The 72,089-nt window shown below is 35.5% G+C and overlaps 2 protein-coding genes across 5 annotated transcripts in view; one reads left to right on the forward strand and one right to left on the reverse strand.

Annotated features, from left to right (window-relative positions):
• Window positions 1-1,639: 1,639 nt before the first annotated feature.
• Window positions 1,640-35,529, forward strand: LOC136038784 (titin-like). 3 transcript variants are annotated; one of them, XM_065722160.1, is made up of 14 exons: window positions 1,641-1,827; window positions 10,025-11,021; window positions 12,532-12,639; window positions 13,897-14,055; window positions 15,589-15,801; window positions 16,420-16,716; window positions 17,335-17,631; window positions 18,112-18,438; window positions 20,293-20,381; window positions 23,013-23,118; window positions 23,266-24,626; window positions 25,731-25,804; window positions 27,783-27,883; window positions 33,843-35,529. In XM_065722160.1, exons 1-14 carry the CDS (start codon window positions 1,819-1,821, stop codon window positions 35,285-35,287), a joined length of 5,583 nt encoding a protein of 1,860 aa, XP_065578232.1. In that variant the 5' UTR covers window positions 1,641-1,818; the 3' UTR covers window positions 35,288-35,529. The 3 variants fall into 3 exon arrangements, with proteins under 3 accessions (XP_065578233.1, XP_065578232.1, XP_065578231.1); XM_065722161.1 differs by having other exon boundaries at window positions 1,640-1,827; window positions 23,013-24,626; window positions 33,564-34,085; XM_065722159.1 differs by having other exon boundaries at window positions 23,013-24,626.
• Window positions 35,530-66,643: 31,114 nt separating this feature from the next.
• LOC136038785 (TBC1 domain family member 19-like) overlaps window positions 66,644-72,089 on the reverse strand; it is a 57,386-nt gene continuing 51,940 nt past the window's right edge. For both annotated transcript variants that reach the window (XM_065722163.1, XM_065722162.1), the window contains 3 exons: window positions 71,490-71,691; window positions 67,876-68,062; window positions 66,644-66,859 (listed from right to left, as the gene is read on the reverse strand). In XM_065722163.1, the coding sequence (XP_065578235.1) occupies window positions 66,764-66,859; window positions 67,876-68,062; window positions 71,490-71,691 (485 nt within the window). In that variant the 3' untranslated portion in view covers window positions 66,644-66,763. The remainder of the gene's footprint in view (window positions 66,860-67,875; window positions 68,063-71,489; window positions 71,692-72,089) is intronic.

A 72,089-nucleotide genomic window follows, 5' to 3' on the forward strand; every position in this document is an offset into this window, starting at 1 on the left:
GATGAGGGCCCACTGAATAGTTGTTCTGATACGACGGATACAAGTTTATGGGTACAATTTGCGGTGGGTTTGGTTTGTTGTTCGTGTTGGCGAATCCTTGTTTCGTCAACTTTGGTAAGTAAAGTTTTCAAAAAGCAATTCCTGTGATTTTGTAAAATTTTAAGCCATATTGATATTTTTTATCTAAATTTAGGAAATCTTGAATTTAGGAAATCTAAATTTAGGAAATTTGCAAATCCTGAAAGCTCATTAGTGTTCAGTGGATGTCGAAACAAAACTTTTGCGTGTTCATTTACAGGGCGCCATCTTTATTTGATGAAACCATCTGGTCACCTTTCTAATTAAAGAAATCTTTCTAAAAAACCCCCTTTCTAAAAAAACAAAAAAAACACTACTCTAGGTAGGCTTCGCATCATTTTAATTCTTATTTTGGGGAAAGTATTTCGAACTTGATAAAAAACATCCAATCATGTGGAGCATATAAAAAAATAAAAGGGAAATTCATGGGAACAACGGGATTTGGAGGAAGAGCCCAGACCCTTTACTGTATATGTGCGTGACTACAGCAATGAAATTTTGAAAAAAAACATATAAGATGTAAAATATTGAATATTTGCTCTAAAAAATCAATTTTGGGGCTCAGATCTCCCCTTCACTGCTTGAGTCCCTTGATCCCCCTAGTGATGGAGCTGCATATTACTGTGCCCAGGTGCACATTCATAGGAGCAAAGTTGTGCACAATTTTTTTTCGGGGTGGGGGGCAACAATAAAAAAATATTATTTGATACTTTGAATATGAAGAATCCAGATATTCGGAAAAAATTTAGGATTTCAGGGCTTAGGGGTCTGAGTCTTTCCCCTGCGTATGTCCCTTTAAGGGATACCGTTGGCCTGGTATTTTTATGATTCGAACATTTTCTAAAGCTTACCGTATAATTGACTAGTGTTTGGTACTTCTTTCAAAGTTAAAAATTTGTTACACTTGCTTGATTACTCTCCCTACAGCACAAGTCAATGCACTCCTTTACCTGGATTCAAATGTATAATAATACCCAAAGATAACCTCTACCTCTCCCCACCAATATCAGTTCTATTTGGCTAATAATTTCTATCGATAACTTATGTAGGGGGGTCTTTGGGGCCTAACCTTTATCCCCCTGAAATCAGGAGATTTTTTCTTGTACATTTTTGTTATTCACATAAGTTGCCTATTTAATTATTTTCATAAAATCTCCTCCCCCTCCCCAAAAAAACAAACAACAATTCATACATAGTTCCCTGCCTTCTCTGCTTACCCCTCTCCTAGTAAATTTCAACATTGAACTTGGGTCTATAAAGCAATATTCATGTAAGCAATGACAGACGTTTCCTGCAACGACAAAACTAATGTCTCAATTTTTCAAATTCCGGTAAGAAAAAAAGGCGCGTCCTCGGCCAGCTTCATTCAGAAGGTCTCATACAGCATTCCATTCACATACTTTGGGCTACCCTTGGGTTAAAACAAGTGCATCACTTTGCTTTCTTTGGAAGGTCCGCTTTCGCTATCGTTTTACTACACTTCCCGAAGGGTAGGGACGCCCGGTTTAGGGTGTACGTCACACCTTATGTGGGTCGCTAGTATAAATTCGTATGTAAGCTTTTAATTGTCATCATTGTTGAAAAAGCGGCGACTAATATAACTGGGTGTGGGTATTGTGAAAGGAAAAGTGAACTTTAACAGAAAGTGAATTGAGTTTATTTTTCAATCCTAGTTCTGACATAAGTTGCGTATGATCTAAGGATTTTTTGTGCACAACTAATTGGATTAGAAATTTAAAGATGGCCAAGGTAAGTAAATGCATGTTTTTATAAATCATTGAATTTTCATTATATTAATGTAATTCAGTAGACTAATTACTTAAATATGTGCTAATCAAAAAATTCAAATGATGTTTAATTATTAAAACCAAATAGTATTTGCCACTAACTATTCTTTTTTAGATTCCAATGCTACTTCCGTAGATCCGACACCACGTGGCTTAGAAACTTTTTTCTACTAAATTAGTAATTTGAAAATTTTATCCCAGGCCTAGGCCACAGTCTTGAAAAAATAGGCTTATTAAATATAGGCATTGTGCGAAAATAGAGTGATAACTAACGATTCAGGAACCAATTAAGCTATAATGATTAAAATTATTCATTTAAACCATTTGGTGGAAGAGCCGGGAGTCTGAATTTTCCTTTTTTATTAATTCTGTCGGGATTGCTTAGCACTTGAATTTCATTATATTTTAAAGTTTAGTGTTTGTAACAAATTAGCCTTTGTAACAAATTAGGTATTAGAATAGAAGAGGGAAGAAATAAGGACTGGCGACGGTAAATTTTTTTGATGGGAAATGTGGAAATTAAAAAGGTTTAAGTGGGCTTAATATGAAAAAATGAAGTCTAGCCTATTTGGAAGCAGAGGTAGGAGCTTTATTCTTAGGCTCTAATCTTGGCCCGGGTATTAAGATATAACAAGTGTTATTAGGCTAAACGCAATTATTGCAGTTTATGTTATAATACTTATGATCTTCTTTAGTGGAGTTGAGAGCATTGATCCCTTCATCCCCTGTGAAATTCAGATCCCATTAGTACAACCCCCCCCCTCCATTTTAAATTCAATGATCTTCCTAGTTTTAAAAACAGCAACTAAAAAAAACCGTAATAATAAACCAATCTGTTTTGGCTCTAAAAGTTCAGAGACCTGAACTAAGAGGTATGGCGTTCACAAGGCATAAAACCCATGATGAACCCATTAGTTACGGGAGTAACCTATTTAGTCCAAACGAACAAATAAAAACAGCAACTTTAGTGACGTCTTTTCTGAAGTAGACAAGCAAATAAAACTGATTTGAAGTATGAAAAATATACAGGTGCAATTATAATGTGCGTTTATACATAGTGTTTATGATGGGGGAGGGGACTTCAATATAGCTGAAAAAGTTCACTGATTCAAGTAGGAATTGTTTCTATACATAATCAACTTGTCATAACGGTAACATAATAGAAGGACCGTTTCGATAGACCTTTCACTCCCGCGGCCTGGCAAACGCCAGGAAAAAGAGGAACTATTAGAGAAGAAAGAAATACAAGGAAAGGAAAGAATTTTTTCAGTTTCTAAATTTAGAGATATTTTTGATGTATAAATAAAACAATATGATATAATAAATAAAATAATATAACATAATAATATAATATAAATTTGGAGATAAATTGGCTGATATTGCAAGCATTCTTCTTCGTTTTAAGACCAACAACGTATGAAAGGTTTAATATTCTACATTATTTCTAACAAAACAACCAGTTAATAGTTTTTAAACCTTTGTGGTGCATAAAAAGTATAAATAATTTCTAGTTAATAATTCCAAGGTTTAATTAGGTTAATGGCTAAAATCTGCCCTATTAGCTTTTTGTTGGACTGGAGGTAGAGCCCTCATTCCCTATATACCTGCCTAATTGCTTTAAAAACATTTCATAAGAAGTGTTTCAGTATTTTCCTAAAATTTTCACAAATGAGAGGGCTAAAACATCGACTACTGTAATTTGAAAAGCGTTACGTACCCCTTTTCTGTCAAAGTGACGTTTATTATAAATTCTGTTAAACGAGAAATGTTTGATGGATTGGTTAAGTTCGGTTTCCTCTACCTTATTTGGGTCTGAAAATATTCGGAAATCTATTTTTCCAAAATGCGTTTTATTCCTTTTATTAAATGCAACAATGTCATATTTCTATACAAAACTTAATGTTTTTAGCTGAAAATTGGGTTTACCTTATCTTTAAAGTTAAATGTAAACTAAAAACTTTTTGTAGTTAACAATAAAAAAATCCAACATGCATTATAAGTCTTACTAACCTTCTGTAAAAGTGAATGTCCCCGGCTGAAATTAGCTAATTACGTGGAAAATACAGGAAATCTCCTGTATTTCCTGTATCTCCTGTAAACCCCAAGAAATCTCCTGAAAAATCTCAGTCTTGGTTAACAGTTGATTCCTTAAGATTTGATTTCCAAAAATAGGAATATAAGGGGTGTGAATACAGAGACGTCAATTGGGGTGCCCGTGACACCTAGATTTTTGCCCCCTCCCCTTCCACATAGATTTGAAAAAGTATCTGTTGGGGAGCATTTTCACTGAAAAATACCTTTTTTTATAATAGGATTACAAGTTGAGCAAATGAAGCGGCGTCAATTGGGAGGAGGGGGATCTCTACCCCATGGATATACTACTTGTTTCAAATTTTGATAAGTGTCTTTTCTGGGGATGTTTTCATTTAAAGGTGCCTTTTATCATATTTTCATTAAAAAGTTGGGAAAAAACGTCAAATTTACCCTGTAAATATTGAAAAATACATTTTGCCCCATCCCCCATTATTTTAGTAACACGCCTCTGAGCGAAAAGGAGGGTAATCTGGACAAAACGGGGCTTTCAAAATTCATGGTATAAATTTAACGGTAAATTAAAAAAAAAATAATAATAATATAGAACCAAAAGGTCAAGCTAAATAGTAAATAAAACTCACTTTAAGGTATAAAACTGGCATAATGTTCTTAAAAAAACATATTTATTATCCAAGTGAAATTGAAATCATTGGCCTCGCTATATCAAATTATTGACTTGTTAAATTCATGTGGGTGGAATTGCCTTAGTTGTTAATATAGCGAGATTACACAATTTTCAGTACTGATAAAAATAAGAAGTAATTTCGGTTTTATAAATGATTTAACTGTTGTAAAAGAAATATTTTGTAAATTATGCCCTTTTGTTGAAACCATAGATAAATTTAATGAGAGATACACCTATTAATATAATGAATTAAGGTTATGTTTGGATTTAGCTTATTTAGATTTGGCATCGTACAGTATAATAACATTCATAAGCTTTGTAAGGAGGACTCCCCTTCCATTGGTTCTATTAACATATATTTTATTCAAAGTCGCAAAAACATTTTTTTGTTTAATCTCGCAGTTTTTAAATATTTCACAGCTGAACTAAGTGAAAGTTCTGAAATTTTGGGGCGGTGGGGAGGGGATGAGTGGCTCAATAGGACTTTGATGATCTGTATATTATTTTAGCTAAATTATTAGATATATATGCAAAAATTGCTTAAAACTAAATTATATCCAAGTCAAAAGAAAAGCTATCCCCTAGGTTACTGAAAGTTCTCCCTTGGACGTGCCGCATTCTGAATTATTTTAATATATACTTTTTTATAAGAAAATATAATTTAAATTATTTTAATGTTTCAGTTTAGAACAATTTATGAAATAAGTTGTAGCATTAACCTAGTTTCTTTTGTAATATGTTACATTATCCTTTATTGTCAATGCCTTAGTATATTCTGTATAATTTCTTTTTGAGTGAAAAATAAGGCCGAGGGGGCACCAACCTTTAGAAATAATGTCCACCAGTTGGTGCTTGCCATGCATGTTTGAAGGGTTCCAAGCGTGGCAAAAGTGTCCCAAGCGTTACGGAAACTGTGCCAACCTGAATGGAACTTTGTGGCACACGTGGTATTCTGAGATGTACACTTGGATGCGTAAAGTGGGCGCCCCCTCGAAATGGCTCTCTGGAAAAGCGTATATTAAGCATTGTAATCTCTTCTGCGTGTTAAATTTATGACTAACATTTTTACGATTTGGCAATTTTGCCCGTGATAATGCCTTGATTACTGCGTAAAAAGTATTATCCTTAAAAAAATGATAAATGGAACATTGATAATTGTGTTTAGGTTATGACTTTAGAACAGAAATTGAAGTTCAGTTCCAAAAAATATGATATCCGGGATTTTACTGACGTTAAAGAGGCCCCCACGCCCTGAGAGGGAGGGGGGTCACATTTATTTCTACCCACGGAAGGTCGAATATTTCTGGAGGCTTGTTCCCCTTAGTATAATTTGTGTGGGTACCCCCTCCCGGCAGAGTTCAAGTAAGACATCAAGTGTGAATAGTAGTTACTTTAATAAGACAAAAAGAGCTAAGAAGAAGGTTAAAAATAGCCTTGAATAAACTTCTTTCTCTCCAAAGAACCTCCTACCCTCCAAAACTTCTTAGAACGTGCCTAGAAGTTAAACCAATCGATAATTAGCGAAGAGCAGCTAAATTTGTTCCAGACACAATTAATAGACACGTTTTTCCGGTTACCTCTCCCCATAACTTTCACCTGACTACAACCTTGCCTAAAAGATGCAATACTAATTGAACCTGTCCGTGGAAAGCTATATTTTTGGGTAGTGCATACTTTCAAGGACGATTGCCAACGCTGATCAAATTGGGGTACTCGGCTCGTTATTTTTTTTACTTTTTTTTTACCCAAAAGGATGAAGATCCGGTATATTTCTGAACAGGTACATAGGACGGCTGTCATCCCCTTGACCGACAAAGAACTTAAAGTTTTCATATACAAGAATATAATCTAAGAACTTCTTTAAGTATAGTAAAATAAAAAAAGCATGGATATGATTGTCATGAATTAATCGGATGGGGAGGGGGATTTGTCAAAAGCAGAAAGTTCTGGTAGTTATATCAGCATGGAGTTATGAAGCAACAACAAAATCCATGCGATCCTGGGGGTCAATCCCAAGGCTCCATGCTGTGTAAAAAAAATGTTACGTGGTTTTTATAAATCATTCTGTGGTTTTTATAAATCACTCCGTGGTTCAATTTATACTTATCTAAAAAAGAAAAGTTAAATTAAAGTTTTTTTACCAAGCTGCCAAAGTCTAAGCAAGCATTACTAGCATTGGTGCGAATTTAACATTTGGCCTGTTATTGCACCTCAAATATTAAAGGAACTCATTTTAAAAATAAAGAATATATTAAACTTACTATGGTCAGTGAATACTAAGGAGTTTGTTTAAAGAGGGAGAGTTTCGGGGGACTGGTTTATTAAAATAACAATAAAATCCAGTTTATTTGAATACTTCAATATTTGAAATGTCCGGTGGAATATTTGTACGGAAGCTTGAAAGGAAGTGTGGACGAAGAAATCTATTTGGGAGATGGGGGGGGGGGGGTAGGTGGTCAAGACCTATTTATATGAACATTACAGGAAATCATTGGGGAAATTGTAGATTAGGAAATTTAAATTTTAGTGTGCCTGGCCTCCTAGATACTGCTTACATACATGTCGGCTGTTGCCATATAATGTTCCATAGCAGGTCATATACGGCATCCACAGATCTTTCATTTTGGGGAGGGAGCAGAATATTTTTACCCAGATGTAGATGCGCGTAGGAATAAGTAATTGTTGTATTATAATTCTGTCTCACATTTCGGACATTTCTTTTTGTTCGGATTGATCTAAATTATATTAGTCCTTGCATTGGCCGCGATATTCCTGGTACCTTTATTATAAGAGTATTTTCTTTCATAATTATCGGATTTGCCAAGTTATCAATAATAATCTGATTATTGGAAAGCCATTTGGGGAAAACAAGGGGTTTAGGACCCAGGGCCATTTCCATGATTTTTGTGGGGTGTTTTACGCAAGGATTTTTTTAGGGGGAGGGAGAGGTTAAATAAAATCCTCGAAAACGCTAAGTTTTTTAAAATCAATTATTGTAATATTTTTACGAGTCAGGAAAACATTTAGGGAGGGGTAGTTCAAACCCCCTTACCCGACCCTTTGATACAGCCTTGCTAGGACACCATTGAAAGTAGCGAAAAATCTCCGGAAGAAGGGAAGTAAATGAAAACATTGAAATACTGAAAAGGTCTAAAAATGTTTTAGCAAAAAAAAGACTAAAAATAATATAGCCACAACAAACCTAGTATTTGTTCTTGCACCTCACCTCTGTCGAAGGGGGAATGCATTCCACATTTTTTTGACGCCATAAAAATATTTAGCTGTTTCTTACCTCTTTAAGAGTTAATCCCAATTAAAGTACAGTTTTGCTGTTCTAGTTACAGTATATTTTAAGGGCGGGTGCGAGGGCTCAAAATCTCTCCCCAAGCACAGAAACTTGCATAAAATATCTACTCTCAACCATACAATAGGTATAAAAAAGTCTTTCATTTGGTACAAACCATCCCTTTGAATTGGAATCCTGGCTGTGTCGTACTGTCAGTGAAAAAAAAACCTTCTTTTTGTTGGTTTTTCTATTTTAGTATTTAAATTTCATATCTATCTTTTTATTCTGCTCTGTTTTGAGAAACTAGATTAGATGACACTGAATAGAGGGGTAGGCATCCTCCCCATTTCTTTGTGTTTTTGCCCCCCTCCCCCTTTCATTTCGAAAAATACCTTTATTTTTGCATTTTGCATTGAAAAATACCATTTACATACTATTTTCATTGAGAAAAAAAATACCAACTCTCCCCCTATATTTTGAACAATATATTCCCCCCCCCCAAAGTTACACTTCGTGGATTGACGCTACTGGTCTAGATCGATGGGCATTCCCTCTTATCCTGGTCGATTTATCACTCACGATTATTAAGTACTAATTTAGATCATTAACATCGTATATCACTTTCCTCTCAAAAATTCACTCCATAATGTAAGTGAATACGAAATTTAATCTTGAATTTCGAAATTAATAACATTAATACTGTTATACAATATAGTATACAATGCTCTTTGAATTCTAATTAAATGAAGCGAAAGGGTATTATGACATTTAAGTGTGGAAAATTGGACATGCATTTGGCGAAAGATTTTTTGAAGACAGGAACCACGGGTTGTCTCTTTTTTATTTTGCAAAACTTTCACAATCACTATTCTTCAAACATTAAATAGACATCACCTGTTGAAGGCTATAACGTGTCGACAGAATGTTAGTATAATTATAATAGAGCTATTGTTTTTTCCTCCTATTCATCATCTCACAACACTTATAACAAGCATATATGGGAACCAATAAATTTAACGCACTATAGCTTTATATTTATTATATAATAGGCGCAAAATTAAGATAGAACGGGGTAAGGTTACTGCTTTTTCCACGGAAAAGACTTCCAAATACCTAGCATTGTTTCAATGTTATTAAAAAATGCATTTACTAGCAAAGACGCTGGCTTTTTTGTAGCCACAGTTCCACTTTCTGGGCTTTCTGTCTCCCCCAAGGCCGTATCCAGGGGAGGGGGGTAGGAGATTTGAGCCCCATACCCCAGAATGTGTTTGTCTGGCTAAAAAAAGGGACCAAAAACGAATAAAAAAAAATTATGAGTTTTTTAAAGCTATTTTAGTAACTCTCCCGGGAAAAGATCCTGGATACGTTCTTGTTCACCCCTGCAAGATTTTTTCTTTTTTTTTGGCTCCCTACATGCACTTAACTCGAAACATAATTTTTAGAGATTACAACCATTCTTATTGTTATGAGAATCTTATGCTACTGTGTTACGTTTTTTCTTTTAATAACTCAACTTCTCTTACACACCGAACAAACTTGCAGTTGTTGAAATTTGTTTTATATTTTTTCTGAATAAATTTAGACCTTGAATATTGGAAAATGTGTGATTTTTTTTTTTTTTAGTTTTATCCTATTCAAACGCAGGAGAAATTTTCTATTTGTCATAATGCCAAGAGAAATTTTTTTCCTAAAGAGGAAACATCCCATTATTAAAAATTAACAATCTAATGAAAGACAGAAATACTTTAAACCAAGACTACTAATGGTAATTGTTTGTCGGAATCCTAAAATTTTCTTATCTTTAACGTTTTCAAAAGTGATTTCGCATTTTCATTCCGTAATTTAAGATGCCTAACATAATAATGGATAACGACATAGGATTTGTCAGCTGAAACAATTCACCTATCAGTAACAAGTTTACATTCTTATGCATCTAAAGTAAACCAGTGTGATAGGTCTACTTAGCCGGTGGGAAACCACCACAAATCCATCACCTTTTGTACTAACTGAACGGAAAGTTAGCCAGATTAGTACTCACTAGTATAAAGTATAACAGATAAAGTTTGCAGTAAACCCACGCTATTTTTCCTTATACATAATTAAACAACATAAAATTTTAGTGTATTTGCAATGATGAGTCTTCTTTTTTTGCAGGCGGCCATATTGTTGCTATGTTTATGCTTAGCTCCTGTATTTGCGGATCCACATGCTGTGATAGCTGAATCTCGAACCTGGGGTAAACAAAAGGGATATGGAGCTCCCAAAAAGGGATATGGGGCTCCCAAAAAGGGATATGGAGCTCCAAAAAAAGGATATGGAACTCCAATAGGACAAGAATACGGTGCTCCAATTCATCAAGCTGCCCCTTTTAATTCATATGCTCCTCCTGCTCCTGTCTATGCTCCTCAACTCCCTGCTATCCATGAACCGTCATATTCACCAGGACTTGATCTGCATGAACCAGCTCCTTATGTTGAACCCCAGGTCCCCTCTTACGGTGCACAAGCTCCTATAGCACCAGCTTATGCACCACCTGCGCCAGCATATGCACCACCGGCACCAGCTTATGCTCCTCCTGTGCCTGAATACCATGCTCCACAACCAACTGGGTACGCGCCTCCTCCTGTTCATGAGCTTCCACAGTCATATTCCCCTCCAATTCCATCTTTTGATGTCCCTGAGTTAACTTCCACATATGGAGCCCCTGAACCACCAAAATCCTCATACGGTGCACCGAAAAAGTTGAAAAAATTCAGTTTCAAGAAAAACAAAGGATATGGAGCACCAAAAGCTCCTAAGGCTTCGTATGGAGCTCCAAAGCCCAAAGCCCCTAAGTTCCCCAAGAAGCAAAAAGGATACCCTGCACCAAAAGCTCCGAAAAAGGGCTATGGAGCGCCAAAGAAGCATAAACTGCCTAAACTACCTGAATTGAAACTGCCAAAGCTTCCAACTTTAAAATTACCATCTTTCAAGAAAGGAAAGGGTCATGGTTATGACTTTGAACCAGCTGACCACTACCCCCAGCACGGCTATGAGAACTCGCCAAATGTGTATCCTGTTAATCTAGTCTACCATCCTCCTGCAGCACCCTACAGCCCGCCTGTTTCAAGCTATGGTTCTGCTCCTGAGGGTCATGTTCCTGACTACGCACGTAAGTAGTTCGAATTTAATGATTTTTCTAGTTTTGTCCCTTTTTAACTTGTTGAATTTATTTCTTTATTCTAGCCTAGTGATGACTCTCCTATTAGGTTTTTGGCTCACTAGAAAGAATAAATAAAATAATACTTCTTAAAGAAGAATATCATCAAAAATTCAATCAGTAAACCTACTTCTTTTTGTAAAGATAGTGCGGTTTTATTTGCGTCATTTTTACAAAGGTACTTCTGTTTTATTTACATAATTTTTACAAAGGTAGTGCCTTTTTATTTGCATAATTTGTTCTATTTGAACTCTGAAATTCCTGGCCAGGACCGTATCCAGGAATTTTTTTTTTGGGGGGGGGGGTACAGGTATTTTTTTTTTTGGAAGGGGGGTGGTGGTACAAAAAAAACTTAAAAATGTATCAAAGATTTGTTTATATTCATTTTCGTTAAATTCTTTCAAGTCTCAAAACAAATTGGGGGAGGGGGGTCAAGCCTCTGAATCCCACCCCCTGGATACGGCTTTGTTCCTGGTAAATATATGTTTAATATGGTTTTCAACTGAGCTGTTCATTTATACGGGATACCGGAGCTAAACGGAAATAACAGTTGCCTTAAAATGACCAGTACGAAAATCTAATTTGATTTAAATAGAATTCTTTGTCTAAAGTTTCCTGAATAATATTCGAATTGGTTTTTTGTGTGAAATACCATTTTCCATTCTATTGCAGAAAAAAGTTGCGCTTGAGAATAATTCTAATAATTATTTGCTGTCTTGTAATATTCACCCCTCAAGACTGACCTCCAAAATCTTCATAATCTTTTGGAGAATACTTACCAAAACACACTTCACTCAGTTCATTTGCACAAAAACGCACATAAAAACCAGCAAAAATAGGCTGATTCAATGAAAAAAGGAAATTAAACAATAATTCGGGGAAATTTTAAGGAGGGTACCTCTGCCCCCCTCCTTCTGCATATGTACCTGAATCAGGGTTCTCTTAGCCCAGATTTTCAGCATTTAAAGCTCGGGGTACATGAAAATTTTGGAAGCTCAAAGTTCCATTTGACTAATGATCATGAGTAGGCGCACAAAGGTTTTAACTCGGAGGTAGGAGTGGTGGCTGATTGGCCAGGGATTGCGTCGAAAATACAAAAAACAGCATTTTCAGGCTACAATTTTCCTATTTCTTGGGATGGAGGAATTGAATAAATTTTTAGAGGGGAGGGGTTCCTTCTTGTCGCAGAGATGAGACTCTTCTAATATAATACTGACTTCCAACGGAAAACTGTTTGTTTTCAGTAAATTTACATATTTTTACTGTTTGTGTTTTTATGAGGGCCTTTTAAGGTTTTATTTTGGCTTCAGCTGAGTATCCGATGAAACTGATTCTGTAATGACTTAAAATTTGTGCCCCTGGCCCAATTACTTAGCTTATCAATAGTTGGTCACTAAGGAACTATATCAGCACTGTTTTTAGTAACTATTTATCATACTCAAAAGCTATCCTTTATTTGCAGCCGCATTACCTGTTCCACAGTACAGCCACCCAGCCCCAGTCTCACATGCACATCCTGCTCAAGCCCCAATAGGGTATGCGCCACAACCTGCCGCTCCTCAATACTCTGGTAAGGGTCCATAGTTTATTATTAACCATTTTATTATATAACAAAAATACTGGTATGAGCTACATCGTGAAGAAAATTCTCAAGTAGTCATCTGTCCTGGTCACATAAGCAGAGACTTGGTTAATGTGGCGGAGATTGTGCCAAATAGCAAGAAATTGAACGAATAAGCTAAAAGAATACCGTACCAAATTGAAGCCCTATTGTTCAACTACACACTTTAATTTAACAGGTTTTTCTTATTAGGTCTTATTAAGTCTCTTATTAAGTCTAAGTGTTCTAATAATAAAACTTAATTGCTTAAAATCATTTTTGTTCTTCTGTAAAATTGCGAAAATTTCCTAACTATTAAATATATACCTGTTTTGGCGGAGAGAGTGAAACAAACATAAATTGATAATTCTAAGGTATTTATATAATAACTAGTGTATTAACTCGGCCTTCCAAAGCCTGAATTTATAAAGTGAGTAAATGTTTTACACTATGATACACAATATGGATGTTCACAAGTGCAAAGTCGGGCGGTGGTTTTGAGAGTGTGTCTTGAAAGTTCTTCAAGGGCGATACCAACAAAATTTACAAGTTTCAAAATTTTACTATATGAACATTAATAGAAAGGTTTAAGATTATTTTTGTCATTGGAAATTGTGCAGTTTTTGCATAATTTTTTACATATTTACAAGGGTGTAGTCTGTGGCGGACCTACAACTTCTCTGTTTTTTAACTGAGAGATGATTCGTATTTTCTAAGAGATTAGCTGAATTAGCAATCTACTGGTAATAGTGTCCAAGCGTTCCTATTTACCCCCTCCATATAAAATATAAGTACTAGCCTCACCAACACTCTTTTATATTTATTTGGCCAAAAATAGCCTACAGAAGCAACAGATTATAACTGTCAGTTGCAGTCAACTTGTAATTTTGTGAAAGTCAAACGACCTTTTCGGTTTGGAAACTTTTACACCTTACTTACCTTGAATTTTTTTCTGATTCTGGATTGCCTGACAATCACTACCACCTGATTATACTCTTTTTTGCTTTGTTTCATTATGTACCCCTCCCTACCATTAAAAAAACTTACCAAACCCTTAAGGTAGATTCAGTAAAGAGTAGAATCAAAAGTAGAGAAGCTAGTAAGTATATAGGAGTGTAATGTTTTCTATCTTAAACCTTTCGGTATGCACTAAGTTTATATTACATTAACATAAAACTCAACATACTTTTCTTCGAAAATATTTATTTTCAAATAACTGTTTTCCAGCTCCAGCACAGCCAGTCCATCATGCTCATGTAGAACCTGCTGTCCCATCCTACGCAGCCCCTGCCCCTCAGGTGGCACCAGCTTATTCTGCACCACTTTCTCAGCCTGTACCGGTTGAGCATCATCATGCACCACAGCCAGCCCCAGTTCAGTATGGAGGTCAGTGTTTGTTAAGTGAATCTCTCTAATTTTCTTATATATATATATATATATATATATATATATATATATATATATATATATATATATATATATATATATATATATATATATATATATATATATATATATATATATATATATATATATATATATATATATATATATATATATATATATATATATATATATATATATATATATATATATATATATATATGTCGCCTCCATTAAATAAATTTTACTATACACCTATGTTATATAAAAATATTGAAGACTGCTTATGCTTGTTGTCACATCATATTTCTTAAATTTTGCAATTTTTCATACCCTAAATTTAAAAATCAATCAAGTTTGAATTGTCTAAAATCTTGTCATTCCTCTCAACCCTCCTTATTTTTGTTTGAACAAAGGCTGTAAAACGTGGAAAACCCAGTAAAGAAAAGAATAAAATGCTGGATCAAAATAAAAGGCAATCATTTTTATCCCCTTCGTTAGTTTTGCTTTATCGAAAAGGGCTAAATGCGGTTACTGCTTTTTTTCATGAATATTAAACAGGTATATTCATGGGATAACAGGGTTTGCCGACTTCTGTTGGCATTTATTGAGACTAGATGTCACACATTCCGCAGTTGGATTTTATCTTTAAAATAAATATCAAATTCTCTGTGTGATATTAAAGAGCAAAATAATGTCTTGCTTTATACTTCTTCAAACGTCCTTTTCCCAGAGCTCCAATCCATAAAAAATGTTTGACAGTTATTGAAAAAAGCGACCCGGCTCAATAGTAACCGAAACACTAAAAAACGGAATTTTAATGCTGATTTCAAATATATAAGTTTCATCAAGTTTAGTCTTACCTATCAAAAGTTACGAGCCTGAGAAAATTTGGCCTTATTTTCCTAAAATGGGGAAACACTCCTAAAATTCATATTCAGCCATCTAATTCAGTGAATCAGAGAACCCTACTGTAGAAGTTTCAAGCTCCTGTGTACAAAAATGTGGAATTTTGTAATTTTTGCCACAAGACAGATCACGGATGCGTGTTTTTTTTTTCAGAGGTTATCGTATTTTAAAGATTTTTCTTTTTCACTGTAATTCCTTGTTACATTTGTAAACATGATGATTTTTAAGTTAACCTTAGATAACCAGATGAATTCCTAAGCAGTATATTTCGCATAACCTGTGCCACGCTATCAACACGCTTGTTCAAATTCGTTGAATATTTGCCAACTTTTGCTAAGAAAAATTCCAAACAGAATTCCTACCATCCAGCCAGAAAAATTGGCCCAGTTCTCATGTAGGTTAGTTTTGAGTTCAAATAAGTTTATCTCTCAAATTGAAAATAAAAATAAAAACTAAATATCAAATTCTTTATATGATTTCAAAGAGCAAAAATAGTGTCTTGTTTTATACTTCTCTAAACATCCTTTTCCCACAGCTCAAATCCATAAGAAAAAAATGTTTGACATAAATTTTATTTCAAAAGCTTATTTAATACTGTATTTATTTTTTTTTTTTTTCATATTCTAGCACCACAAGCAGCTTATCAATCTGCCCCAGAAGCTCACCACCACCATCACGCTGAGCCTGCTCCTCAGCAAGGCTATGAAGCTGCTCCTGTAGCCCAACCAGCTTATGGAGCTGCATTTGATGGCCAGCAAGGCTACGGAGCCGGTCCTGTTGCCCAACAAACCTATGCTGCAGCCCCAGCACCTGTCCAGCAATCTTATAATACAGCCCCTGGTACGTTTTCTATTGCTAAGATCTGCAGTTACAACAACAGATTAATGTGTATATTTTCCTTCTTTTTGAAATTTCAAAGCATGTGCATTAACATAAGTTGTAGGTATTATTCCTTAGACGGAATTAAATAACACAGCGATAGAGAGAGAAAAAAAAACTTGAGTAAATAAATAGTTATGTGGATTAACCAATGTCAGAATTTACCAACCTGGTTAAGGTGGTCGTAACCGATAGGTTTGCTTTGTGTTTTGAATTCAATCTTCTTTTTTACAAAATAGCAGATTTTTTTTTTATTGTAATTCCTTGCTATTGGCCTATTTGTAAACCTGATGATATTTAAGCTCACCTTTTTAAGCGCAACCAGATGGATTTCTAAGCCGTATTTTCCAAATAACCTCTGCCGCGCTATCAACAAGCTTGTTCAAATTCGTTGAATATTTGCCAACTCTTGTTAAAAAAATTTCTAAGCAAAATTCCTACTGTCCAGCCACATGGCCCAGTTCACATGGAGGTTAGTTTTGAGTTCATTGAAGTTTAATTCTTGATTGATCTAATTGAAACTAAAAATTGATGATCATAAAATTATAATTCCTGCTTGTGATAAAGCTTTATTTTTAGTATACGGAGGTGCACAAGAGGCTCAACAAGGCTATGGAGCAGCACCAATAGCACAACCAACCTATGCAGCTGCCCCAGCACCTGTCCAGTCAGCTTATGAAGCAGCACCTAGTCCTGCCCAAGCTACTTACAATACTGAATACGCTGGTCAGCAAGGCTATGAAGCTGCACCTGTAGCCCAACCAGCTTATGGAGCTGCATTTGATGGCCAGCAAGGCTACGGAGCCGGTCCTGTTGCCCAACAAACCTATGCTGCAGCCCCAGCACCTGTCCAGCAATCTTATAATACAGCCCCTGGTACGTTTTCTATTGCTAAGATCTGCAGTTACAACAACAGATTAATGTGTATATTTTCCTTCTTTTTGAAATTTCAAAGCATGTGCATCAACATAAGTTGTAGGTATTATTCCTTAGACGGAATTAAATAACACAGCGATAGAGAGAGAAAAAAAAACTTGAGTAAATAAATAGTTATGTGGATTAACCAATGTCAGAATTTACCAACCTGGTTAAGGTGGTCGTAACCGATAGGTTTGCTTTGTGTTTTGAATTCAATCTTCTTTTTTACAAAATAGCAGATTTTTTTTTATTGTAATTCCTTGCTATTGGCCTATTTGTAAACCTGATGATATTTAAGCTCACCTTTTTAAGCGCAACCAGATGGATTTCTAAGCCGTATTTTCCAAATAACCTCTGTCGCGCTATCAACAAGCTTGTTCAAATTCGTTGAATATTTGCCAACTCTTGTTAAAAAAATTTCTAAGCAAAATTCCTACTGTCCAGCCACATGGCCCAGTTCACATGGAGGTTAGTTTTGAGTTCATTGAAGTTTAATTCTTGATTGATCTAATTGAAACTTAAAAATTGATGATCATAAAATTATAATTCCTGCTTGTGATAAAGCTTTATTTTTAGTATACGGAGGTGCACAAGAGGCTCAACAAGGCTATGGAGCAGCACCAATAGCACAACCAACCTATGCAGCTGCCACAGCACCTGTCCAGTCAGCTTATGAAGCAGCACCTAGTCCTGCCCAAGCTACTTACAATACTGAATACGCTGGTCAGCAAGGCTATGAAGCTGCACCTGCAGCTCTGTCAGCTTATGGGTCCACGCAAGAAGCTGAGCAAGGCTATGGAGCAGCACCTGTAGCCCAACAAACTTATGCAGCTGCCACAGCTCCTGTCCAACAATCTTATGATGCAGCCCCTGGTATGTTTTCTATTGCTAAGATATACAGTTAGAGCGACAGTTTATATGTTCATGATTTAATTTATCAGTTCCTAAGCATATTAATGGTTAATTCCAATGAAGCAATACGAGCAAACAATAGTACGGAAAAGAACGAAAATTCATGTAATCAAGGCTTCTTCCAATACTAAATTTTTTGGATCTGGTTAAGGTGATCAAAATCAAAAACTTCTTCTTTTTTTTTAGGGTTTAGTCTACTTTTTTGCATAACAATGGACTATGTACTCTTTGCATCTATATGGCTTTTTGTTCTTCGATAAAAAAAGAAATCTTCTGGTTAAGCCCCTGAATTCTACATAAAAATAAATTGCCGAATTTCTTATGCAGTTTCAACCAATTCAATTAATTTTGAATTGAATGAAATTCAATACTCAAATTAATACTCAAAATAGTAAAATATTGAAATTTAATTCCTGCTTATGATAAAGTTCTATTATATAGCATACGGAGCTGCACCTGAGGCTCAACAAGGCTATGGAGTGGCACCCGTACAACAGCAAACCTATGCAGCTGGTCCAACACCTGTCCAGTCAGCATACGAAGTTGCTCCTGGTCCTGTCCAAGCAGCCCAGTCAGCTTATGGAGCCGCACAACAAGAATCTTACGGAGCTGCACCACCCCAGGCTCAGCAGGCATACGAAGCCGCACCTGTAGCTCAGCAATCATATGAAGTCGCACCAGCTCCTCAGCAAAGCTATGAAGCTGCTCCTTTTGCTCAGCCCACTTACCAGACTGCTCCAGTCCAGCCATCTTATGAAGCCGCACAAGGTACGTTTTCTGCTCGTATGGCCAGCCGTTAGCACAACGGTTCTTGTATGCTTTGTCTTTTAGTGCCTAATTGTATTAATTTTATCGAAAATATTGAAAAAATCTCATTTACATCATATAGTCAGAAATAAAAAAAAAAAAAAAATATCTGGGAGGAGGCCTCCAATGCAGAGGATAAAGCTGCATCTGGCTCTATTTTTCCAGCACTACGCCTGATCTGGTCGAGGAAAGATGTAGTTCTATTTCAATATTGCCATTTTTTCTTCATTTTCTGTTATTGATGGCAATTGAGTATATGATAAAGATATCCATTTTTAGGATAATTGAATTTACCTAAGAAAGTATAAATTTTTCGAAGAAAAATTGCAAAATTTAAGAAACTTTCTTTCTTAGAAAGTTCCATTCTGGAAGATTTTATTTGCTCTATACGACTGAACTTTTTGTGTCATTTTTTGTCATTTTATTCTTCAAGCCTTGTCCTGTAAGCAGTAATCTTGTAGAGAAGCATATATTCGTGGTTAATTTAATTAGCAGGTTCTTTTTCATGTTTGAAAAACTAAAGTTTATATCCAGTAATCTATTTTACGTTTTTAATAACAACCATCAACAGTCAAAAATTGATGTTATGTTTTATCCTTTGTTAAAGTCGTAATATTTAAGTGCTATTTTCGAATAGTTTTTTCTATACTAAGCCGCCTTTTTTTAAACTATTTTTGCACCAGTTTCATCCCATTTTTTATTCCTGAAGTAAATGGCTAATAAATTAATATCAGTTGTAAAATAAAGATAAAATGGCTATATTTTGGTCTTGGTTTTGATTTAGTCAGTTATAAAATATTTAATAACGATCAAATGGCTATACTTTGGTCTTGGTTTTGTTTTGGCAAAGTAACATTAGTTGTAAAATAACGATAAAATGGCTATATTTTAGTCAGTTTTGTTTTAGCCAGTTATTTCAATTATTTTAATAACGATAAAATGGCTATATTTTGGTCTTGGTTTTGTTTTAGCCAGTTATTTCAAATATTTAATAACGATAAAATGGCTATATTTTGGTCTTGGTTTTGTTTTAGTCACTTATTTCAATTATTTTCGGATTCTTATTAAAAGTTTTTTCACCATATTAGACCTGAAAAAAGGCTTCGAGTTACCCTTAAACGAATTTCCTAAATTATCCTAAAAATGGATATCTTTATATCGGGGTTCTTATTAAAACTAAGATACCTAGATTAGCCACTGACCTGATTTTCACTTTAGTCATAAGAAGAAGAAAAAATAAACTACGTAAGTGAAAACTACGATACCTAGATTAATCACAAACATGAGTGTTTGCCTCCCTCCTTCTGAAGTGTTTACTGCCTTTTTTTATTTCATAAATAAATTGTTTTCCTTAGTTTACATTTTTTTTTCATTCTGATTTTCGAATCCCCTCCCCCTCCACTTGTGAAGTATTTGCTGCCTTTTTCATAAGCGATTGTTGTTGGATTTATATATTAATTAATTTTTTAATAATATACTTGGTGCCAATTATTAATTGTTTATAAAATTTCCCTTTTATAGAGCAAATCAATTAGCATTATGATTGACCTCTTTTATATTTTATTGTCTAGCCGTTTCATTCGCCCTAAATTTCCTACTTTCATATTCTAACTCAATAAGAATTAAAATTAATAACTTGAAGCGACTAAGACGTTTTTGATGTTTTTTTTTGTCAGACATAATTCAGATCTTCAAGAAGAAAATATTGTTAAGTCTATACTAATAATATACTCAAGCGTGTTGATAAGTTTAGCAATTATACCACCGCTAAATTAGTATAAAATTAACTGAGGATATATTATTTATTTAATCTAGCACCAGCACTTGAGCAGTCTAACGGCGCTTATTTCGATGTAAGAGACACGGCACCATCATACTCACCAGCCGCGCTTCCTCAAGCCCAGGTAATTGTTCATATTTGTTATCCATAAATAGCGACGAAGACCACACTGCCTTTCCACCATAAACAACAAGTAGAACAATAGGGATTTTTTTTATATAGTACAGTGGAATGCAACTTTAAATGAGTATTTCGATTCTATATCCAAGGGCCGTCCTCAGCAAAACGAATGAAAAAGGAAACCGAAGAATATAAAAGAACTCACTTTAAAATACAATCTTTGACACTAAAACATTTTCTCAAAACTGTCCTAGCATTATTACTTCAGGAAAGTTCACCAGGACTGGGTCATTAAAGAACTTTCCTGTTGCATTCCACTGTCTTATATAAAAAATGTCCCTATTGTTCTACTTGTTGTTTATATTTGTTATTAACCTCGTTCGTTGCATAACCTATATAATCTTCGCTTTTATTTGTGTTCTAAAGGAAGACGTTTCCTTTGTATTTGAAAATGTTTAGTAGTAAAAATATTTAAGTATAATTCTATAAGAAGCGGTAGACTGAAAAAATCTAACCAAATGGGCTATATGGTATGATGCATTCAGGTTCAGAACCTGGTTCTAAAAAAAGGACAACAAAAAACAAATATGTAAAGAAACACAAAGAAAAGAGGAGCAACAACTTCGCCACATTATACATATACTTATCTTTTCAGAACTATCTTCCCTCATGCTGTCCATCCTTCATTCTATAGACAAAATTTTCAGTGATGTATCGTCACTCGAACCACTTCTCCTCAGACCTCATCGCCACTTTTCCGCATATCTAGTTAATAATTACTCCTCGAAACTTCCGATATTTATTCTTTCCCTCTCAACCCAATCCCAAAAATCTCCTCCATTAAGTTCACCAGCTCTTCGCAAAGTGCTGTAGATGCTTGTTATCCACACAAACACGACAGAAATACGGACCAATCTGTGATCTAAACCTCCCTGAATGCATTCTTTTTTCCCCAAGTGGCATGAAATTACCCCTTTGAAATAACCGGTCTTAAATATATGTTTTGAAGCTCCGCCTTAAGTTAATAGTAGTCTGCTTGACATCATGGGCGGCGGTTCAAGACTGTTTCACGGACGAGCATTACGCACATATGTTACGGACCAACCAATACCGAGAAACGGCTCTTTCGCCTTATTCATTATAAGTCCATTTTTTACTATTCCAGTGAAAACAAGGCAACTGAAATGCTATGGGCAATTGTTTTCTTCAAGCTTATTACTTAGGTTAAATATTGCAGCTAAATGACATTGACATAAAAGAGGATTGCCAAATTTGGAAGAAGAGAAAGAATGAAAATAGAGAATATCATATAATCGAAATTTATTTGAATTCAATGCAGTATGTATTGATCCACTGGTTTTTTTTTCGACATGCAATGACAATTACCATTCTTGACAATGGAATGACAGTGTCTACTGGATGGATCCCCACCTCAGCAACAATCATTTTAGGTTCTGGTTAATTAGAAATTTTGAGAAAGAAAGAGTAAAACCTAAACAATTCAAAATATTATTTTTATTATTAAAACGTTTTTAATTTTTATAAATATAAAATACGTTATTTATAAATGTTATTTATTTTATAAGGCATGTATATTAAAAGTTTATGACTAAAACGTTATTTAGTATTAGGAAAAACCGCAGCTTTGGTAGCCGAAGTATCTAGTATTTACTGAATTTCAGCAAATTATTTGGAATCTTTTCCATGAGATTTTGCTTTGATACTTAAAGTGATGTAACTATCCCGTTGCCGCCATTTCTAGTTTTTTGGTTCTAGTTAATTTGAATCGTTAGCCGAATGACAATAAAATTATAATTTTTGGTTTCATAACTGATACCAAATGTCCAACTTGTTATGGAACCCAAAAAAAGGGAGAACGAGCGAGGTGATGAAAAAACTGAGGTGGAATACAGATCTTAGTTTGATAAACGTTGTTAAATAATGCCTTTCTGATTGTCACAGCCACAATGTCGGACAAAAACAATGTATTCACACCAGAACCGTTCTCAGGGTTGGTGGCTCCCGGGGAAAAGTTAATTACAGCGCTCCCTCCCTAGATCCACCTATGGCGGCTCAAGGTCTGGGCAGAGGAGGCAGCTGCCCTCCCCTCAGTTTTTCTGACATCTGCCATTAAATTTCTTTTATTTATATTTTTACACTTTTATGGCATACCTTGCCCCCCATCAGATAATGAGCCCTAAAACCGTTTCTGCATATAACTCTCATTTACTTAATTAACTCCCAATTCCCCAACCTCATTCTCCCTGGCTTTAATCTTATACGTTTTCTTACTACTTTTCTTTCCCTGCATCATCTCTGTTATCTTTTTCTTCTACTGTCCTTCTCTCTTTGCTGCGTCTTTCAAAGTTTTCTGTTGAAGTATACTTGTTACGGCAAAGAGCAGTTATTGTTGTAAATTCTACACTTTAGAACTTTGTTTATCAATTCTGAGAATTGATTTCTCTGAACATTGATTTCTGTAAAAGTAAACAAAATTTTTGATAAAAAATCTTCTATGAATTAAATGCTGATCTGTTTAATATTGTATATTAAAACCTGTAAATTTGTTTGACGTCTTTTTGACAGCCAAGGTGATAATTACAATATTGTATTTATTCGGGGTTTTGTTTTTCAGGGTTCTTATCATGGTCAGCCAGCTTTGCAACAGATTCCTCAACAAGCTTTAGCTCAGCAAGGCTTTAGCCAACAAGCATTTGCGCAACAAGCCCAGTATGGTCAGCCTCAACAAGCTCAAGCACAACAAGCTCAGTTGGCTCAAGCACAACAAGCCCAGCTAGCTCAGGCCCAACAAGCCCAAGCTCAGCAATTCCAGCAAGCGCAAGCACAGCAAGCCCAAGCACAACAATTCCAGTTAGCCCAGGCTCAGCAAGCACAGATAGCACAGGCACAACAAGCTCAATTTGCTCAAGAGCAGCAGGCCCAATTTAATCAAGCTCAGCAAGCTCAGTTTGCACTCACACAACAGTCACAATTTGCCCAAGGACAGAATGCACAATTTCAACAACCGCAATTTATTGAACAGGCTCAGCAGCCGGCAGTGCAACAGCAATCATTCCAGCAATTTAATGGAATAAGTTCTCAGCAAACTCCGCCTGAACTCCTCCCTTCACCTCCTTCTGAACTAGTCCCGATTACTTCCTTTGATCATTCTGCTATTGATTGTGCTACTTGTGATTCAAATCCATGGGTCCCAGTTGAAGGAGAGCCCATTCGTGGAGGCAAAGAAATCGAAGTTGCAGCAATCCAGCCAATCGTGAATAACGTCGTTGAAGAGACAGAGGCAGTCCAACAAGAAAGTGAAAGTTTTGGACAACAAATTGTAGAAACTGCTCCAGCTACTGAAGCCCCTTTCTTTGAAAAGCCTATTGTTCCTCTCCCACAGGTTCCACAAGAAATTACTGAAACCCAACAGTACCAGGAGACTGTAGCTGCAACTTTTGCACCAGCCGTCCAACAAGAACAAGTTTTTCCCTCATTTCCTCAAGAGCAGCCAACAGTAGTTCAACAACAGCAAACTATAATTCAACAGCAACAAACTTTTGGGCAGCAGCAAGAAGTTTATAACCAAGAGCAACAAAATAATCAACAATTCTTCGAACAAGCTACAAGTGCTCCAATCCAACAGTTTATACAAGAAACAGCTGCACCAACACAAAGACCAGAGTATTTCAATCCTCCTGCCCCTCAACCCCCTCAGGTCCTTGCCGTTGAACAGCCGTCGTTCCTTAGCCAAGAGGTACAACCAGTACAACAACCTATTGAAGAATTTTTACCAGCAGAAGATTATTTACCCCCGCCAACTGTGAGACCTGCTCCTGCTACACCAGAAGTAGTAGCACCACCCGAGGAAGAATACCTTCCACCACCTACTGCGGAGCTTCCACAGTTTCAACAAACACTGCCACAATTCAGCCCTGAAGTCCCACAAGTGGAAGAAGAATACCTTCCACCTCCTCTTCCACAATCAACAGCTCCTCCAACCACACTACAAACAGCCCCGCCCACTGTAGCTCCACAGCCTGAATTTTTCCAGCCAGCCGAATCTTTTCCTGAAAATGTGGCCGCTACTAACGAATATTTTATTCCTGAATTGGACTATCTTCCTCCTCCCAGCAACAACAGACCTGAACCAACCAGAAATACATTTTTCCCACAGGAAGAGGAGCCTCAGAGGAGTCCATTCTCAGAGATAGCAGATATTAGAAATAAACAGACGGAGCAAGAAGAGGTAAGGAGAATTTCAATTCATTTTGCTGAATCACCCAGCTATTAAACATATAAAACTGAACTGAGTAGACACAAAAAAAGAAGAAAAAAAAAGTCATGGCTGACTAGTTATATCCAAACTTTAATAGAAGCAAATAACAATTGCACATCTTAAATTTTTGTATTTCTTCTTTGAGATTTTTAAGCTTTCAAGTTTATTCCTAGCTTTTGAAATCTCAGTTTTAGTTTATTTTTTTCGAGTTTCTATAGATTTCATCGTCATTTCTATTTTCTGTTTGCTTTACTTTTGGTTATCTGAAACACAACTGCATTGCCAAATTATGACTTAGAAATTTTGTTCTTACTATAGCAGATTCTAGTCTGCGTTTATTTACAAAGAATTTGATGTTACCAAAACCCAAGTAAGCATGCAAATAAATACTAACCGAAAACATCTATGGAAAAAAGTAAAGTAATAAAAAACTGGGGACAACTTTAGTAATTCCAGCAATTTCGGATTTCTGTACTCTAGTACTTATTCGCAAATCATATGGTAAAATACATTTTAAATTGTACAAAGCGAATTATAAAAGGTGAAAAATTAATTTTTGGTAAATTTCAAAGTAGTATATTCGTTGCAGTTTTTTATTTCGCGGTCTAAACTAAGTTGCATCCAAAAACAAAAATGGCTAAATTCAGATTACACTATGATTCAAATGGCTCAATTTTACATAAAGGTGAACTTTCTAGAATGCATGAGTTAAAAAAGGGCTGATATTTTTCTAAAACTAGCTATTATTATTGCTAATCTAGCTACGAATAAATATTTTCATCAGCTTTGATGCAAATACAATACTAAAATGAAAGAAATATGAAAATCTAAATGTGATCTATTCGCAGTTTGAAATGTATATGCTATTTAAATTTCAACGATGGTAATTCTTGAAAAAATTGCTCAATTGTTGTTACTCATATTACTAAAAATACATAAGAATAAGTTTTCCAGAATAAAACAGAGAGGAAAAAGGAAAACATTTAAAGATGAGACATGTTAGTCTTTAAGAGTGTAATAATACTATGCTCCTTCATTTTATATTTAATTATTAACGAGGACTTTTATTTCTAGGTGGCTCTTTTTTTCTCAACCGTTTCACCCGTAGCTAACGCAGAGCAGCAGGACTACGTACTACCCCAAACAAGGTGAGTGTTTCGAAGTTAATTAAAACACCAAACTTTTTTTTAGTTAGTAACCTAACTAAATATCATGAAGTCGACTACACCACTGTTGCCACAAAACTGCTATATCGTCAATCCTTCTATGTGGAAAAATAAAACCCCGCCTTTTCCAACGTTTAATGTTGGTAAGGCTACCTCTCAAAGAAAAACCCTTTTGTTTCCCTTTTGTATAACCAATAGGAATCTGGTCTCCGTAGACACCCTGGATGTCAAAGCCATTTGAGCTGCTCCTTTATAATATATGTCTTAGCTGCTGAAAACAATTACCTCATAGAGATTAGCATTCAAATCAATGAGTATTGGTACCTTATATGGGTGGCGCTAGTGTTGACAGAAAACATCAACACCGTTTAAGATTCGGCGTTTCTTGAGATTTTTGTTGGTGCTGTAATAAAGTAAAATTAGTTTAATTATTATAGTTGCCAAAATTAGTACATTAATAATTGTCTGATCTCAGTTTATGAGAAAAATGCAAGAACGCCAAGCTCTTGGTAGCGCTTCGGATTTCTTAGGCTTTGGCACCAGTTTCCAGTCTTTCAAGTTGCCCACATTCTTTCGTTAAAGCACATTCACTGTGCTTTAGGCCTTAAATTCTGGTCAAAAATTCGCCCTGAAAGGAAATCCAGTGTACTCCTCACATCTCATAACAAAACGCAGCAACTTCGGATTTCTTCAGGGATTTTTAGGATTTCTCTGCTCCTATTCTTTTTCTTTTGTTTGTTTAATTATAAATAAAAATAAATATATGATAAAGAAATGAATTTTATTGATTATAAAATCTTCAAATTAATCGTCTCTGCAACAAAGTTTTAACACAGTTCATGGTGTAACCTTTTTGGTTTATTTATTTTTACATTTATATTATCGAGCCAAACTGATAAATTAGAAAAAAGGGCTTGTATTACTTATACTCTTATTTTGTTCGTGTAAACGGAACAAGGGCAATTCACTTTGCCAACTTTAAGTTTACGCTACTAATTGCATTGCTCACATGCTTGGTAATTCTTAGCTATAGACTAATTGATATTCATACAAGGAATTCTACGCAGGGCTGCTACCCGTCCCGATTTAGCGGGAACGGGTAGCAACTCTCGCGCGATAGTTGAGTTGTTAAATATCAACTATCATGTTAATAGTTAAGTTGTCCAGAAGGTCCCGCGGGAACGTCGACCTTCTGGACCTTCATACCTCGAAATACCTACAAGACCAAAAAGCTTGGATGAAGTATAGAAGTAACACCACTTTGGAAAGAGTATTTTCGCCTATGTTGACCCAATGGATTGATGGAGGCGATTGATTGCTGTAAAAGACTGTTGAATCAATCATACAGTGCCAGTTTTAAGTACACGCTGACGTGCATGGAGTTTCATGAATGCGCAAAATGGAGAGAGACTTGTTGAAGAAGGTGAAGATTTACCGAAAAATTTGTGTCGCAACCTAATTTGCCACAGCGAGTTACGTGTAATTGGGCTCTTGATAAAAAGCAACGATACCAAACAGTTTCCCACTTCATTTTTATACCAACATCTCTGAGTGTCGTGACGAGATCATAGCTTGATGTTTCAACCTTAATTATTTATACATTATGCTCTATACATGGATGAGTTTCTAAAAAAAAAAAAAAAAATGTTCCAAAGTTGAAATTTTGGGCTATTTCCATAATTTTAAAAAGAAATAGCTTTAATATTGGTTTTCCCATAAATAAAACCGTTGTAAATATTTTGTGGACCCTTTTTATTATCTGTTCTCTTATTTTCATTGCATTGCTATTTCCGCCAATATACATATATATTGTCTTTTATTCTTAATTTTTGGCAATTGCTACGTCCAAATTTTGTACAAATTGTTTTCTATGCTAACTTGAAACCTCTTCCATTCAAAAATTGATTTTTTAGTGTTTAGGTCTATTCCAGTTTAAAACAACGTTTTTCTTTTCTTCCAGCGCCCCAGTTTTCACTAGGACTCAGCCAGAAGCACCATCTTCATTCAACGAAGAAGTGAGGACCTCTGGTTCAAATGTACCCTTTGGCACCCGATTAAACGGTAATTAAGATTATTCTTTTGAAATAATTTTTTCGGGGTAACTTTTTTCAACGTATTATTTGATTTCAGAGTTTCTTAAAAACAAATATACACGCGCTCGCACACATAAATCGTCTTTTTAGCCTACCAAGGGTCTAAAACAGTACCCTACTTCCCATTTCCCCTATACCAACATTTTCTTATGAAAACACATAGACTTACAAGCAAAATGCTGACTATCGAAAATTCTTTAAATGGTCAAATCTTCGTCTTAATACAGTTTCTATGCATTTCACCAATTAAAGCTTTATTATCGTAAAAAAAAAAAAAAAAAAAAAAAACAGCCAACAATTTTCATTGATATTTGGACTTTACTAGGATCTGTTTTCTTTCCCTTTTTTAATTTGAAAAAAACGAATTTGCTCTCACACATGAATTTTTATATTCTGGGTATTAGAAAGGGCATAGAAAGTCAAAGTAATGGTATTAGACACAATGTTTTCTTTTCTAAAGTTTGATTGCAAATCATCCTCCCCGTTTTTTGTCATACAATATTAGAGTATTAGGATTGTGACCCGTATTCTTCAATTGTGTTGAAATTCAAGATCAAATGCTAAAGCATCTTGTTTCAAAATCTCCAGTTGCATAACCAAAACAATTGAGATATAAATGGTTAGTCACCTCTGCGTATTAAGCCTTTTTAGTGCAAAAAAAAAAATTAAAAGTTTGTAGGTTAATATACTACTAGGAACGGTTCCAAATGAAAGTTATCGCGTGATAGTTAAGAAATCCTACTCTGAAATACCTGTTTTAGATATCATCTCAACTTCTATCAAACCAGTTGTTTTTTTTTCAAGATCCAATATCCATTTATTGGTATGTACTTTCAATTCAACAATAATTAAGATGCAAGGTAAAATATAACATTTGGGCATCGTAATATTCTCAAATACGTCATTTCGTCAGTAATTCAATAAGTGAAGCTGCAAAAATACCTCAGTTTTAAAATAAGCTTCATATGCTAGGAGCAACCATAACTGACATCATAAGCATGAAGTTAGATATAAATTACTGAGGCCGATCCTCATATGTCGATCCTAGAACGGAAGGATGTATCTTGTACTTTTTTATAATATTTTAGAAAAATAGAAAGTTCCTTCTAGTACATTTTTATTCGCTGGTTACTTTTGCACGAGTAAAGTTACTTCACAGTATCAGTGGTGTCAATAAAGGGGGGAAATGGGCATGTCTCTTCCAGATGTTTTTGTCTCCTTTTTATGAAAAGTACCTTTTTTAGTGGGAGGGGGTATTTTTATTGAGAATGCCTTTTTTGGTATTTATCTTGAAACAAATGACAAATTTGCAAACCACTAGATGTTAGAAAATATATTTTGCTCTCCCCTTTCCTAATTTTTTTGTGAATTGACGCTATTGCACAGGATGTTAACCATTACTAGGGCAAAAGTCCCTGCTGAATAACTGCCGAATGTGTTTTACCAAGTGATTATCGAAATGGTTGTAATCCCAGAGCCAAGGGCCAAAAGTATGCAAATAGCCTTTATAGAACAGGGGCTCGTAGGCACATTTCACAATCAACGTCATAGTCAACTTAGTGAGGAGCAATACATCTCTCACCTGTGGTGTATTTTTATCAGTATGTCCAAGGAACTTGGGAGAGGGCTCATTTAACAGTAAATCCAAACTTTCACTGCCATTGTAAAGGCCGAAACGAGTCTAAGCACGAACCGCCACCCTTCTAATGGCCAAGGTCTAGTCATGGTCTAGTGAACCAAATTGATTTCCCGTTATTTACCCACATGCAACGATTTCTTAAGATTTTTTTTTTTTATTCTAAGTCCTCGTGCAAAAACATGTTCCTTTGAAAAGTTGAAGAACCTAATTTCCACAACTATGCACGATTTGTTGAAGCTATACCCTCCTTTTGTGGCTTTGAAGATTTTAGCATCAAAGAACCCCGCTGACTTAGTTTTTTAATGTTTAGTTTTAACAACGATTTTTTCCAAAATCGAAGCTAAAATGGTGTAAATATTTTTCATATTAAAAGCCGCTAAAATTAAAATTAAAGGATTCTAACCGTTTTTTTCCACTGGATGATCTGTAAATTGTCATCAGACTATCAGTAATTTACTTGGTCAGTTTTTTCCTTGGTTTGTTTTATAAGGTACAATTTGGCAACTGAACCAAACATACCTACCTCCTGAGGTAAAAACAAAACTAAACAAAAACACAAACACTCCTATGTTTATTTGTTTTGTTTTTCATTTAGCTTTAATGGTTTCTAAATGGAAATTATTTTTCTGCTATTCATAAATGAACTCGACTTGGCTTTATCTTTTGATTGTTTTTACATCAAAAGTTCTTACACAAAAAAAAAGTTTCTTAAAAGAGCCATTGTTAATAATTGCAGCAGCTATTGCGTTTTGGATAGCTTAGATTCAAAAATGTAGGACATATTCCTTAACCTATGACATTTGAAACAGATCGGAAGTGGCAGCAATTCTTTCAGAGGGAAGTGAGCAAAGGCGTATCCATAATTTTTGTTCGGGGAGGGGGGTACAAAAAACTTCAAAACGCATAAATAGTTTGTTTATATGCCTTTTTGTTACGTTTTTACGAGTGTGACAAAATTTCAAGGGTGTGGGGGGAGGGTCAAGCCCTGTAAGCCCCCCCCCCCCTGGATACGGCCTTGGATCTGAGGCTCATCTTTTTTCATTCAAATTTTAAATTGAAATTTGATGATGAATTATTCGGAAGCCATTCAATTTCCCTCAGATTGCCCCCCCCCCCTCAAGATGGCTTAAGTATTAGAGAATACATATGGGTTCTCAGTCTTTATCACCGTGTTTCATACTGGCTGCGTGCATCGTCTTTTACCGACAGTATAAGTAAAAGCTTTTTTTGCCTATGGCCTCTAAGTTTCTGGTGAAAACAAACCATGACTCTTACTTTAACATCGAATTAACAATGGCCATACATGGAAGTCTAACTATATGTTATGTAAATTTGTAACTACTCTTGCTAAAGAGAAATCAGTTAATTAGCTAGCTTAAGAAACAAAAATTGCTCTGATGTTACTGTCAGTATTTTCTTACATCATCACGTAGTCTTGCAACCATATAGTTCTTTTTGGATTTATACACTGTACCTAACCTACTGTCAATATTACGTCAAGATCTTCCCTTTAATACACACATGTGTACCGGGGGCTTCGTGTGTAAAACCGGGGGCTTCGTGTGTAAATCCCACCACCAACATTGTTTTTATATTTTCATAATTTCTTATAGTTCGTCAATGTCTTTTGTTTTGTTAGAAATTGCCTTCCTCCATCCGTAAAAATTCCTCTGATGGTTTCGGTCCCAATAGATTTAATTTTTTTATATTGATATGAAGAAGTTATTTAGTGGCAATGTGTAAACTTCCATTTTAAGGAACAATAATTAACATAAGATTTTCTGAAGTGGTAATTTTTTGGCTTAAATATCTAGACATCCTTGAACTTGAATTTTTTTTTGCAGCATTTTTTGGGGAAGGTCATCAAAACTGCTGGAGATTGGGAATAGCTCGATATGTTTCTCAAAAACTTTTTGTATCTTATTGATTTAAAACTTCAGTGCCAGGGGACTGAGCTTTACTCAATGAAGAGAATTCTAAACATTAAAACTGTGTCAAGCGTATTCTCCCTCCCCCGTTGTAGACTTCCCCACGAAAATGCAACCCTCCAATACCGTGATTCACTTTACGTAATTGACCTCAGGCGGCTGGCTTGGTGCTGCAGGGACTTCTTAGCAGTAGTAGTATACATTCATTTTATTTATTTCTTTTGTTTTGCCTAGTCAATCCGTGGATCGGTTCCTCAGAACTATACAAACTAAAAACAAACTGAATTTACTAAAAATCGAAATAACAATATTTATCGGTAAATGTCTTGCTAAGATCCTCTCAACGATCCTGTTCCTTTCAACTTGCGAGATTCGATTGATATTCAAGGCGGCAAATTAATTAAACAATCGCTACAATTAGGAGATCAAATAAAATACGAAATTAACTCCTGTTGGAATGTTTAAAATAGTAATTATGCGATTGATATTCACCCACCCTTGTCCAGATGTCAAAATTCATATTGACCTTTTTTTCCAGTTGTTGGGTTTCTAATTTCAGTTAGCAGAGGAATTAAGAGAAAACATTAAGGGTATGTGGAGGGGAAAACTAAATTTTTCCAAAGTTTTGACCCATATGGGTTGTTTTTTTACGCCAAAAAGTGTTAGGGGCTCTGTGTTCACTGGCACCAAAATTTGACGTAACAACAACGGGGAAATACAGGAAGAAGTCAAAACAAAGGGTTTTTAGACTACCCATACTGACATACGCTTAAAAAACAGTGTGAAAGGCTTGCGAATGTCCGTCACAAAAATAAACCGACGAAACTAAATCAAAGTTTGTAGCACCGGCGTATTATAGTAATCTATAGGGTTCGCTTTGTTATAATTAACCCTCATATAAACATTGGTATCGTCAATATTATTAGGCTAAAAAGTAGACAAACTCAAGTTTGATACTTAATGTGCTGTAGCCCAGTGTTAATCCATTGTGCATATTCTCAAAAATGTTAGAGGGGGAAGGAACTGCAGTTCAAAATCTAGGGAGGGGGGCAAATTTGTTTTATAGTTTTTTTTTTCAATATAAACATGAAAAAAGGGTTTGCAAATGAAAATACCCCAAACAAAAGTATTTGAAAAATCAAGGGAGGGGGGGGGGGGTTAGAAACGTAACAAGAGAAAAATTCCCCCTTGCCCATTTGAAGCCATTGATTGATGCTATGTTATAATTTTTTTGTCAATGTGTCAATTGTGTACTTAGTTGGCTTATGTTTATTTTTGTGCCATTATCTGCTTAGGCTACTTGCAAAATAGCTAGTTACTAACATTTGCTACACAATTTTAATCGTTTTTGATGCCAATGCTTGATTCAATACGCTTGGCGAAAATCCAGAAAATACTATATGTAAATTATTGACTTCTCTGACTATAATTGGGGTTACAAGGAGGCAAATTCCGGAATTTTATTTCAAAAGAGATTTTTGTCTTTTCCTGAGAAAATAAATATGCTTTTGAGTGCTTTCTTGTGATTTTCTGACCCCGCCCACCTTAGTGGAACGTTTCAAACAGTAACTAATATGTTGGAAGTCTATATAACCGTACTTAGAATAATCTTAACCTTCGCATTGTTTTTATTATACACGTTTACTTGTATTAACTTGATTTGGTGAAAGAGTTTCGACGTAGAGTTGTAAAATTCTAAAACCTGAATTGCATCGTTAATTAAGTTCTGCTACATAATTTTCTAATTCTTCTTAAACTACTTTTACTATTTTGAGTAGCTACGTACACATGTGTTATAAATCAAAAATTCAACAAAGTATAAACCGTTAAATTTCTAAACGTGCCGCTGTTGCAACTCTTAAACATGAATCTGCAAAGTCTTGATTTGATTTCTAATTTCCAGTATTTTTCAAGAGATAACCTACAACCTAAAATTATTTTAAGGAAATAGCTTTTTACAATAATTATGTAATGGCTAATTAAATTCATATTTTTTTATAATTAAGCCTATGAAATATGTCAGTATAGGAAGGGACAAAGACTGCAAAATAAATTGCTTTAATCGGCTTTTTGCATTTCAGGGCCCTACCGCTACAGACGACGAAAGCCTTATAACAAGAATTGAACGCCAAGCTAGATATGATTAACCTGAGAGCATGCCAAGTGAACTAGTGCAATTTCCCCCGTATTTAAAATAGCCCAGCATGGACTCGCATGTTTACAACCCTGGCTCTGGACAACTGAACCCTATTTGCTTTTCTATCTATCTTTGGGCTTTGGTTACTACTTATGCTATGCTATAACTTGCTTTTCTTTTTTTCTACATTCAATTTCTCTTTCCTGACCCCTAGTTCTTTCAGAATTTCCAGCAGTTACTGCTACTTCAGGTACTGCACCGTTCGGAAGTCCAGAGTCTATCGAAAACAGCTTACCTGATGAGGGACCAACGCGTGGCGACTTACCCAATCAGCCTGTGAAAAATTCAAATTCAGATAGTGATTTTTTTGCACCCCAAAAAAACAGTCCAGTTGAAGTTTTCCTGAATCCTAACCAACCCGGTAAAGATTTTGAAGCACCCAGTGACTCTGCAAGCCCTTCTGCTTTTCAACGACCTGCTTTTAGACCTGTTAGTAATTTCCAGAATGTCCCAGTGGGTCAGCCTTTCTTAACATCTAATAATCTTCCAAATGATGCTCCTGAACCAGTGGGAGATTTGACAATTTTTAAAATTGGTAATAATAAGAATCCTTCAAAGCTCTCGTTACCACCCTTCTCACGTCCTTCCCCAAATTTTGCCAATAGTTTTAGCAATTCTGAGGCAAACAGTAACGCCGGATCAAGACCCGAATTAAAGGAAGGGAGTTTGGACCTTTTCAATACTATTGGAACTGAGTCCGATAATCGACCACTCAGTTCAAACTCTTTCAGTGCACCCTCAGTTTTTGATAATAATCCTCCTACTTCTAGCAACATTCCCAACGCCAATAGGGATTCTGATTCTTTGACTTCCAAAGAACAGTTGCCACCTATCAACTCCCCAGTATTTCAAAACAATTTTATTCAGTCAAATGAAAATGTAAATGAGTTTTCTTCTTTCCAATCTGTTTCAGATAATAATGCTGCTACCCCAAATGTTAATTCTCAGATTTCGGTTTTTGAGCAGAAAAATTTTTCCGATAAAAATGATGTTAACCCTCCAGAATCCTCTGTTTTTGCTACCTTTGAGTCAGATAACCCCAATAAAAAAGAAAGTAGCTCGGTTCCTCTAAGTCTACCTAATACTGTTGTAAGTGATAACCCCCCGGTGTTAAATACGCTGAACCCTAAATTTGAACAAAGTACCTCAGTACAGCCTACCCCGGTGATTCCTAAGCTAGGAGAAAATACTTTTCCTCCAATAAACCCGGTGAATCAAATTACACAAAATTCCTTCTCTAGTTCTCAAAGTGGTATAAATAACCCAGTTTTTCAGTCGTCAGTAAAGACACCTAGTGGCAGCAAGAGAATAGTTAAAAAAAAGAAGAAAGTTAATAGTATAAGCTCGGGAAGTGCATCAAGTGTTAGAATCACTGATGCATCATCAACCCGATTTGTTCAACCCAGTGAACCCTTGCAAACTAGGTTGCCAAGTCTTACTGGTGTAAGCCCTATACCCCCTCGTAATTTTATAGTCCAACAACCAGTTGATGAAGATTACTTAAAGAATTTTCCAGAAATTGCAGCTCCTGAAGGTGCAGATGTGCCGGATGACGAGTTTGCTGCAATTAAAAGTCAACTCTATGAGCTAAAAAAGGGAGGAAAATAGCTAATTTAAAAGGTCATGCTACGCAGAAATCAAATTTGATGTGTTTTTTTTGTGATTGAATGAATGCTCTATTTGTAGATTATTTATATTTGAGTACGAATGTTTTTTAGGTTGTGAGAATATGTTTTTTTTTTTTAGTTTTTAAGAAAACACTGTAATCTCTATTGAGATGAGTTATTTTCCGTCTTATATGGTCAGTGTTATTGTATTTGCTCAATTAAATTAAAATTATTGTTACCTAATTATTCAGTATTTTAAACTTAGGCTGCTGAGATAGGATATTAGATACAGTGGTAAAATTACACTCAGAATGGTGAGAACAATCAGAATGGTCATGTTGTCCGCTCCTTTGACGTATATTATTCTTGACCTAAGAGGTAGTGGGTGAGGAAGGGGTGTGTGGAAAGGGAGAACATCAAAGGCATACTACTTGTGACGTCTAAATGCTAAAAATATCAAATGTTTCACCAGAAATTTAATTATAAGCAATATAATTGGTATTTTACTCTAAATTACAATCGATTCAGCAAACAGGCAATTGTGACGATAGATGTAAGGCAGAAATAAAACTGGAGCGTATATTCTCTTGTACAAACTTTAGAAAAATATTTTTCTACCCTCTTTCAACAGGAAATTCTAAATCCCCCCCCCCAAAAAAATTCTAGAAAGCTCAACCCCCCAAAAATTCTGATCCCCTAACCGTGAGACCATACAGGGTGCACCCACCTATGCACATCTAAAATTCGGTACCTTTTAATGAAAGCTATTGATGTTATACACGTTTTTAAAACTACATCCAATATGCTAGTCTCTTCCCTTCTGCAATAAAAAACAACATCTAATCCCTTTGGTTTTGGAAACCACTTGGCTGACTACGAGACTCCTTCGGAGATGCACGATTCAGGCAATAAGATACCCTTGTTATTTTCAGGGTCCCGTCTTCAGGCAACAGGTTACAACAGGGGTTGACATTAAACTTCGCATCATGTGTTTTCAGAATTTTGGGTTAACCTCAACCTGCTATAAATTGTTTTCTGCCGGGCTTGTTGGATACGTAACCCTCTAAAATACCAGGTGCAAATTTGGGGCCCTGCAATTCTTGGCGCCTAGATTTAAAAATGAACGACAGGAGCGAATTCAAAGTTGATGGAATTTTTTTGATAAAATTTTTGTAAGACTTGATAGAAGTTGGATTGTTTCTTAGAATACAAAGAAAATGAATGAGAATCGGAGGTATTATATACTAACAAATATTTATACATTTCTGTATTGCACTCCAACAGTTATATAGAAGTATGTGGAGTGCAATCCTGTCCTTTCAATTCTTTGAATCAATTAAAAAACTTTAATTTCTTAGGACAAGTTCACGACACAAGAACTCCGTATATTTTCCAGTCTTCCTATCATAAAGTGTTTTCAGAAGAGAGAGTTTCCAACCCCGTGTTTGGGCTCTAAGACCTATTTTGTGAAAATTCTCGCTACGCTACACGCACCCAATCGTGTTGGAACCCGCTGAGCCTTGATTTAAGGATCAGACCAGGGATTGGTTGGGTGGTACAGATATTCACCGATTATATGAAGTGAAATAGTAAACATATAACTCCCACTGCCTATATGCTCGCTTTTTGACTGACGGGTTTTCGATAAATAGATAGATAGATATTATTTTTAATCACAACAATTACATAAATAGATACGGCAAACCAGTGCACATGCCTGGTGGCATACTTCAACACTGACTTTAGCAATGAAAATTGGCGTAGAGTTTCAAATGAGCAGCACTCCTAGATCTGTTTTGTTTTTGTTTTTATAAATACAAGTCAAAAAAGAGCCCATCCAGCTGTTGCATATTCACCCACGTTAAATTATAAGAATACTGTATTTTGGCCTATATGTTTCTTTGTTACGATGAGGAAGTTGACACTAACTACGCAATATATCTATGGGGGAGGGTGAAAATCAGGTTCAATCTCCCAAACTTTTTTGGTATATCTGGCTTTGTGCCAGACATTTTTATAAATCAATTGAAAGGGCGTTTAACGTAGATTAGTTCTTCCACCACCTATTAAAGTGGCAAATCCAGGGAGCGGGGGGGGGACAAGATCAGGGGGGCACCCTCATTCCTTTTTTCTATTTTATACTTTTTTCACGATAAATTTGTCAATTTTGTCAATTATTGGCACCCTCGTAACATTACCCTCCCTCCCCCAAGATTGTGCCATAGATATGCACCTGGTCTATTACTCAAAGTGTATGGTAGTCATGTCCATGCATAGCCAGCAGAGCCAGGTTTAAGGGCTGCTCAACAGAATGGGAAACAGAAGGCTAAGGCCCATGGCCATGTTTTTGCGTTATAAAAAGTTGAGGTTATCTTTTTCTATTATTAATTACTGTTAGTATTTTTTCAGGCTTTCATATTTGAATCCAGAAATTTATATGAAGATGGTGTTAACTTGAATACTATTGCTACAAAAAAATAATTCAAACTATTGTGTGAACAAAGCAAAGTATTCATAAGCAAACCCATGCTGCAAATAGTAAAAAAGGGGACTAAAATATGACAAAAAAGAACAGAGCCGCCTCAAATTCCAATTCATTTGCTAACGTTTGTCAGAAAATTTTAAAACTAAATAAATGTCAATAGTGATATAAACACGCTATGGTGTATAATTCTTTTTCTTTTAAGTTGAATTTGTAGCACTAAAACAATGCCTTTTCACTTTTTGCATAATGATTCTTTGGTTGTTTTTTATTTCTTCTTGTCAAAAACATCAAAATTCAACACAACACTTAAAATAATTTCGTTTAAACTATGAGGAATAAAAAAGGAAAAAATTCATTGGTGAATTCAGCCTTTGTCAGTACTTATTTCCTCCAGGGGGATAACCACCTTTAAAGAATTTGTAAAAGCATAGGCGATTTATCTGTTCAACTCTTTAGACTGTTAGGCTCTTTTTCATGGACGTGGACATGAGAACAAAGAGGAAAAATTAAAATTTAGAAAATATTTATGTAGCAAAGCATAAAGTCAAGGGAGAGTAGTTACAAGTAGATACAGTTTATTGCAAACCTTGCCAATAATAATTTATCACATTTGAATATTAACACCCACCAGAAGCCTTGATTAGCGTCACTAACTAGGAGTCATAAGGCTCCTTTTAAAGGAGCCTTTAAAAGGAGTCATTATGACTCCTTTTAGGAGTCACCCCTAAAAGGAGTCATAAGCGGTTAAAACTTTACTAGTCAAAAGGCTAGTTCAAAATGCACATTCAAACCTAAAAATAGAACGCCACTATCCAACATGAATCTTTGCAGATTCATGTTTAATCATCAAAATCCTGCCAATTGTTGAGACAGGGGAATAGCTAGGGAAGAGTTCAAGGGGCTCAGCTATTCCCTGCATGATATATGAAAGCTATAGATAAGCTTGCCTTTTACTATTATGTCTTGGCTATAGAGATACTTCTTCTGAAGTTAAACTCCCACTCTACACTATAGTAGACCCTCTTCAAACGAAGATCCTGGCTACAACGTGTCTTCATAGAACTTATAAGAAAATACTATGTACATGAGGGGGCTGCCGGTCCCCTAAACCCTCACTCTTCGAGCTAAAATTGAGCTTATTGTTTTTCGAGTGCAGAGCTCGAAAAACAATCAGAGTAGAAGTAGTGGGGATTAGGAGGGTAGCAACCCTTCTCATCTACAGGGTAGTTCTTATCCATTTGAAGTTTCAGCGTCGCTGTTAACTTTCATTTGAAAAAAAGATCTCTTTTCCATTCAATTTCTGTTTGTTTTCAATTTTATATTCATGCCAATACTAAATATGAAGAAGTTTAAAAGCCTAAAGCCATAAAATAAAAATCTTCAATCCTAAAATTCAACTGTACTAAACATTCGCGGATGCACTACATATGGTGTTTAAGGGAGGAGGGAGTTAAGCCCCCACCTTATAGGTGGTACGAAACTAAGCAATAACTGTACATAATTGTAGGAAGAATTAAATTAATCAAGCTGCTAGATAGTTGCGAAAAATTGAGCATTTGATGTGGTTCATAAATATGTTTAGGGATGGAAATAGGGTAAAAAATCAGTATGCATTTATGCAAAGTGCGTAAAACCCAAACCCTCGCATCTCGTTACCAAAGAAGAGTACAACTCGTTTTTATATAGATAGATAGATAGGTAGATACAATACAAATTAACTGCGTAAAACTTGCGAATATACAACATTTTTCGCTGTTCAATTGTCGCTGCATATAAATAGATTGTCAGGTTTACCGACCCTCGAACATGCAACGCACAATTGTCCATGGGAAAAACAATCAGTATTAAGATCTATACCACATTTTTCTAATGATTGACCTTGAGCTTTGTTTATGGTGATTGCAAATGCTAATCGAATTGGGAATTGCAATCTTTTAAATTGAAAAGCTGATCCGTTGGAATCATGGGAATACGAGGAATAAGAACAGCCTCACCCTCAAAAAGTCCTGTCAAGTTTGTGGCCTCTATTAGGTTTTCTATTGTTTTTTTTTACGGCAAGTCGCGTGCCATTGCAAAGCTTTGGTGGGTTGATATTTCTTAAAAGTATTATTGGTACACCTATTTTTAGTTTTAGCACGTGTGGTGGAAATCCTGAAAGATCTATGGAATTTAAAAATTCAGATGGATAATTAACCGCTTCATTTGGTTCCAAAACTGTGTCGACTGACTTGTAAAGGACTGCCTGGTCTTGAATCTTGGTCAAAACAATATTGTTGATTTCGTGGACGTCTATATTTTCGGGTGCGAGAATCGCTCTTTCACTTAGCCATTTATTATTTTTATAATTTTTTAGAATATTCGGAAATACTTTTTCAATCAATTAATTTTTGGACGTCACTAAATTACAGAAATCAGCAGGTAGTTGTATACTTCCTGAAATTGAGTCTATCGTATCATAAATGTCTTTTTGTTCCGATGTTAACTTGGAAATGTTATTTTGTACATATGACAATAGATCATTCGTACTGTAACTTTTTTCACGATCCAATTCTACACATGTCGAAACAGCAGCGATACGGTTAGGTGAAGGCATTCCCAAATCCTGAAGAGGTTTGTTTGCCATACGTACGCACAAATCTTCTATAATAACTAAAGTGTAGTTATAAATTTCTGATGTAAAATCAAAAGTCATATCTGACGTCTCTAACTGTTTTCGATGGAGTATATCTTCGGACATTTTTGACTTATATTTTTCCCATAACTCTGTAGGAGCTGATGGAGAGCAAGTTGTTAAAATGATACCAAACAATGCACGAATTTGACTTGGGGTTGACGTTTCGCACTAATGGGGAATATGGAACAACCCACTGGTTATCTACTTCGATGGTGGTACCGTTGCCATTGTAGGTTCTTCAGTCATTTTACAATTAGAAATTTCTCTTTCAACGGTCTTCTTACAATTAAAAATTTGTCTTTGAACGATATTCTTAAATACCTGTGTCCTGGTCGTCATTTATATTCCCTGTGTCCCGGCCGTCATTTGTGTCCCGGTATCCCAGTCTGTAATTTCTCTTTGAGTGTCCCGGTCGTTATTTATATTCCCTCTGTCCCGGTCGTCATTTGTGTCCCGGTCTGTAATTTCTCTTTGAGTGTTTTTTCTTTTTAGTATTTTTTAGTTTTTTACATATTTTCTTTTTTCAGTTTTCTTTTTCTTCTTTATTTTTCAGCTTCACTATGAAATACATATCGCCGAACCTTTGTTTTTTTAACTAAAATCTGGTAGGCATTGATGACCTTATCCGAGTCAAAATCCCAAACCCAATCATCATCGCTATCATTTTCAGTTTTGATATGTTTTGACTCTCGCTGTCCAGGTGGATCTTCATCTAACTGCGCGGTTTTGCGTTCTTTAGCCTCAAGCCTGTTTCCTTGCTGTTCTTTTGATTCCTCGGCACGCTTTCTTTTCTGACTTTCTCTATCAGCAGCAAGTTTTTTGGCATTGACTCTTTGAGCATCTTCATCGGCTTTTGCCATTGTAAGTTCATCAGTCATTTTAAACTTAAACATTAATAGATTTCTACGTGAACATATATGTCTTAAATATCTTTAATGACGTCACCGTCATAGCAAAAATGACGACAACTAACTTCATGACGTCAGCTGACACAGAAACATGACGTCACCTGATCCACAGACAGACACACAGACAGACAACTTATTTTTATATATATAGATATATATATATATATATATATATATATATATATATATATATATATATATATATATATATATATATATAAATATTTATATATATATAAATATCTAAATACAATATTTTAAATTGTAGAATAAAAAAAGATTTTATTTACAATCCTATAATTATAACATAAAATAAAAATCTTCAATCCTAAAATTCAACTGTACTAAACATTCGCGAATACACTACATATGGTGTTTAAGGGAGGAGGGAGTTAAGCCCCCACCTTATAGGTGGTACGAAACTAAGCAATAAATGTACATGATTTTAGGAAGAATTAAATGAATCAAGCTGCTAGATAGTTGCGAAAAATTGAGCATTTGATGTGGTTCATAAATATGTTTAGGGGTGGAAATAGGGTAAAAAATCAGCATGCATTTATGCAAAGTGCGTAAAACCCAAACCCTCGCATCTCGTTACCAAAGGAGAGTTGGGAAGATTATTAAAATTATTCAAGATTAAACGCTTGAACGCTTGAAGGACTACCACTGCATGGCATCATGGCTTTGAAACTGAGATTATATATTTGGTTTTCGATAGCTCTATATTGATTGGTAATCGAAGAATTTTTATCCGACTGTGTCTTGGCCTTTTGCCAAAACCGTTGTTATGCTGTACAAAGTGATAAAAATCTATACTTCGGATCAGTACTTATTAGATAAAAAAAAACAAGTTTTTTCAACTGAAAGCAAGGAATAACATTGAAACTGAAAACGAGGAATTATTCCTTATACGAGGGGGGCTGCCCCTTCTTCAGCCCTCACTCTTCACGCTAAAATCCTAAAGTTATTTTGAAATATTTCTCATTCAAATTCAACGGGCCTTATGTTTGAGCAGTCTTTCATAAAGAATCTTGACTATTTTAGCTTAAGAGTGAGGGTTGAGGAAGGGGCAGCCCCCCTTGTTAACGGAATAATTTCTGTTCGCTTTATATTTAAATATTACTCCTTGCTTTCAATTGAAAAAAATAGTTTTTTTTAATTAATTTCTGACCGTTTAGCATTTCCTGCCAGGAAATTCTCTTCTCTCCCCTGCCTACATGCAAATTTCTCCTGAAAAATTCCCCCAGAAAACATTCCTTCCCATAGAAAATTATCCCCATGGGAAGTCCCCCTCCCCCGCAGAAAATACCCCCTAAACGGCTCGTATATTTCCCAATAACAAATACTATATGTGAACAATAGGCAAATCGCGTAACTTACAACCGTAAGTTTGCGTAACTTTCCCCAAATGTCATGTCATCCCCAAATACATAGTTATTGGAACTTTTAACTATGCTGCCTCAAATGAGTATCTCAGCATTTGATTAGATGTCTTTGGCGAAAAAAGGGGACGTGGAAGAGGGGCTAGTTGCCCTCCAATCTTTTTGCTCACTTAAAATGACAACTAGCACTTTAGATTCCCAATGAAATGAGCCTCCTCTCGGTATTTTAGGATCAATGGTTCAATGCAATCATCCCCTGGAAACAAACAAATAAACACGTACCCGTGATCTTTCTTTTGACAAACAAAAAATATACAAAATTTCACGTTTTCTCACACTTGTAAAAATTAATAACGTTAAACTTAATGAACTTTATTTAATTAGAATCAGTATAAGAAAAAAACAAATCTTTGGATGTATATTTATTAATCAAAATTTTGTTTTTTTAAAGTTTCGGTTACTGCTGCGTTTACAGCTCGTCATCACGAACTGTTTTCTAAAGAATTCTTGAACATTCAATTTCCGTTGAGTAGCAAGATAAATTAAAGACACTACATTGCCAGTTTGTCAAAACGACGCATCTGCAATATATTAGGAACTGGTGTGAGTATTAAGTTGAAACTTTCAAGAAATGGTGAGGGTAAGAGGCGGGAATGGGCAGTGCTCTTACCGACCGGTGATTCGATATGATCTCTTCTGGTAAAAAAAGAAAAGAACACAAGAAACCATCTAGTAGCTGTTACCATCCTTATCAGGAATTTAATTAACCCAGAAAACACTTTTCTTTTTCAAATGAGAGAAAAGAGCGACACGGAAACTGAAAACAAAGGTAGATTATCTTACATGTAATGGTCTCCCGCCCGCTCTTATATTTAAGTCTGAGTACTGCTCTTCTGAGACCACTTTAGAATTAAAAAAAATTACATTTTTGACAATACTAGGGACCAAGCCTCGCTCGGAGAAAAGAACCACACAATTTTTAAAAAACTTTAATTTATTATTATACTTTAATTTTATTCGGCAAACCCTTATGCTTATCTATGGCAACAAGTTATTCTATACTATCGACAATCAAACAAAATTTTATGTACTTTTAAAAATATTTAGCACAGACACTCATCTTCAGCGTTACATTATTTGTGAAGTCATTCAGATGAGTATTTTTTTTTTTCAAAACTAAGAACCTACATGAATTTTTTTGAAGTCGTGACCTATCTAAATCGTTTTTTCATACCGAAAAATAGTTGTATGTCCATTTTCGAGAGAAAATTTCAGATAAATATACATATATATAGTTATTGTTTGTTCAATAAGATGGGATCATTAAAATATTTAAACTTTATCGAATAGGTGCATGTGTTAACATATGTCTACGCAAAAGAACACGAAAAGTAAAACAACTAAAAATGCTTTCGCTCTCGATAAGTAAAAGAAATAGTTATGCGTGACTAGACGATTTTATGTTCATTAGTTATTTGATTTCTTCTTCTTCAAGTAATGCTTTAAAATAAATGACCGGCAGAATCGATCACAGTGAGATTCAAGGAGCGCTGAGACAGCTAATTTTACTTTCGTAATATTTATTATATTTCTAATTAGTGCAAAGTCTGATAAAATGGGGGAGCGTTAAAGCTACGGAAAAAAGGGAATTAATTTGTTAAAAAAGGTGGGATCATTCTTCACACGCAGTAGGTTTTAGACTTTTACAGCTAGGGAAGGATGCAGTACCCAAACTTTTGTTTGTAGTGCCTTTTGTTCGTTTTAAGCTTGATTAAATAAAAAAAACAAAAAAAACTGAAAGTTAGGAGCGACATTAAAACTTAAAACGAGCAGAAATTACCCCGTATATGAAAGGGGCTGTTCCCTCTTCAACGCCCCGCTTTTTATGCTAAAGTTTGACTCTTCCTCTCAACTTTACTTTTTAAAACAGTAAAAACTTTAGCGTAAAGAGCAGGGCGTTGAAGAGGGAACAGCCCCTTTCATATACGGGGTAATTTCTGCTCGTTTTAAGTTTTAATTTCAAGTTCAAGTTCTATTTATTTTCATAAAATAACAATAACAAAAACAATATCCCAAAGGGTTCAATGGCCCGTTATTTGGGAAACGGCATACAATAAATAAAGAATCATAAAAACTTGTCATAAACATACTAAACAACATCTAAATATAAATATGTAAGGAAAAGAAATCAACCCACCGGCAGTCCCCACGAAACAGCGACCCCCACATCACCCGATAATAAAATACAAATTAAAATTCTCGCGTCATCGAGGATACAACACCAACAAAACAACAACCCAAAAAAAGGAAAAAAAAAATAATAAATAAACCATAAGAAACATTTAATAAGAAGCCTTTAATAAGAAACTTTTCATCTGTCTCTTAAAGGAGCCAAGTGTTCGTGACTGCCGGATCTCAGCGGGAACCAAGTTCCAAGCACGTCCCACAGTCACAGCCAGGCCGAAGTCTGAACGAACCGAGGGACTAGCTGGAATCATCACATCCTCCCGGTTACGAACGTTATATAAATTTACTTCCCCTACTAGTTTAAGCAGTCCCGAAAAACAACATGGGAGATCTCCCTGGAAATATTGATATGCCAACGAAGATAGAGATAAAACATAAATACCTTTAAGTTTGAGGAGGTCAAGAGGAGTGTGTGTAGCCGACTGGAGAATTCTTGCCGCTTTATCATAAAGATTGTGAATAGGAGCAAGTACCGAGGGAAATGTGGACATCCACACAGACGAACAGTAACATATATAAGGGTAAATCAGAGAAAAGTATAAAAGACGGAGGATAGGGAAAGGGAATAAACGCTTTAATTTTCTGATGATCCCAAGTCCACGGGAAATTTTCCCTCTTATTATTTGAACATGCCATTTAAATGATAAATTTTCATCCAAAAGAACTCCCAGGAATCGCACATATCGATCCGGGGGACTACTTATGGAGCCTCTTGGTCTATGAAGCTCAGTAATTGTGGGGCAGCTCACACCTTTACGAGAAAAAATAAGAAGGTAGGACTTTTTTACATTTAAAATTATTTGATTTATGTCAAACCAAAAGAGTATTTTCTCAGTCATTGCTTGAAGCTTTAGAATAAGGGATGATTCATCCGGAGTTGCAGCACCTAAAGTAGTGTCATCTACAAATGCTATTAATTCTTCTTGACTATTAGGTGTGAACACCAACGTACTCTGAGAGTAAGATTTGTGACACAATCCACAGCAAACATTGTTAATTGGGGTGTTAAAAAGTCGGTAGAGTTCATTCACATATATGAGGAAGAGGGTTGGCCCAAAAATAGAACCTTGGGGTACTCCGTATTCAATTGGGACTTTTTCGTCTGTAACTTCTGTGGCGATAGATCTGTCAGTTAGGTATGACGAGAACCAAGACAATGCTTCCCCAAGGACACCAAAATGACAAAGTTTACCAATGAGAATCTTATGTGTAAGGCTGTCAAAAGCTTTCTTTACATCAAGAAAAATGGCTGCAGGAATAAGATTAGAATCTAAAGATCGTCGTATAAACTGAAGAAGTCTATTACAAGCATGTTCTGTAGAATACTTTGCGCGAAACCCAAACTGATGCTGATGGAAAAAAATTTAGCTTCAAGAAATCTCACCAGACGTTTGAGCATTGCTCTTTCAAATATCTTAGAGAACACTGACAGAAGAGAGATCGGTCAGAAGACGTTGGGGAAATACTCCTAGTTTAAATGACCTATTTATCAAGTGGTAAATTGGGATGATAATCCATGGAAGAATATGTTTAATTACTTTAGCAGAAATTTGGTCGAAACCTGCTGAAGAATTCTTTAAAGACAGAACAATATTTCTAATTTCCTGCACCGTAACTTCACCAAGAACCATTGATTTCAAGCACGAGGGGCCTAAGAACTGCTTCCAAGACTGTGACACAGAGGAATAAGAAACGCTATTAGCAGTTTTTTCCCTATCTCCGCAAAGAATTTATTCATATGATGTCGAATTTGGCCTTTTTCTGTTACAAGTTGATCGTCTACAATGAGAGACTTAGGGAGAACTTCTTGTTTCATGGACGGCCGACTAACTTCCTTAATCACGTCCCACGTCTTTTTTATATTTTTACCGCAATCAACAAATCTTTTTGTAAAATATACTGTTTTAGCTCTGCGAATAATTGATTTCAGAAAATTGCGGTACAACTTAAATGCTTCTAACTTGGCCTTATTTGGTCTTTTTTTGTACTCCTTCCAAAGGTTCTGCTTCCTTTTTATTGATTTTAGGACTCCAGATGTTAACCATGGAGCTACAGGTGTTGATCTTTTTGATTGAGGATTTTTTAAAGCAGCTTTTAGACAATAAGACGTGAATTTTTCCTTAACAGTGTCATAAAACCAGCCAAATATGTCATTATAATTGCCTAAACTTATATTTTCTGGTGGAGAAAAGTCCCATTTATATGTACCAAGATCTTCTTTCAGTCTATCCAGCTCCACTGGTGAGCAGCAAAATCTCGGTCGCTCCTTACTTTCAGTTAAAAAAACTTGTTGTTTTTATTTAATTTCTGAACGTTTTTTAGTTAATCCATGTTTTGATTTCGGATCTCCGCAGATGAATAATTAAAGTGATATTTGCATATTCATTTACTTGGCTAAATGGCTTTCTCATAGTTTTGATCGAATGATTTTAAGAAGAAAGCAGGGGGAGGAGGCCCAGTTGCCATCCAATTGTCTGGGTACTTAAAAAGGCAACTAGAACTTTTAATTTTGTACGAACGTTTTCATTAGTAAAAGATATACTTAACTTACGAATTAGCTTACGTAACAAACTTCAACATTCGTATATTTTTATTACGTATATGAGAGGGTTCGCCCACCCGTCAATACCTCGCTCTTTACATTAAAGCTTAAATTTTTCCCCCTGAATCACAAGGGCCGTAGAATAAATAGTTGAAATTACTAAAAACACTTTAGTGTAAAGAGTGAGGTATTAGGACGAGGTGAACCCCTTTATTTTTCTGTTCGTTTTAAGTTTTAATGCTACTCCTTACTTTCAGTTGAAAAGTCTTTTTCATATTTATTTTTTCATTGTTTTTTTAAACAATGCTAAAAAAGGCTACGCCCCCTTCATGGAAATCTTCTACCCCCATGAAAAATTCCTCCATGGAAATTTTACCCCACATAAGCCCCTCTTCCCAACCCCTCCTTCCAACCGAAAAATCCCCCTGAAAACGTCTGTACACTTCCCAATAATCATTACTATATGAAAACACTGGTGAAAGTTTGTAACTTGCAGCCCCTCCCACGGGGACCGTGGGGGAGTAGGTCGTCCCCAAAGACATAGTTATAAGGTTTTTCGACTATGTTGAACAAAAGGCACTAGAACTTTTCATTTCCGTTCGAATGAGCCCTCTCACAAAATTCCAGGACAACTGGGTCGATACGATCACCCCTGGGAAAAAAAAAACAAACAAACAAATAACACGCACCCGTGATTTGTCTTCTGGCAAAAAATACAAAATTCCACATTTTTGTAGATAGGGGCTTGAAACTTCTACAGTAGGGTTCACTGATACGCTGAATCTGATGGTGTGATTTTCGTTAAGATTCTATGACCTTTACGGGGTGTTTTTCCCCTATTTTCTAAAATAGGGCAAGTTTTCTCAGGCTCGTAACTTTTGATGGGTAAAACTAAACTTAATGAAACTTATATATTTAAAATCAGCATTAAAATGTGATTCTTTTGTTGTAACTAGTGGTATCAAAATTCCGTTTTTTAGAGTTTTGGTTACTATTGATCCGGGTCGCTCCTTACTACAGTTCGTTACCACGAACTGTTTGATTTGCATATTCAATTGATGCTTTAGTCGTTTTAATATTTGTTTATTCATTTGTGCTAGTACTTGTTGTGTGTTTGTTTGCTGTGATTGCGTTTTTAACTTATTTTCGCTTTGGGTTTTATTTATTCCTTAACAGTAATTTCTGGTCGCTTTGAGTTTAAATTATTTTAGGTTGTTATTTCAACAATTTCTTTGAAAAATTTCTTTTCGGAAAATTTTTTTTAACTAATGAGTAAAAAAAACGTGACTCTTTGACTTACGTTTCAAGAATAATAGGAAAGAAAAAACCAAGAAAAAAGAGGAAACACAAGTGCTACCTATGCAAAAAAATTTTTTTCTTGTTGGTCAATGTTGGTCAAGGTATACAAATTTTCTGTACAGAGGTTACGGCGATTCTAACGGTATATTTTACGTTTTGACTCGGCGCCATTTATGAGAGTAAGTCTGATAGGTTTTCGGCTATTTCTTTGAAAATTCTATATTTTTTTCAAAATAATACAGTACATTTAACACTAATCTAAACAGTTTCTATTCCTGAATAAGCTTCCAATGACAATTCTTTCCCACTAAACAGTTTTTTAACGCGTTTTTAACTTTTTTTTTGTAATTTGGGTCGTGGTTCGTTCTTTATTAAATTGAAGCTATCCGCTGCAACCATCATGAAGGACTAAAAAAATGTAACAGTTGACTTAAAAAAAAAAAAAAAAATACAATTAGAGCAGAATTCTCTGACAAGGAAATGTAGAATATTAACATATATTTTTCTCTCTGGATAAGCCCCTTGCTCGGTGTTCACCTTCTTGAAGAATTATGTTGTGGTATCACATAATTAAAATGAACTACATCCGCTAAAAAAAAGAAAAAAGAAAAAAAAGTCAAATGTCAGTATTAAAACTAAATTAAACGTTATTACCGTGCTTGGTGTGAAAGATGTAACTTTTTTTGCGCAGTTTATAAAGTAGAAATTCTCATTTTTCATATGGAAAATAAAAAAAATAAAACCAAAAAAACTTCAAAAAAGAGAATGAAAATGTAAGTAAGCTCTTTGCACGCGTAAATTATATTGAACAGTCTAGGGAAGAATAGTAGAGATTCTAGGCCCTAAAGGGAACTCCCCCTCTGTTCGTACATTTCTCAACTTCGATTTGATCTTACACCCTATGTGTATTCCATTATAGGTGCACACCGACAAGCTATTCCGAAGTGTTAGGTTTTTTTTGTTTTTTTAGGATGGAGTAGGAAACCCTAAAAAGTTTAAATCAGCTGTTTTTCGAACCAGGAAGAAGGGAGGCTTTTCCAAACAGTCTGAACTTCTGTCAAACTGGTTCTCCGTTGCTTTGACTGAGCCTGGAATTCTACCTCATAAATTGTGAGAACATATAAACCCAATTATATCCAAATGAGACATAGCTAGGAACGCTGACGTCACTTTGAGCATGCAGTCATTTGATCCCTCCTAGATCTTTTGACCCCCTTCTAGATTTCAAAAAATACCTGCATTTGGCATTGTGTTTTTGGTATATTTATCGAAAAAAAACATAAAATCACTCTCGTTGATTTTGAAAATTACATAATGCCCCTGTCTCTTTATTTTCGTGAATTGACACTACCGGACAGGGGACCTCTAATAATAATCCTTAAATGCAAAGAATAAAAAATTCTCTGTTTGAAGGTGCCTTGAGTACTAACAAGACATTTTGGCCAAATGCACTATACGCGATTGGTAACCAGATCGTTTTGATCGCTTTCGTTAAAAAAAATACCAATAGGTCTGTTTGGCAGCCAAGTTACCTCATAAGGCAAGATCTCAAGTTATTTTACACTATTAGGCCTTAATAGGCACGGCCATTCGGTTTTGGAAATTACATAATGCCCCTGTCTTTTTATTTTCGTGAATTGACACCACCGGACAGGGGACCTCTAATAATATTCCTTAAATGCAAAGAGTAATAAATACTTTGTTTAAAGGTGCTTTGAGTACTAATAAGACATTTTGACCGAATTCTCTATGCGCGATTGATAACCAGATCGTTTTGATCGTTTTTGTTTAAAAAAAAGGTCAATAGTTCTGTTTTGAAACCAAGCTACCTCATAAGGGAAAATTTTAATTTAATTTACGCTATTGGGCCTTAATTCGCACGGCCATTGGGTTTTGAATTGAAATAAAGACAAATCTTTAAAATAGGTGTAAGACTTGAAATCCTACAAGTCACACCAATTTGGAATAAAAAAACATACTTGAATTTAGACACTATATTACCTTCAAGTTTTAAATGATGCGCAATGATATCTAATCAAATAGGATAATAAATTAGGAGCCACAGAATACATTCATGGATTTAACATAGCCTGTGATTCATTTCTGAAAACGAAATACCCGTGACATGGAAAGTTTAATTCTCGCGGTACAACCGGCGAAAGTTAAAACAGAAAATAATGGGTACCACCTTCCACATCAATTTTATTTTCAAGTTTAAGGTCACATATTTTCTTAACATCTAAAACAAATTACTTCCTGTATGATTAGGGATTTTTTAAGAAAATGAAATATTGAATAATTACCTGGACTGTCTTTTGACAACTACGAATTTTGAAAACTAATCCTAATACTCCTAATTAAATGATTTTGAGAAGGCTAAAAATAATACTGTTGCTGATCCCCCAATGCCGCACGACGTCATTCAGCTGATGCCAGATGAGAGAGGCAATGTATATGACCCCCCCCCCCCAAAAAAAGTTGTGCCACGAAGAAAATGTTTTGAGGAACTTAGCTTTAGTATCCTTACGATCTCTAACCCCTGGGTCTTAGCTCTCGGTACCTTGCTAAAAAAAAGTAAAAAAAGTAAAAAAAAGTTGCTAAAAAGAAAAATAGCAACAAAATTTTACGTTCTGTTTTTCTTTTGAGTAGTCTCCAAAAGGACTATCATTGAAAACAAATAAAAACTTTTGTATACGTTGTTATTATTATTACTAATAGCATTATACTAGGGGTGAACTCACAGGTGAGTCAATGTTGAGACCACAGAGGTCCTTTTGATCCACCTCCCCCCCACAAACAAATACAAAGTAGAAACAATAGGGAAAATCTTTTCAAGACAGTGGAAATCAGTTCTGTGAATATTTCGGCCCTATGTCCAAGGACCGTCTTCAGCACAATACGAGAACAAGAGAGAAAATATATATATATATAAATAAACTTGCATTAAATTGTGAGAATTAAAACTAAATAATGTTATTTAAAAACTTCTTTTAAAAACAGCCCTAGCATCCTTACTTCAACGAAGTTCAACCTGGACTGACAAAATGAATGAAGTGAGAATATAAACTCATTCAAACTAAAGAGAACGAAGAGATTAAATGCAATTTCTCAGAGCCAACCTTGCTTTTTAGCAGCTCACCCTGGCCCGCAGCTCAAATTTGCAGTTCACCCTGGAAGTTGAAATTGAAAATAAACTACCGTTTGTAGATGTGTTAATTATTCGTAATGCTGATAAACTGGATTTTACTATCTATCGAAAGCCAACACAAAACAATAGATATCTTAACTTTAATTCAAATCACCCCCCCCCCCCCAAGTTAAAAGAGCAGTTGTAACTTCCCTCATTGATTGTGCCCTGAATATTTGCTTCGAGTCGTATATAAATGCAGAAATTAACTTTATCAGAGATATTCTTTTTGGTAATGGATACCCCATTCCTTTTGTCAATAAAATAATTAACCGTAGAATAAAAAGACATTCTTGTAAAATCGAAGAAGATATTTCACAATGTGAAGCTACTGATAAGCCCTCAAATATTGTCTATCTTCCGTATATCCCAAAGATCACAACAAAATAAAAAAAATATTTGCACAACAAATAAGCTGTACGTAGTTTTTACTAATAATTTTAAAATCATTAATTTCTTAAATTCTGGTAAAAGATAAGACCCCAGTTACTGACCAATGAGGGGTCTATCAAATACCCTGTTATTGTGGAAATTACTATGTCGGCAGGACCCATCAGAATCTAGAAAAACGGTTACAGCAGCATAAAAAAGGCATAGACAAGGCATTAATTTCAAATAGTTCCAACAACTCCTTTGATTCTGCTTTAGGTTGGCATATATTTAATAATCCGTCCCACACGATACTTTTTGAAAAATCTTCACTCATCAGTAGTGATTTAGTAATAGTAATAGTAGGGGAATACTCACTAAATTCTTTATATGAATTTATTTAAAAACGATCTAACAAAATATTTTACTAAACCGATTTATAATAGTACTGAACCAGCTACGAAAAGGCCTTTGAGACAGGCTGCTAAAAAGCAAGGTTGGCTCTGAGAAATTGCATTTAATCACTTCGTTCTCTTTAGTTTGAATGAGTTTATATTCTCACTTCATTCTTTTTGTCAGTCCTGGTTGAACTTCGTTGAAGTAAGGATGCTAGGGCTGTTTTTTTAAAAAGTTTTTATATAACATTATTTAGTTTTAATTCTCACAATTTAATGTAAGTTTCTCCCTCCCCATTCCCTCGGTCCAAAGCTCCAACCACTTCATCGTTCTGTGGCAAGCTAAGACTACTTTTCCCAGACTAAAGAAGAAGAAGTTTACAGCTCGACCCATGACTAAGGAGTCTATCCGATCTTTCGGGAGACGAATAGGAACCTTCGACTTTGACTAAATTTGTTTAGATATCAACCTCAAAGTCGAGTTAATAACTTTTCTACTCCTGCAGAATTATGATGAAAATTTCCTCGCCAAAACAGTTGTAGTAAGCGACAGCGACAAGTCTTGGATAAAGAAGGAATTTAAAACCCTAGTCATGGTCCACTGCAAGCTGCATGCGAGTTGTCAAACCGTTGTTGCGAAGAAACTCCGTAAGCACATCGTGAAGTCAACAGGTCAACACAAAAAGCATATGTTCGTGATGAATTTTCGCCATATCTGAAGGTTGACCCCTAAAACTGGGACTCCCAGGTCAAGTGGCTATCTGGCAAGAGTGTTAGTGTTAAAAGTGACCTGAATGTACCTAAAGACGATGGAACTTTTTCATCGTCAGCCGAAGTGAGCACATTCTTTGCAAAAATGTGTTCGACCCACTCATCATTCACTGTCGAGAGTCTCACAGCTGACCTTTTGAACTACCAGTTGGCTGAAATACCTGAATTTGCAGTTTTTAGGGAACTCCAGAAGTTAAAAAAGAACCGTGCTTCATATCCCGTAGAACTGCCAGTCAAACTTCTAAATGGATATGCCCCATTTCCGGATCAATGATCTCTCCACCTTGCTCAAATTTCTCGTGGATAAATCCTAAGCAAAAAATCTGGTTAAGTTGAATTGAGAGACAGTTTCACTGATCAGTGCACGAATAATGGATAACGTCAATAAAACAAAAGTGATACGTTTTAATCCGCTTGAAAGGGACGTAGCTTGTCCTGAACCCTGGTTACCTACCATTTCAAATGCAATTATTCATGGTATGACTTTCAGTACCGAATGTTCTTTCAGCTACCATGTTTCTTACCTTGTGGAAAAGGGCAACTATGCTTTGCGATTACTGACTACACTCCGACGACTAGGTTTCTAAGTGTATCAGTTACGACTAGCGTAAATCTACTACATACTTCCCTTACTAGAATACGTGTGCCCTGTTTGGGGACCACAGGTGCACAATATTGACTACTTAAGTGATGACCTCTAGACTGTGCAAAAAAGGGGGACAAAACTCATACTGGGCCCTAAATATGACACATATGCAACTGCAACTGCAACGTTGAACATACCAACGCTAAGAGCACGGACGTTCCATCTCATGTGCAAATTTGGACAGTCACTCCTCGCTAGTGAAAAATACCGTACGTTGTTCCCTCCTCTTATTGCCCCCAAAATCAATACTCGACATACGAACAAGTTCGTGCCAATAAGATGCAGAACGAACCGGTTCAACAACTTTTTATTCTGTTTTATATAATTTTCAATAATCATGCTTAGTTTTCTTTTTTTTTTTCCTGTGTTGTAAGAGATAGCGTAATTTAGTAGAGGCTTTTGCCAATGCTACGAAAGCTGTTTTAAATAAGCGAATCTTTGAACTTGACACTTACCATGGATCATAAAGATAATCGCGTCTTGGTCTATTTCTTACAGATCATCTAGATTCCTCTAAGGTTGACACTCATGCCTTCACAAGTGCCAAGTTGCCGTCACTGCACTTGGAAATCTTCGTAGTCCCCCCCCCCTATAAAGAGCGGTTGAGGAAAATGGTTATACAAAAGAGGAGACTAGAATGGCTTAAGAAACGTAATTGCTTCTGAATGATAGAGAGCCATCCTCCTTGAAAATTCCAAGAAAGCTTCAGAGAAGTACCAGCAGGTACTCTACCGTATCGCAAATTTATATCCCATCGAACCAAATCCAGGTGTCAAGCAAGGACATACCTTGGTCCAAGATTCACTGAAGAAAGTCTATTCGAGAAAAAAAGGAAAAGGTGCACAAGCGATGACAACGCTAAAAATGTGAAAAGGAAAGACTTAATTTTGATTAAAGTGCGTAAATATACAGTTCAGACTATTCGGCAACCATGCGCTCAGTATAAATAAAAATATCACCACCAAGCTCCAAAATGACACTGCTAAGAGCTGGTAGAGAATTGTAAAAGTGGCTTTACTTCATCTAAAGGAACTTCAATTCCTTCCTTAAAAATAAATTACGTGACAATCGCTGAAGACCTACTGGCAAAGACTGAAGCCCTTGCCAAGACGTTAAAAATTCTCAAATCTGGTCGATGATGGTAAAGAAGTCACCATTTCCTTCATCGAACGGATACTATATTTGATCGTGTGAGATATTCTACTCCTAAAACCCTTTAGATTCTGCAGAGCGTCCGAATCTGTGGGTCTTGGCAGTATACCTACAGTTGTCTTGAAGTCATGCAATGCCAAATTGGTTCGACCTCTGTCATGCCTTTTCCAGCTGTTTTTTTCCTCTGAATTCTTTCCACGCATATTGAAATCTGTCTGTGGCATTCCTATATTTAAGCCAAATGGTGACCTGTTGAGTGTGGGCTTATACGGGCCTACTAGCTTCATCTCCTGTATTGGAAAAGTTTGCAGAAGCGCTTCAAATCATTCACCTTATCAGTACCTGGAGTTCAATGACCTTTTAGGCAACCGCCAATGTTAATTGAAATGGGAAACCTCCCCGTGCCCTTTGAATACCTTATTGATGAAAACCCAGAAGATTCAAAATATATGTAAGATCTCATTAGATGTTGAATAAAAAGGCGTCAAAATACTAGACTAAAAATATGCCCAGAAAAAAAGTACTTTATAGTAATGGGCTGCCACTCCTCCTTTCATTACACTGATTAAAGGTATAAGGGAGAAGAAGTCGTACTCTAATATTTGGTGTTCTTTTCGTTCTTTTCGAACATTTCGTTCTTTTATTTATGTTATGCTTGTATTTATAATTCCAACGGAAAAAAATGATATTAATTTTTCAGTCTGTGAGAGGGGCTAACCCAATGTTTGAGAGATTCATCACAATATAGATGCCACTGCGCAGGTGAGACCTGCCACTTCCTTTGAACAGCACCTATAGGCTGTGCAGTTCTCCCACTCCCCTAAATCAGTGGGTTTATGGACCTTACAAGTGGTGAGCTATGTTTTCATAAATGACGGCGTATATCTTACAACATATATATATATATATATCTATATATATAAAAATAATTTGTCTGTCTGTGGATCTGTGGATCAGGTAACGTCATGTTTCTGTGTCGGCTGACGTCATGAAATTAGTTGTCGTCATTTTTGCTTTGACGATGGTTAGTATATTGTAAAACACATTAATTTGGTTAATAATATACCATTTAAAACACCAAAATGAACATGCTGGAGTAGTCACTCGGTGAGAGAGGGTGTCAGAACGGAGAATGAAGGTCCCAGGTTCAAATCCTGGTTAGGCTAAAAAAGGTAAAAAACTAAAAAATAAAAAAATAAACTGAAAAAACTAAAAAACTAAAAAAACTAAAAACTAAAAAAAAAACTTAAAAAAAGGGAAAAACTGAAAAATAGAAGAGAAAATGAAAACTAATAAAATTAAGAATAAAAATAAAAAAAATAAAAAAGATAAAAACTAAAAAAAAAGTAAAAAGAAAAAACGAAAAAAACTAAAAAAGCTAAAAAAAAGGTAAAAACCAATAAAAAACTAAAAAGAAAAAAACTAAAAAAAATTTTCATCTAAAAAACTAAAAAAAACTAAAAAAGGTAAAAACTAAAAGAACTAAAAAAAAAAAAAAACTAAAAAAAGGAAGAAAACTGAAAAATAAAGGAGAAAAAGAAAACTAAAAAATATGAATAAAAATAAAAAAACTAAAAAGATAAAAACTTCAAAAAAAAACTAAAAAGAAAAAAGAAAAAAACTAAAAAACCTAAAAAAGGTCAAAACCAATAAAAAAAAACTAAAAGGGGAACACTGGGACACAAATGACGACCGGGATACTGGGAATATAAATGACGACCGGGACACAGGGAATGTTCAATTAGCAATCACCATCAACAAAGCTCAAGGGCAATCATTAGAATCATGAGGTATAGATCTGAATATGGATTGTTTTTCCCATGGACAATTATATGTTGCATGTTCAAGAGTCGGTAAACCTGAAAATCTAAATAAATGACGACACTCAAAGAGAAAGCGACCGGGACAAAAGGAATGTTCGATTAGCAATCAACAAAGCACCGGGACACAGGGAGTATAAATGACGACGACCGGGACACAGGGACATAACTACAAAGGGGACGCCGGATTGCACAGGGGGATATATAAATGACGATGGCGACTCAGGGAATGGTCGATTAGCAATCACCATCAACAAAGCTCAAGGGCAATCATTAGAATCATGAGGTATAGATCTGAATACGGATTGTTTTCCCATGGACCATTATATGTTGCATGTTCAAGAGTCAGTAAACCTGACAATCTATTTATATGCACAGACAATGGGACAGCAAAGAATGTTGTATATTCGCAAGTTTTACGTAGTTAAAAACATATCTATATATATAAAAATAAGTTGTCTGTCTGTTTGTGGGTCTGTGGATCTATGGATCAGGTGACGTCATGTTTCGGCTGACGTCATGAAATTACTTGCCGTCATTTTTGTTATGACGATGCTTAGTATATTGTAAAACACATTAATTTGGTTAATAATATACCATTTAAAACGCCAAAATGAACATGCTGGAGTAGTCACTCGGTGAGAGAGGGTGTCAGAACGGAGAATGAAGGTCCCAGGTTCAAATCCTGGTTAGGCTAAAAAAGGTAAAAAACCAAAAACTAAAAAAAAAAACTGAAAAAACTAAAAAAAGGCAAAAACTACAAAAAAACTAAAAACTAATAAAAAAATAAAAAAGCCGAAAAACTAAAAAAACTAAAGAAACTAAAAAAAGGAAAAAACTTAAAAAACTAAAAACTAAAAAAACTAAAAAAAAGGAAAAATGAAAAATAGAAGAGAAAAAGAATACTAATAAAATTAAAAATAAAAATAAAAAAAAATAAAAAAGATAAAAAGCTAAAAAAAGGTAAAAACCAATAAAAACTAAAAAGAAAAAAAGGTGAAAAACTAAAAAAAAAATTCTTCTAAAAAACTAAAAAAAACTAAAAAACGTAAAAACTAAAAGAACTAAAAAAGTAAAAAAAAAAACTAAAAAAAGGAAAAAACTGAAAAATAAGCGGGATATAAAACAGGGGGATATAAATGACGACCGGGACACCGGGACATAAGGAATATTGAGCCCAAATTGAAAATCCAGATCAATTTATGTCTACTTTCAAAGTAAAAGGGCAAATTTATCATAGAGCAGGGTCTCTTCTACCATTCTCAGGCGAGAATCATAAATTTTTACAATTGTACTTCATCAGTGATAGAAATTCTGAATTGAATGCACGTTGCGAAATTTCTCCCAACATTGAAAGGACAATCGTTTCCCAATTACAACATCTTTTCCACGAAAATAATAATTTAGTGCGTCTGTTCTAAACAGCCATCGATTTGATGCCTACTTATACGCATAAAATTGTTATTTCCGCTGACAAAACGCCTTCTGACCAACATGTGCGTAGATACAATGCTCCAACTATCGACGAAGTGGCCATCGTTATGGTCGGTGATCAGTTTTTACCTCGAGATATTATTCTCATGGTTTCCACCACACGTGCTACAACTAAAAATAGGCCTACCAATAATACTTTTAAGAAATATAAACCCACCAAAGCTTTGCTATGGCACTCGACCTGCCGTAAAAAAAACAATGGAAAACCTAATAAAGGCCACAATCTTGACAGGGCCTTTTGAGGGTGAGGCTGTTCTTATTCCTCGCATTCCCAAGATTCCAACGGATCTGCCTTTTCAATTTAAAAGATTGCAATTCCCAATTCGATTAGCATTTGCAATCACCATTAACAAAGCTCAAGGTCAATCATTAGAAAAATGTGGTATAGATCTTAATACTGATTGTTTTTCCCATTGACAATTGTACGTTGCATGTTCGAGGGTCGGTAAACCTGACAATCTATTTATATGCAGCGACAATTGGACAGCGAAGATTGTTGTATATTCGCAAGTTTTACGCAGTTAATTTGTATTTTATCTATCTATCTATCTATCTATCTATATAAAAATGAGTTGTATGTATGCATGTTTGTTTGTTTGTAAAAAGAGTGTTTGCATATGATGTCATTATTAGTACATACGGCTTTGTATATGCAGAGACAATGGGAAAGCCAAGAATGTTGTATATTCGCAATTTTTACGTAGTTTAACTCCTGCAGACGAAATGAATGCTTGCCTAAAAAATTCTAATTTATAGGCACACGTAAAAATATTAAAATTAACTACAAATATGCGTGTCCGATTGCAAAACGATGACTCTGGTCAAACAGTAGACTCAATTTCAGGACGTATACAACTACCTGCTGATTTCTGTAATTTAGTGACGTCCAAAAATGAATTGATTGAAAAAGTATTTCCGAATATTCTAAAAAATTATAAAAATAATAAATGGCTAAGTGAAAGAGCGATTCTCGCACCCAAAAATATAGACGTCCACAAAATCAACAATATTGTTTTGAACAAGATTCGAGACCAGGCAGTCCTTTACAAGTCAGTCGACACAGTTTTGGAACTAAATGAAGCGGTTAATTATCCATCTGAATTTTTAAATTCCATAGATCCTTCAGGGTTTCCACCACACGTGCTACAACTAAAAATAGGCGTACCAATAATACTTTTAAGAAATATCAACCCACCAAAGCTTTGCAATGGCACGCGACTTGCCGTAAAAAAAAACAATGGAAAACCTAATAGAGGCCACAATCTTGACAGGGCCTTATGAGGGTGAGGCTGTTCTTATTCCTCGCATTCCCATGATTCCAACGGATCTGCTTTTTCAATTTAAAAGATTGCAATTCCCAATTCGATTAGCATTTGCAATCACCATTAACAAAGCTCAAGGTCAATCATTAGAAAAATGTGGTATAGATCTTAATCCTGATTGTTTTTCCCATGGACAATTGTACGTTGCATGTTCGAGGGTCGGTAAACCTGACAATGTATTTATATGCAGCGACAATTGGACAGCGAAGAATGTTGTTTATTCACAAGTTTTACGCAGTTAATTTGTATTGTATCTATCTATATAAAAACGAGTTATGTGGATGCATGTTTGTTTGTTTGTAAAAAGAGCGTTTGTATATGACGTCATTATTAGTACATACGGCTTTGCATATGCACAGACAATGGGAAAGCCAAGAATGTTGTTTATTCGCAATTTTTGCGTAGTTTGAAACACATATATAAATCTATCTATATTCACAGGTGGGACACAGGGACACAACTACAATGGCGCATAACTAATATGGCGCGTAACGACTTACGCGCGCGGGGGGGCTTGGGGGGGCGCGAAGCGCCCCACCAACTAGGTGTTGGGGTATATATATATACCCCAACAGCTAGTATATATATATATATATATATATATATATATATATATATATATATATATATATATATATATATATATATTCACAGGTGGGACATAGGGTTACAACTACAATGGCGCGTAACTAATATGGCGCGTAACGACTTACGCGCGCGGGGGGGCTTGGGGGGGGGCGCGAAGCGCCCCCACCAACTAGGTGTTGGGGTGGCGCGAAGCGCCACCCCAACAGCTAGTATATATGTATATATATATACTAGCTGTTGGGGTGGCGCTTCGCGCCACCCCAACACCTAGTTGGTGGGGGCGCTTCGCGAACCCCCCCAAGCCCCCCCGCACGCGTAAGTCGTTACGCGCCATATTAGTTACGCGCCATATTAGTTACGCGCCATTGTAGTTGTGTCCCAGTGTCCCACCTGTGAATATAGATAGATTTATATATGTGTTTCAAACTACGTAAAAATTGCGAATATACAACATTCTTGGCTTTCCCATTGTCTGTCCATATACAAAGCCGTATGTACTAATAATGACGTCATATGCAAACGCTCTTTTTACAAACAAACAAACATGCATACACACAACTCGTTTTTATATAGATAGATAGATAGATAGATACAATACAAATTAACTACGTAAAACTTGTGAATATACAACAGTCTTCGCTGTCCCATTGTCTGTGCGTATAAATAGATTGTCAGGTTTACCGACCCTCAAAGATGCAACATACAATTGTACATTGGTAAAGCAATCTGTATTAAGATCTATACCGCATTTTTCTAGTGATTGCCCTTGAGCTTTGTTGATGGTGGTTGCAAATGCTAATCGAATTGGGAATTGCAATCTTTTAAATTGAAAAAGCAGATCCGTTGGAATCATGGGAATGCGAGGAATGAGAACAGCCTCACCCTCATAAGGCCCTGTCAAGATTGTGGCATCTATTAGGTTTTCCATTGTTTTTTTTTTACGGCAAGTCGCGTGCCATTGCAAAGCTTTGGTGGGTTGATATTTCTTAAAAGTATTATTGGTACGCCTATTTTTAGTTGTAGCAGGTGTGGTGGACACCCTGAAGGATCTATGGAATTTAAAAATTCAGATGGATAATTAACCGCTTCATTTGGTTCCAAAATACAAATTAACTGCGTAAAACTTGCGAATATACAACATTCTTCGCTGTCCAATTCTCGCTGCATATAAATAGATTGTCAGGTTTACCGACCCTCGAACATGCAACGTACAATTGTCCATGGGAAAAACAATCAGTATTAAGATCAATACCACACTTTTCTAATGATTGACCTTGAGCTTTGTTAATGGTGATTGCAAATGCTAATCGAATTGGGAATTGCAATCTTTTAAATTGAAAAGGCAGATCTGTTGGAATCATGGGAATGCGAGGAATAAGAACAGCCTCACCCTCAAAAGGCCCTGTCAGGATTGTGGCCTCTATTAGGTTTTCCATTGTTTTTTTTTACGGCAAGTCGAGTGCCATTGCAAAGCTTTGGTGGGTTTATGTTACGTAACAATATTATTGGTACGCCTATTTTTAGTTGTAGCACGTGTGGTGGAAACCCTGAAAGATCTATGGAATTTAAAAATTCAGATGGATAATTAACCGCTTCATTTGGTTCCAAAACTGTGTCGACTGACTTGTAAAGGACTGCCTGGTCTTGAATCTTGGTCAAAACAATATTGTTGATTTCGTGGACGTCTATATTTTTGGGTGCGAGAATCGCTCTTTCACTTAGCCATTTATTATTTTTATAATTTTTTAGAATATTCGGAAATACTTTTTCAATCAATTCATTTTTGGACGTCACTAAATTACAGAAATCAGCAGGTAGTTGTATACGTCCTGAAATTGAGTCTACTGGGAGCTTTCCGTTTCCCATTGCCAGCAATTGATCTGAAAATGTTTGACCAGAGTCATCGTTTTGCAATCGGACACGCATATTTGTAGTTAATTTTAATGTTTTTACGTGTGCCCATAAATTAGAATTTTTCAGGCAAGCATTCATTTCGTCTGCAGGAGTTGATCTAGGTATTATAGGTAATGTTTGCCTGAAATCTCCCGCAAGCAATATTAAGGTGCTGCCAAAGGGTTTCGACTTCCCTCGCAAATCTTTCAAGCATTGATCCAGAGCCTCGAGCGATTTTTTGTGTGCCATTGTGCACTCATCCCAAATAATAAGTTTGCATTGCTGCAATACTTTACCCATCCCAGATGATTTGGAAATATTGCACGTGGGAGTTTCTGTAGAATGCAAGTTCAGAGGCAATTTCAAAGCGGAATGAGCAGTTCTTCCACCAGGCAGCAATGTTGCGGCTATTCCGGACGACGAAATTGCCAACGCTATATCATTTTTAGATCGAATTGATGCCAGAATCAGTTTTATCACAAACGTTTTACCAGTACCTCCTGGCGCATCCAAAAAGAAAATTTCTCCAACGTTGTTATCGACAAAATGCATTATCGTATCATAAATGTCTTTTTGTTCCGACGTTAACTTGGAAATGTTATTTTGTACCTACGACAATAGATCACTCGTACTGTAACTTTGTTCACGATCCAATTCTACACATGTCGAAACAGCAGCGATACGGTTAGGTGAAGGCATTCCCAAACCCTGAAGAGGTTTGTTTGCCATACTTATGCAAAAATCTTCTATAACAACTAAAGTGTAGTTATAAATTTCTGGTGTAAAATCAAAAGTCATGTCTGACGTCTCTAACTGTTTTCGATGAAGTATATCTTCGGACATTTTTTACTTATATTTTTCCCATAAATCTGTAGGAGCTGATGGAGAGCAAGTTGTTAAAATGATGCCAAACAATGCACGAATTTGACTTGGGGTTGACGTTTCGCACGCGTCATTGATGCAGTTATCCCAGTGTTGGTCATTCTCCAATAAATTCAGAGCTTGGCATGCACTACGGTAAGTGTCATGTATAGTACCATTTACAGTCCTCAAATACTCAAAGGATGTCAGACCGGGTACATTCACCAAAAGCAGGCGTAGAAAGAAGCATTCATGTTGATTGGGGTGAACGGTGTAGAGTCTTCCTACCGTGGTATCTTTGAAGATGGTAGGTTGGCCGTCGACTGACTTACCCTGTTTTTGACGTTCAAATACTTTATTTTTAGTATTCCACGTGTAATACGAAGGCACTTCAGTATACAGCAGTTTTTTCGCCAAAGAATCATTTTTGCAAAGCGAAAAAAAAGCTGTTAATGTTGTATCCGGTGGATTCAGGACTCTTTGTTGCACGTTGGTTTCCGTGAAATAAAAACGTTGACCATTCTGTAAATGTACCGCTAAGTGAACAACAGCTGGACTACGTTCATGTATCGGAAATGAAAGAATTCGCCAAACAGCTTCATTACTGCTTATGTATCTTCCAGCCTGATATTCTACGATTTCATCGAAATCTTTGATTTCGGACTGCAAGCCAAAAACTGCCATGTCACTGCCTTTGTTGACGTATTTACATATGTATTTGATTGCCTTTACTGAGTTACAGTATTCAACGTTTATGTGTGCATTAAATGTTTTTGATAATAAAGGGGAATATGGAACAACCCACTGGTTATCTACTTCGATGGCGGTACCGTTACGCTTCTTTATTATTGCTGTTTTACCGCCATCTTCAGTAGATCTTCTTCTATATTGTGGGTAACCATCATTGCCAGTAATTGTTTTGGGTACTAAAAGTCGAGGATATTGCTTTGTGCACCTTCCTTTGGCCATGCATGGTGAATTTTCGTTCAGTGCACCGCAAGGTCCATGTATCATATTTTTTACAATAATATCATGTAACCCCTTATCGACATTTTTATCAGGTATTTCAGCGGAAATCACATCATCAATTTCGTTTGAAGTAATTTTTTTATGTAGCCAGATTAGTATATGTGCGTGTGGCAAACCTCGTTTTTGCCATTCCACTGAGTACATCCAGCATCGCACTGACCCAAACACTTCATGTTTTACAAGGTAGTTTATCAGTGATTTCAACTTTTGCCGGAAGACACGTGCCGTAATGTCATGCCTATGAACCGCCGATTGTCCTTGAAGTAAAAGCTGCAGTATCTCGTCCCAAGATTGATTACATGTAAATGTAATAAATAAATCTGGACGACCATAGAGACGAACATACGCAATAGCATCTTGAGCATATTCATGCATATGACGGGGACTGCCAACATATGACGAAGGTAAAATTGTTAATCTTCCAACGTTTGTGGTATTACCGTCATTTATAACTGCATCTCGCAAATGAATGTATTGTTCAGAGCGGAGCTTGGTCTGATTCAGGCGGATATATAGCAAACGTTCTGATTCAATTTTAGCATACATATCAACCATAAATTGGTGAAACAATTCACAGCATTTTAAAATATAATTTTCTTCATCCTGCCGAATCATTAGTCTATAGGAATAATAATGCATTGCACTGCATTTCTTATTCATTTCTTTGTTAGTGGCTGGATTCATCAATTTAATATTAAAGTGATAGCCGTCGGCTCCATCCCAAAAAATGATAGGATATTGTAGGGCATCGTAGCATCGATGAGTTTCAGCAATTCTTAACAACTGAGCGTTTCGCTTATGTAGAATAATATCTCGAGGTAAAACCTGATCACCGACCATAACGATTGCCACTTCGTCGATAGTCGGAGCATTGTATCTACGCACATGTTGGCCAGGAGGCGTTTTGTCAGCGGAAATAACAATTTTATGAGTATCAGTAGGCATCAAATCGATGGCTGTTTTGAACAGACGCACCAACTTATTATTTTCGTGGAAAAGATGTTGCAATTGGGAAACGATTGTCCTTTCAACGTTGGGAGAAATTTCGCAACGTGCATTCAATTCAGAATTTCTATCACTGAATGAAGTACAATTGTAAAAATTTATGATTCTCGCCTGAGAATGGTAGAAGGAACCCTGCTTTATGATAAATTTGCCCTTTTACTTTGAAAGTAGACATAAATTGATCTGGATTTTCGATTTGGGCTCCAAACGACGTCATTTGGAAACATGAGTTGTATTGTCTGATTTTTGACAAAAAACGCTTAGATTCTGACGTAGTTCCAGTAAGGAAAGTCTTCAATGGCTCTGGTGGTGCAGCCAATAGAGGAAGTTTAACTTTTCCTGAGGCGCAACACATTCCCATTGTTTCACCATTGAATTTCAAGGCCTTGCAATAGGGACAAATTTTAGACATTGTCCCGATTTGAACACATCTACTCAAGCTATAATCATCGACTGGGTTGTACCTGAATGCCAGGCGATAACTTTCAGATTGCTCTGATTCCTCGGCACGCTTTCTTTTCTTACTTTCTCTATCAGCAGCAAGCCTGTTTCCCTGCTGGTCTTTTGATTCCTCGGCACGCCTTCTTTTTTCACTTTCTCTTTTAGCAGCAAGTCTGCTTCTGCGTTGCTCTAGTAGTTCCTCGGCACGCCTTCTTTTTTCACTTTCTCTTTTAGCAGCAAGTCTGCTTCTGCGTTGTTCTGGTAGTTCCTCGGCATGCTTTCTGTTCTTTCTTTCTCTATCAGCCTCAAGCCTGTTTCCCTGTTGGTCTTTTGATTCCTCGGCACGCCTTCTTTTTTCACTTTCTCTTTTAGCAGCAAGTCTGCTTCTGCGTTGCTCTAGTAGTTCCTCGGCACGCCTTCTTTTTTCACTTTCTCTTTTAGCAGCAAGTCTGCTTTCGCGTTGCTCTGGTAGTTCCTCGGCACGCTTTCTTTTCTGACTTTCTCTATCAGCAGCAAGTTTTTTGGCATAGACTCTTTGAGCATCTTCATCAGTCATTATAAACTTAAGCATTAATAGAATTCTACGCGAACATACGTCTTATATAACTTGAATGACGTCACGCCTTCAAAGCAAAAATGATGGCAACTAATTTCATGACGTCAGCCGAAACATGACGTCACCTGATCCATCCACAGATCCACACACAGACAACTTATTTTTATATATATAAGATATATATATATATATATATATATATATATATATATATATATATATATATATATAGATATTTACATATAGAAGATGTACCCTATAGATGGATTTTGCATCATTATGACACATTGGAACTTGTAAACAGATTTACCAGTAAAAATTCAAAATTTCTGAAACTAGAAAATATTTTGGACTAGCAGTAGTAACCAGCAATTTTCACTCGTTTTTTGCATTAGCAATCGGTGAATTCTCTTATTCTCCTGGAAAGGAACGTGCGTTATCTTCTCTTTGAAGAGTAAGATAAAGTAACGGGAAAACTCTTATACTTGAAAGATCAGCCAAAGCCACCTGAAAAAATAAATAAAACACCTTAGAGGATGACAATTAAATAAATGAATAAAGCACATTTGGAAATCAACAATGATGATTTACATTATTTTAGCTTTCGTCTGATGGGCAGGGGCTCAGAGACCTGTTATTAATTTTTGTAGAGGGTCAGAATGCACTATAAAAGTTGATATGGGATACCAAAAAATATGAATATCAGGGATGAAGGCCTATGAGATGGATGCGCCTCCTTATTGCACTATAGACCTACTCAAAGCTGTGAAGTCGAATATTAACTGTATAAAATGAATATTAACTGTATAAAAAAAAGAAAAAAGAAATCAAATGTCTTTTAAGCACAAAGGACAGTGGAAATGATAAATGATGACTTGAACTGCTTAAATAGAAACTTATAACAGGCAAACACGGATTGGTTTTTTGGGGGGTCGGGAGATAATGAAAATGGGGAGTGGGACCAAAAAAATTAATTTTGATAATCTGATTAAGAAGCACCCAGAATTTCAAGAAAATCTAGGATTTTTTCCCCCTGGGGATTCCTCCCCTTGAATGCATCGTAGGATTATGCAGCCTTATATTTTTTTAAATAAATAGGTTATATTAGCATTTTTTAAAACGTAAAAAACCTCCATTTGCAGTTATGCGGTTTTGGTAGTAACAAGCGCCATTAAAAAAAGAAACGTGGGTGAAAGATTAGCAAACGTGAGGCCAAAAATATGACATTAAACAGCTGTATTAGTCTTTGGGCATCACCTGATCTGTAGTGTTTGAATTTCTACAGACGAAATGTGTTGTCAAATTCAACTAACCAGTATTGCTAATCCACAATCAAATAATCCTGATTAGTTTTTGCTTACCAAATTTATCTAATTCTAATTTTTATTTCTATAAAAAGATACTTTTAAAATATTTTATTCTTATTTGGTCTATTTTTCCTTCTTTTTTTTGAAGGAAAATTTGGTAAATATTCTTTTTCTTTTTTGGCTTTATACAATCTACTAGTTAAATAGTTAGCTTACCTCAGCGCAATGTTGTGAACTTATGTTGAACAAAGCATGTCTTCTAAGGCTAAAAACTGCTGCCGCAAGTAATGGCAAAATTTGCAAACTGTCATGTCCCAATATAATATCCCAGAGGGATAGCAGTTGAGATATGGACAAGAATCCACTAAACGCTCTTACTATCCACGGTAGAGCTATTTGGAGCCTGGAAATAAAAAATACCCGAATATACCATCCAGGCCGGTTCAATTGGAGAAGAAGCACCTCAAAAGGATTTATCATTAGCTAAGTACACATTATTATAAGTTACTATTATCTGTGGTAGCATTAGCATTATTTAAATAAATGTCTATATGTATTGGATTAAATACTTTTCTAGGCAACTAAGGTCCTTGCGTCGGCCCTTCATTGAGTTGCTACAGCTAAGTTCAAAATCCAGGTCCTGTATTGACAAGATGGGACCAAACCCACTGCGCCACCACAGGACATTTAAATAAATAAAACTTATCAGACAGCATTTGAGTTCTGGTTACCAGGCTATTCAGAAACTTTAGGCTATTTGAAGCCTGGAAATAAGAAACCAGAATCATATTACCCAAGCTGGGTCAGGGTGAGAAAAAATGCATAAAAAGATTTACCTTCATCCGGGCACACACGGTAATACGATATTTTAGAAGTTTATATATGTTGTGTTTTGATTATATTACTAAATTTCTATACTTTATTGGGTAGTTGTATGATAAACCCACTACCGTTGAAGTTGTTCATTCATTGACGCATTATAGAACCGATTTTTTTGTTTCTTACAGCTTAGCACGAGACAAGATAAAGAGAAGTGACAGAATAGATGGAAAATGTATAATTCGGAATATATATTTATATATTAGGGAGGGGGTAAAGTATTTGGACAGTGTGAAGTTAGCAATTCTTAATACATAATATGCAGAATAATTGTACCTAATACATAAGGCATCCAGACCCGATATACTTTACCTCCCACCCCCTAATGTGCAAATATGTAGCCCAAATCTGTTTCTAAAGTATTATATTTTTATCATACTTGGTATATTTCATTAGGATTGAGCGTCAGAGAAACATATTAGACGAATATTAGGTACGGGCTATATCATACAAGTACCCTTTGTTGTTAAGTTTTAGTACCATGATATCATATTTATCTTATGTAGTTTTCAAAGTTATCTTATCTAGATATTAGACTATCACTTGTCGTTTTTCTGTTTGCTTTGCTTTTTTGTTTGCTTTTTTGCTCATAACATTGGGTTATTTTTTCTGAAATAGATACGAAATTCATAAGCAACAATAATTTACATTAAACTTTAATTATATTGTATCAAATACTAAGCGTTACTGTTACCATTACGTCCCAGATCCGTCCCCCACCCTTTCGAATGCCCTTATACAATTTTAAAGATTGAGATGGCTAGTACATGTTCTGCAGATGAAGGACGACAGATTACCAAAGATCGTCCTTTTTGATCAACTACTTAGGGCCAAACAAAAAACAGTTCGTCCCCGAAGTGGGTGAGAGGAGGTCGTACAGAAGAATTTAATGGAAATTCTAACTTCTTGAAAGGATTTAAAGAGGGATACTTTAAATAGGATGGGATAGACGAGAAGCTTGCATTGCTGTGCTTGGCATTGCATGGTTTGTGCTGCAGAGAGCTGTTAGCGGTAGTGTTAGTTTATATTAATAAAAAATATATTTTTTTATATTTAGGATAATAAAAATAATATTTCTTATTATTACACCCTTTCCAAATATAATGGTCACCATCATCACATAAAAGTGTTATCCGAGCTGGATCAGGTGGTGGAGAGTATAAATAAAAGTGTTTATCTTCAAATGGGCAGAGACATTGAGAAATGTCAGCAGTAGTACTAGTTAGACAAATAAAATTAACAATACAATATTTCTCCATGAAAAGAAAAAAATCGAGAAGAGTTTGACGTTCTTTGCCACATTTAATCTAACTATCTAAACTTTTCACCCGTGCCAGGTTGGAAGGACAGGTCCGTAAACAGCAACAGCACTTTTCTTAGTGAAGAAAAAACGGTATGTTGATATTTTCGAGTTTCGTTTATCAACATTTGAATAAAGGCATACATTCATTTTGTCTGGCTCTTCCTGATCGCCCTCTTAAGCCTAAGAATGCTTCAATATACTTAAATACTTGAATACTTCAGGAAACAGTAGCTTTTGGTAATGAGTGTTTAAATTAATTCCATTTGAGTAGCTTTTTAAGATATTCCTTATTTGCTTAGTAGGTTTGTAACATTTCTAAGCGAAAAATAAGTTCTTTATTTAGGAATGAGACTAATTAATTCCTTGTTACTTTTAATAAGGTAAAGTGCTAGTTAATTAGCACCTAAGAAAATGGTTTTGACTTAAGCGTAGCTCGACAGTCTGACAAAAATCCAAAAATAAATACCATTGTAAAATTGTTCATTGCATATTTTAATAGTTTACAATAACTATGCCAACATATAAACAATAGTCATTTAGTTTTGAACTTCAAAGCTAGATGTCACTGGTGATCCATCTACTGGTAGGCATTAAAAAGCTCACTGACGAAAATGTATCTAGAGCTGGCGAAAAGACATGGTAATAAATTATTGACGGTGAGTGAGCAAAGCACCAGTGTTGCCAACGCGATACAACTATACTCTTTCTGGTCAAATTTAGAGATCTTGGCACAATTTCCACTTGTTAATATAAATTTCTTGGTACAACACATTTTTTTCGGTACATTCAGGTTTTACTTGATACTCTCGGACTCAGATATCTGTTAAACTTTTTTTTATTGGACAATTTTTTCTTGATCAGATGATACAAATTAATCAAACAACTTTTCAGATGATACAAATTAATCACTTGGTACAATGCTAGTCAAAGTTTAACTGCCTTATGCAGAACAAAAACTAGCAAAAATATCAGTTATAAATTGTTTTGGAGAACAACGCGATGTTTTAGATTAAGATTTCTTTATGTCAGATTTATACGACCAAAAACCGTAACAGCATGAAGAAAAATGAAACCGCTTATTATAATTTCCTTTATCTTTTAGGCAAAATTTTGATCTTTATGAGCATAATGTTCTTTTTTTTTATCCACACAGGATTCAAAGTTTGATCCTGGGTTTGTGAATTTTAAATATGACCTACCACGCCATCTATGAAAATTCTAACCCAATGGAAATGAAGTGGTATTTGAAACCATCAATACAAGCTTCCCTTACACTATTTATTCTTTTCTTTGATTGCTTCTATTTTAATAACATAATTAATTCTTTTTTTGTTCAGATGACATGAAGAAACGAATTTTTTTTAGCTGGGCTGAAATTTCCCTCCTAACCCCCCCCCCCCCCCACCCTCCCCCTTCTTAAATTCGTGCCTCTGGTTTTAAGAAAACTAAGGCGTGGTAAAAACTACGTTGAGAGCAAAACTTGTTTTTGGCTATTTTGTTATTTAGGAAAAAGCGCCACAATGCATCTTTGAAAATTAAAAGACCCGTCTATAATTCGGGAACCAAAGAAAATTCTGGGAAGTGGCTGTCCAAAAATTCCCAATAGTTAATTTAGTGAAAGAAATTAGCTTAAAAAAAAACTACTTACGCATTAATTTCATGGCTTAGAAAGTGAGTCCATAGATCGGGTTCATGAGTCTGTAATAATCTCTCGAACAGTGTTGCCAAGTGCACAAGTCCTGATGGATTATCGTCCAGATAGTGGAGGTGATGCCAGTACTTTATATACAAATTTTTGAGAGCAAAATAAATTTCGGATGGAACGTCATAGACATAACACAGTGGTGCCGCTAAAAAGAAACAGAACAATCTATAATGAATCGATTAAAAAATTTTGGATGGAACGTCATAGACATAACACAGTGGTGCCGCTAAAAAGAAACAGAACAATCTATAATGAATTGATTAAAAAATTTCGGATGGAACGTCATAGACATAACACAGTGGTGCCGCTAAAAAGAAACAGAACAATCTATAATGAATTGATTAAAAAATTTCGGATGGAACGTCATAGACATAACACAGTGGTACCGCTAAAAAGAAACAGAACAATCTATAATGAATTGATTAATAAATTTCGGATGGAACGTCATAGACATAACACAGTGGTGCCGCTAAAAAGAAACAGAACAATCTATAATGAATCGATTAAAAAAATTTCTGTTTTGTTAAAAGGGCTTGTTTAAAC

Source organism: Artemia franciscana, chromosome 18 (assembly GCF_032884065.1).
Source record: "Artemia franciscana chromosome 18, ASM3288406v1, whole genome shotgun sequence".
In the NCBI taxonomy this organism is placed as follows: domain Eukaryota; kingdom Metazoa; phylum Arthropoda; class Branchiopoda; order Anostraca; family Artemiidae; genus Artemia; species Artemia franciscana.

Coding starts and splice junctions, on each gene's coding strand:
- LOC136038784 (XM_065722159.1), top strand. Junction 18,439..20,292: donor ATCTTATGAAGCCGCACAAG/GTACGTTTTCTG, acceptor TATTTAATCTAG/CACCAGCACTTGAGCAGTCT. Junction 27,884..33,842: donor CTTTGGCACCCGATTAAACG/GTAATTAAGATT, acceptor TAGTTCTTTCAG/AATTTCCAGCAGTTACTGCT.